Source organism: Cololabis saira, chromosome 21, assembly GCF_033807715.1.
Source record: "Cololabis saira isolate AMF1-May2022 chromosome 21, fColSai1.1, whole genome shotgun sequence".
Taxonomy (NCBI): Eukaryota; Metazoa; Chordata; class Actinopteri; order Beloniformes; family Belonidae; genus Cololabis; species Cololabis saira.
The window spans coordinates 32,701,740-32,762,687 of NC_084607.1; the positions used below are offsets into that span (position 1 = coordinate 32,701,740).

Sequence of the window (60,948 nt, forward strand, 5' to 3'; positions counted from 1 at the left end):
ACTGGTTGACAGGTGATCAAATACTTATGTCATGCAATAAAATGCAAATTAATTACTTAAAAATCATACAATGTGATTTTCTGGATTTTTTTTTTAGATTCCATCACTCACAGTTGAAGAGTACCTATGATAAAAATTACAGACTTCTACATGCTTTTCAAGTGGGAAAACCTGCAAAATCGGCAGTGTATCAAATACTTGTTCTCCCCACTGTATATCTGCTGCTCGTTCTGTGGCATTTATTTGATATAAATTTAAAACAACGCCATTGTTCCAAGAAAACAATGAAGAAGAAGGTGTGAGTCGCTCTTGAAATTATGTCACATCCTGACTCAGACATCTGATTTGCCACACTGCAAAAACTCAAAATCTTAACAAGAATATTTGTCTTATTTCCAGAGGTGGACAGAGTACTCGACCCCAGTACTTGAGTAAGAGTACAAATACTACTGGTCAAAATTTACTCCGTTACAAGTAAAAGTAGCTCAGTCAAAATATTACTCGAGTAAGAGTAGAAAAGTACTTGCTTTTAAAGGGATTGTGACATGAAAAACACATTTTTCTTGATTTTTTGTGTTTTGTTGGGTGTCTTGACATCAATTACACCCAAAAAACAAAGAACTTTTAACATTCAGTGTATTGTGTGCTTTCTGGGATTTTCCGCATAACTGTGCAAAAACGGCGCATGTGGTTTGCTGGCGGGCCGTTACGTAACGGCCCGCTAAATCACCGCCCCCTCCACCCAGATCCCTGTCTCCTCTCCTCTCCAGCGCACAATAAAGGCTGATTTATGGTTCCGCGTTACACCAACGCAGAGCCTACGGCGTAGGGTTACGCGGCGACGCGCACCGTACGCTGAACCCTACGGCGTAGGCTCTGCGTCGATTTAACGCGGAACCATAAATGAGGCTTAACATGGAGCTGTTTAGAGCCTCTTTTGTTCTAATCACCGGAGGAAAACTGCTAAGAAGACCCGCGGCCACTGACTGGACTTAAGATAAGGGGACACTGCTGCTTGCATGCCTTTATTTTTATGATTGTTTGCTGTGGTTCGCCCTCCTGCTTTTCCGTGCATGCTTCGCCTGTCGCTCCCGGCTCCGACGCCGCTGTGAGCGTATGGCTGGAGGAGGAGGAGGTTTGGAGGAGGAGCGGAGCAATGATTGACAGGAAAGGGGGGAAAGGAATCGTTTTTCACGGCGCAAAAAAACACTGTAATAAAAAGCCAGGAAAAAAGTACTAGAGTGAAGTTTTTCTTGTTACACTCTTTTAGACACATTTGAGGGATGTTGGCCAAGACTTTTAATAGTGTTAAAAGCATGTTAAAAATGATGTCACAATACCTTTAAAAGGTACTTAAGTATCCAAAAGTAAATGCTTTTAAATTTACTTTAAGTAAGAGTAAGAGTAAGACTAAATTTCTTATTTTCCACATCAGTAAATTACTATATTTTTTCTAAATTAATTTAAGGATCTTTTAACTGTTGTTTCTGAGAATTCGATGTTGAAAGCAGAGAGGTAGTTCTGCTTCGGCAGACACAAACATTTGAAAATAAATGTCTGTGGTTTGTCTGTGCCCTCGTTTTTTACTCGTTTTTACTTTTACCCGTCTGGCTTGACGTATTTCTGCTTTACGTACATCCCAGTGGAGAGCGTGCACTGTGATAGGTCTCCTCCTTTGACAAAAACAGCTTGTGTCCAATAGGATTTTAGGGAAGAAGAAAAAAGAGCAGACCTGAAAGTAACGAGTACTTTTCAGCCTTCCAAGAAATTTACTCGAGTAAAAGTAAAAATATTTGTCTTGGAAATGTATTCAAGTAAGAGTAATAAGTACCAAAGAAATCTAATACTCAAGTAAAGTACAAATCCTCTGGATATGTACTTAAGTACAGTACTCAAGTAAATTTACTCCGTTACTGTCCACCACTGCTTATTTCTTGTTAAAATGTCTCATTTTTAGTCAAAAAATCTCATTACACTTAAAACAAGATTCATCACTGGAAAAAACAACAATTTTCACCTGTTTCAAGTAAATTTTCACTTGAAATAAGTAGAAAAATCTACCAGTGGAACAAGATTTATCTTCTCATTACAAGCAAAAAAATCTTGTTCCACTGGCAGATTTTTCTACTTATTTCAAGTGAAAATTTATTTGAAACAGGTTAAACTTGTCAAATAAGTTATTTTTCTGGTAATGACTCTTGTTTTAAGTGTAATGAGATTTTTTGACTAAAAATGAGACATTTTAACAAGAAATAAGACAAATATTCCTGGTAAGATTGAGTTTTTGCAGTGCAACCGCCCGACCAATCGGTGGCCTGTAGTGTGATGATGTCAGATACAGCTGACTCAGCCGCTTAGAACCTCGGCAGAATAGTTACAGAAAAGTATCTACTCAGCACGGCTAGACCCCTGGTGGAAAAGAATCAAACCGAGTGGAGTCGAGTCGAGCTGAGTAGGTACTAGTGGAAAAGCGCCATTAGACCCACTAAACAGAGGCGTGTTGAACAAAGGTTGACCACGTACCAGTCGAGACAATATTTATAAAAACAAAACATGCTTTTATTGATTCAATGGCTGAAATTTACAAAACTGTATTCATTTGGTTCACGAAGAGAGAATCTCTGAAGCTCGTGGTCTTGATTGTCGGAGGCGTCGGGGGCGGGGACTCAGGCCTGCTGGGTGATCATCTTCAGCATCTGCAGAGCCATCGGCCCCTGGTCCGAGGGAATCTGAGCACAAACACACTCCGGTTTAACTCCAGCACCAATCTCTTACCGTGTCCACGTGTGATCCAGCCGCTGCTCCGTCTCACCATGTGACCCGCTCGCAGGATCCAGAAGAAGGCAAAGTTCTGGTAGGTCTTGCAGAAAGCCCCGGTGACCCCCGGGGAGGCCGGGTCACCCAGGGGGGTCCACCTCAGCTTGTTGAAGCCTGGAAGCCCCTGCCACTTCAGCCGTTTCACCCACAGCTCCTGACCTGAGAGGAGGAGAGCGTTGTTGTGGAGCTGCTCTTTCAGGAGGGGAGAAACACGGACCACGAAACACGGAGACGACCGATGGGCCCCTGCACGGAAACAGTCACGGCCCACTAGGGCTGTAACGATACACTAATCTCACGATACGATACACGATAACGATACGATATTATAGCAGTATTTTTTTTAACAACCTTGCATGAGGAACATATGACTGGAAAAAATTGTCTTTTATTTGAAAGACACAAAATACAAAACAATGCTGTGCCTTTCCTAGTGATGCACCGATTGTTCGGTAACCGAAATTGTTCGGTCGAAAAAGGCAAAAAAACACTTTCGGTGTTCGGTGGAATAAGTGGGGAAAAAAAACGAAAATTAATAACGGCGTTGTAAAATAAGGAAATAGACTGGCCGCTCCGTCCCGTACATGGATCTATAATATTAACTGGATACCGTGCCCAAAATGGCCGCCCATTCATTTCAATGCATTCTGCTCAGCCAGCGCATGTGCCGAAAAAATCTCGGACTTCCGGGTTTACTTCCGTGTACACGGGCCCATAGAGCATGCGCAGTTGAGTCACCTCCCATGATGCTCTGGGGCCTCCCATCATGCCCCGGGGGAACATCAATGGCACCGACACGGCCGTGACGTCACGCCCAGAAAGAGACTTTTCTTTGACTTTTCTGGCCGTTATAAAAAATTTTTGACGGATATAAAGTCTATGACTTAAAAATATAGAATACAAAGATTAGTAATTGTCGGTGATTACAGCTGGAGGTTCCTGTGAACAGTTTTAGAGGCTTCTTTTTTACTATTGCGGTCTACGGGAAAAAAGCTTTCTGGGTCCCATGGGATTTTTTGTTGCGGACACTGGAAAAAACGGCACACCTTCTGAGCGCGAGACTGGGGGGCTGGTCCCGTAACGTTGCGCACTCCATAAATCGTTGGCCAACCAAAAACTAACCCCATAAGAATTTTACCTAATAGACAGGCCGCTCCCGTAATAAATCGGCCAACCAAAAACAAACCCCATAAGAATTTTAACTAACATTCACCAGGAGGTGGAACCAAAACAACATAATGCTGGGAAATTAAAAATATTTCATTTTTTTATGTTCAATAAATATTTTCTACCTAATTTTCTACGTAATTTTGTAAAAGATTTTTTTCTTTGAAAAGCATGCCTAAATCAAATGTATTTGATTTATGCAATGGTGAAAAAATTGGCAAAATAAATTAAAAACTGCTGAAGAGCCATGTTCGGTATTGTTCGGTATTCGGCCAAGTGTTTATTATTATTTTCGGTTTCGGCCACAAATTTTCATTTCAGTGCATCACTAGCGTTTGCCCTATTGTTACAGTTTGTAATGCTTTATAACTGTTTAAGTTTTAAAGAGAAAGCCAGGCCAACCATTTTCCACAAACTGAACTAAAAGTAAATGTCAGGTTTGCATTATGCATCTTCAGTTTCATACAAGTACAAATATTTTGCCACAAACTGAATAGTTTCTTTCATGTATGATTTGACTTTTTTCTTTTCCAGAAATTTAACAACTAAAATTAAATAAATAAATAAAAGTAAATACATACATACAATTTTACATCATAAAAAAGATTGATTCATGCTCACCTTATAAGTGTAAGAGGAGATTTATTTTTGTTAAGAAGGTTATTTTGGTAATTCAGGGTTCATTATTTTATAAATATATTCTTTATATTCTGATGTAAATCAGGGACTATAATGACACTAGTCAGTTTATCTGTAGTGATTAGTCTGTTTTAGATTGGGCGGAGTGATACGCCACAGTACGGCACTAGGTGCTGTGTTGACGTTCTAAAATCCTACACTGTTGAGGGACATTAAAGTACACTGGAACTCAGCAGAAGTTGTCCCGTGTTTATCGTACTCACGACCCCAAAAAGGTTTTATTTAATAAGGTAAGGCTTAACTCTACACCAGCCTTACATAAGTAAAAGTTCAGAGCTTAAAACCCTGCAAGAATCCCGTGATCGGGACCAAAACGGTACTAGTTTCTTCTGAGCGGAGGAAGATTTTGGTCTGTGGGTCGAGGCGCGGTCGGCATGTGTGGTCGATGCGCGTTACTAGTCAACACAATAGATTAATATTAATAACCCAATATCGCGATACAGTTTGTCACCTCCACGACACCTATTGTGACGTTTTTGTATCGCCAAATTTCGTGGCACGATATATTGTTCCACCCCTACGGCCCACGTTACCCATGGTGTCCACGATGAGATCCAGCTGTCCGTTGTAGACGGTGACGTTGACGCCGGCGGCCAGCAGCTGGTCCACGATGTCCACCACGGGCTTCATGAAGTCTCCCGCCATTTTGCTGAAGACGTCCTCCGCCTGCCCTGCAGGCCCACGAGAACCACAGAGGAATCATGAGCAATGTTCAAGGATAAAAGCTGCAGTTACCACTAAAGGTTTCTACACTAAAGTGTTTTTTCCTGCATGTCGGGCTGTTTCATGTCAGTTTGGATTCCTGAGTTTGTGGTTTAAACATCTCTCTGTTTCAGCATCCGAGGCTTGTGGTGGACGAACTGACATCGTTGGAAGCACAGCTGTGATGCCTAAACACGAGGGCCTCATTGCATGGCATCATGGGAAAAAACAATCAAGACATCACGGTTCAGTACTAGGGCCAATCTTGTTCAGTTTATACATGCAGCCATTGGGAAGTATAATCCAGAATCACGGCATACACTTTCATTGTTATGCTGATGATACGCAGCTCTATTTGTCTATGAAGCCAAACAGAAACGTAAGTTAAACTTCAGGCATGTCTTAGGGACATCAAGGACTGGATGTCCGGACATTTTTTGCTACTAAATTCAGATAAAATAGAGGTTATTATTCTTGGTCCCAAGCATCTTAAAGAGGGATTAGATGGTGTTGCGATGGCTTCCAGTGCAACTGTGAGAAACCTTGGTGTTGTTATCGACCAGGATTTGTCGTTTAAACCATATATCAATCAGTTTTGTAAATTAGCATTTTTCCATCTCCATCTCCTTATTCTAAATTAAATAAGTATATTTATATAAATATTTATATGGGCATGTGTGTACAAATATATAGAAATATTCAACTATGTGTTTGTATGTATGTACAGTATAAGAATAATACTGTTATTTAGCAGTGTGAATACAGTGTGTGAGTATTTATAAATACAGGTTAAATGATCAGTGAATTGGGGTAGGACTAAATAAGTTTACACTTCTTCCTACTCCTTTTTTGGCACATGTAAATTAAGATAACAAGTGTTAAAGGATGAAATTCTTTGTTTTGTTTTCCTAAACTCCTCATGAAGTGTTTTTTTTTTTTTTACATGTACAAAAATAAAATACAATAAATCAAATCCTTCCCTCCTAAACAGGAGTTTTTCTTGCCATTGTTTATGTAATAATTGCTTGGGGGTCATGTTCTGGGTCTCTAGAAAGTTACTAGAGACAACTTCTGTTGTAATAGACGCTATATATATATATACACAGAGCCGTCTGGGAGATTTGCGAGGCCCTGTGCGAAATGGCTCGGGGGGGCCCTTGCGCGTGAGCGTAGCGAGCGCGCGCGAAATTTTTGGGTTTTTTGGGTCGGATCGGGTGTCTATATGCGCAATTTTAACTCTCCAATTAGCAAAATACTGGATACCTTCCCCTGCCTCATCATCATTTGACTTGCCTCGACGCGGGGCCCCACGGCTGCTTGAGACCCGGTCGGATTGGTGATTTTTGTGACAAATTTATCAAACGAGCCTTTCAGAGAGGCATTTAACTCTTCCATTTTCTTTAGTTTTTTTCTTTTTTCATCCCCTGATGGAAATTTCCTGAGTCTGTCTCGTTCTCTCGACATTGTGTGACAGTTTGTTCCAACTCCACCCGTCTGGATCAGAGCAGCTTGTGTCAATGCGCTTGGTCTGATCAGTTGTATTGAACAACAGACACGCGTCATCATTGCACATATATTTTATTGATATGCACAGACTAGTACACATTTAGGTCTGTAATGGAATGTGACTGTTGATATTTATAAGGGAAAAAACGAAAACAAAAAACGAAAAAAAAAAAAAAAATTTTTTTTTTTTTTTTTTTTTTTTCAAAAACGGCCCATAGCGCGAGGCCCCTTGGGGCGCGAGGCCCCGTGCGGTCGCACGGTTCGCACACCCCTTGCGGCGGCACTGTATATATATATATATATATATATATATATATATATATAAATAAAATTGAATTGAATGAGAATAATGGACCTTTAAGTCTGGGTCATCCTGGGTACCGTCTCCAGAAAGCGTTTTAGTATAAATGAACGTTTCTCTAAAAAGAAGGCCTGAACCGGGACTGGACTCTACAGACATGGAGACAAAGACGGCTCGCGTTGCAGCCGTACCTCCCCAGGTGACGTTCTGCGGGATGATGCCCAGCTTCTTCCTGATTGGCCCGTTCATCAGCTGGCTCAGCGACTGCCGGTGGAGAGGGCCGATGTGGCGGCGAGCCAGCAGAGCTGGTGGGGAGAAGCAGAAGCGCTGGCTCACACAGACAGAAGCGTGTAACCCCAGACAGACGACCCGCCCCTCACTGGCGCAGCAGCTTACAGAGGAAGTCCTTCCCAGGCGACAGCGCCAGCTCCTCGTCCGGCTCCTGGGTCAGGATGTTGTAGAAGTTGACTCCGTTGGTGTTCTGCAGGGAAACATGGCTTTACTGGTCTGAGGCTACGCGAGCTCGCAGCACGAGGACGCAGAGGCGGCGTGAAGGGACTAGATGGTGTTGCGATGGCCCCCAGTGGAACTGTGAGAAACCTTGGTGTTGTTATCGATCAGGATTTGTCGTTTAAACCATATATTAAATCAGGTTTGTAAAATAGCATTTTTCCATCTCCGTAATATTGCAAAGTTTAGGAAAATCCTCTCGCAGAGTGATGCAGAAAAACTAGTTCATGCCTTTGTATCTTCTAGACTGGATTACTGTAATGTGTTGTTAGCAGGATGTCCAAGTAATTTGCTGAATAGGCTCCAGCTGATCCAGAATGCAGCAGCACGAGTGCTGACAGGAATCAGCAGGAGAGACCACGTCTCTCCAGTGTTAGCGTCGCTCCATTGGCTACCTGTAAAATTCAGAATCCAATTTAAAATTGTATTACTTGCGTAAAAAGCCCAAAACGGCTTAGCTCCGCAATATTTGCAAGACCTGATAGTGCCTTATGTTCCTGGTAGAGGTCTCGGCTCTCAGAGTGCAGGTTTACTCGTAGTTCCTAGAGTATCCAAATGTAGATTTGGAGGGCGGGCGTTCTGCTATCAGGCACCATTACTATGGAACCAACTTCCAATCTGGGTTAAGGAGGCTGACACCACCTCCACCTTTAAAACTAAACTTAAAACCTTTCTGTTTAGTAAAGCCTATAGTTAGTGTTTAGTAAACCTCTCGTTAGTGTTCAGTAAAGCTCTAGTTAGTGTACCGTATTTTCGCGACCATAAGGCGCACATTTTTTTTTTTTTTAATGTGCCGGGCGCCTTAAGAAACGGTGCGCCGTGTCTATTACCTGAATTACGGTAATGTGAGGCCGGCCACCATGAGAACGGTAAAAAGAGAAGGGGGCGTGTGAAGCCCCCGTGAGTTGCGACGTGAATGAGACCATCCACTGAGCTGTTTAATGCGGAAACAGAAGATGAAAACTTTTAAGGATTTGCTTGATGTGTAAAGTGAAATAAAATACAATCAAACTAAGTTTTGCTCCCGCTATATTTTTAAATAAGCACACTTGTGTGAGTGTGTTCTGCAGCGCGCGTGTGTTTTGCATGTCGGGAACCGAGGATGCACCTGCCGTGGGTTTGCGGGTTCCGATCGCCGCATCCCCGCGGCAGATCCGGCTGAAGTGCCGGTGCTCTTTCCCCGGGAGTCCCTGCTACCAGTCCATGTGGGCTCCTCCGGTCCCGGCCGGTCGGAACCGCGAAACACACATTCTCATTTATGTGGCGCTTGCCTGGCGCAGCTGAATAAGCGGAGCGGAGCTCCTGTCGGATACAACCCGGTACCAGCGCGGGGGACCCGGGACGCGGGACCAGCGCGGGGGGGCGGAGCGGGGAGCGGACCCGGTCCAGCGCGAGGGGCGAGGGACCGCCGCGGTCGGGATCCGCAGCACAACGGGGTATGAAAAGTTTATTTACTCTTGTAATCAGCCTGCCACGCTGATGGACAGAAACTGCCGGCTATGGTGATTTTTAAAAGAAAAGCGTTGCCTAAACAGACTTTTCCAGCCAGAGTGAAATGAAAAGGGCTGGTGGCTGAGACAGGTTTATGTGCGGCGACCCGGTGGTTTTTTTTAATTCTTTAATGCAGAAACAGAATATGAACCTTTGGAGGGTTTGATTGATGTGAAAAGTGAAATAAAATATCAAACTAAGTTTTGCTTCCGCTCTATTTTTAGCGCGTGTGTGTTTTGCGGTGCGCGTGTGTGCAGCTCCGTCTCTGTAGACGGCGCCTTTTGGGTCGGTGCGCCGTATGTGTGTTTTAAAACCAAAAATGACACACAAAACTGAGGGTGCGCCTTTCCACACAGTGCGCCGTATGGTCGTGAAAATACGGTAAACTCTAGTGTGTTAGAGTCAGTAGTCATAGTTGCAGCTATAGAACAAGACTATAATAGTTAGTCTCAAATATAACTTTGTGGTAGATATGCTGCTATAGGCCTCTGCAGCAGGGGGGCACCGACATGATCCACTGGGCGGTGCCTCTCACCCTTCTTCTCTTTCCTTCTTCTCTTCTCCTCTTACATTTTTTATTTATTATAAGTATCTCATAGCCATCATTTTTTTCCATCGTTCTTGTAGTTTCTTGTGCTGGCCTGGCCCCCTTTTTTCTCTTTTGTGCATGTTTGCAGGTCGGAGCTCCTAAAGTGGAGTTTTTCCTTGTCACTGTTTGGCTTAAGGTTTTTCTCCCACTAGGGGAGTTTCTACCTGCCATTGTTTATGTAATAATTGCTCGGGGGTTTATGTTCTGGGTCTCTGGAAAGAGACTAGAGAAAACTTCTGTTGTAATAGATGCTATATAAATTGAACTGAAAACCGACCTGCTCCACGGTTGACTCGGCCACCGACCACAGCTCCGTGGCCTTCAGGAACTGCTCCTGCTCCACGGCCTGCTTCACCGCCTCGGCGGCGTTGTTGACGTCAGCCAGGCCGTAGTCGTCCAGCAGCGACTGCACACAGATCAGAGCTCACCAACAGCTCGGCTCCAGGTCTTACTAAAAACAGGGTTCCCTCCTGTGTTGTACTCACGGTGGTGTAGAGGTACGGCCCCCACGTCATCACAGAGTCTGCGGGAGAACACAGGTGGGAAGGTTTCAGGTCCTGGTCTCAGCAATTACCCACTCAGCAGCACCGCGCCTGGAACCTCCTTCCTCTCTTAATGTTGCCTTTACTTGAGGTGAATGGAGGGATTCATGGCAGGAGGACAACCTCTTCTGGAATCAGGGCGGTTTTAAAACGGTGTTTTAAACACACAAACACAGCACACTGTGTTCAGAGCACTAGTACATCGGTAACTAGCAGGGGATTGTGGGATGACATGACCTGACCCTCTACGGGAGATCCCTCTGCCCCTCTACGGGAGATCCCTCTGCCCCTCTACGGGAGATCCCTCTGCCCCTCTACGGGAGATCCCTCTGCCCCTCTACGGGAGATCCCTCTGCCCCTCTACGGGAGATCCCTCTGCCCCTCTACGGGAGATCCCTCTGCCCCTCTACGGGAGATCCTTCAGACCTCTACGGGAGATCCTTCAGACCTCTACGGGAGATCCTTCAGACCTCTACGAGAGATCCTTCCTGCCCACAGCTATAACCCTCTACAATGACTCTTTGCAATTTTCCTTAATTGTTGCAACAACTAATTTTCCTTCTGGGATAAATAAAATACTTTGCATTGAATTGTGGAAAGGTCACATGTCCATCAGCTCTTGCTTTCAGGGAGCTATGCAACTCTCACAAATGAGCTGGATTACTTCATTTCTGACCATTGACCGTCAACCACGCTCAAGGAGCACTGCTTTGTCTCCACCAAACAGGTCACGTTTGTTCAGATAAAGAAACGTGTGACAGCAGTCCATAATCTGGACGAGTGGGGGAGTTGTGGACAAAGGTTGCCGTCCAGGCTTAAAGACTGATTCATACTGACCCAGAGGGGAGATCCACGAGTCCCCGAGTGCAACGCCAGCAAAATTGCATTTCACTGATCCTTGAGCCACAGCCTAGAGAGACGAGAGACAGACAGGTCAGACGCACTGGAGACATGAGGAGCACCAACCCGTTCCTGGCTTTCACTTGGATAACCGCTGGAGCCTGCATGTCGTCCACCGAGGGGACATCATTTCTTATGTTTCAGCTTCAACTCCTGATTTTGGTTGACTGACCTTGGTGAGCTCCAGCGAGATGGCAGCAGCCATCTTCCCTCCGTAAGACTCAGAGAAGATGTAGAAAGGGACGCTCTGCAAGGGAAACCATCGGGTCAAATGTGAGCTGCGCCGGAACAAATCACCACCATCATCGTGTTTTCAGTGTCATGTTTTTTCTGATTCGGTATTTCAAGGGTCCACAGCCTGCGACGCCGTGGTCTTCTTGTACCAGACATCTCAGAGACGTCCCAGAGACCAAATATCAGGGTCCAACTAACCTCCTTTTTGTCCTCAAGGCATCTCTCCTGACGTCAGTAGTTCTGCATCATTGTACCTTAACAAAGCTTTAATGTTGACCCTGAAGCGGCCCGGCGCCGTACCTGGAACTCGGTCTTGTCCATGAAGAAGTGTTTGAGCAGCACCAGCATGTCTGAGGCCACCGTGGACACGTTGGTGGCAAAGCCGTCCGACTGCTGGGCGTAGCTGAAGCCGGTGCCCACGGGGTTGTCCACGAACAGGACGCTGGCCGTCTGCACCTGCAGGAGGACACACGTCTCAGCGAGCGACTCTGACCCTCCCCTGGATCACTGATCCAGATCACCCCGACTGCGTGGTCTCAGCCTACTGGCGCTTTTCCACTAGTACATACTCAGCCAGACTCAACTCGCCTTTGTGCTTTCCCACCAGAGGTCTAACGTGCCGAGTAGATACTTTTTCTGTAACTACTCTGCCGAAGTTCTAAGCGGCTGAGTCGGCTGTATCTGACATCATCACACTACAGGCCACCGATTGGTCGGGGGGTTGGAGTCAGACGTCTGAATCAGTATGTGGAAATCAGTGAAAGAGCCACTCTGACGGATTCTTGTTCATTTTATTCCACCAGCACTGGCAGCAAAAGTCTGTTTGGTGATCCAACTCTGAGGTGCAGATGTTCATAAACCTGGTGCTGAGGAGAGAATTAAAAAGGGATCTAGACGGCGATAATGAACGACCAGATCTACCAGGAGCTCTGTCTCTTCATAGCTGCTCACGACTCCAGCTGACTTTTCAACAGCGCTGAGACAAACAAATGAGAAAAATAGCGTAGCCGCCTGAAGCTTCTCTCACTCATTTTTTAACTTGATATCAAACACAAGCCACAGACCCAGCAGCACATCTATCATCTCCTCCGGGTTCTACATCTTTAGTGTTGTCTTCTTAGTTTAGATCACACAATCAAATACGTCACAGCAGCTTCACTCCAACCTCCTACTTCTGCTCCAGCTGAATTGTTATGGAAAAGAAACCAGGCCAAGTTGAGTAGAGCCGAGTAGGTACTAGTGGAAAAGCGCCATACGTGATCCATAGCTTCTGAACTCTGAGGGCTACATCAGGACCTTGATTGCAAGTGTCCTTCAAAGTGTTTAAGGAGAATTCAGATGTAGGTTCTGCGCATTGGATCCAGTGGAGGAACTGCATGTGTTAGCATCTTGGGACTGGGATCAGATCAGCTGCACAGCCTGAAACTGCCCTAAAGTCTGCAGTTTTTATTAAAAAAAAGATGACTTTAGTCTCATAAATGCTCCCATCTTACCCAGCTGGACTTCCTGGGCTGGAGATCTCTGTCCAGGGGTCCAATTTCCTCAAAGTTGCCAAAACCACTTCCTGATCCTCCTGGTCCACCCTGAAATACAAGGACATCGTCGTGTTCGGAAATTACCACATTTATTAAATTAAATACTCGATTAATCTCCAGAGCAGTGATAAATATTATTATAATTAATAATAACAACAATAATAATAATAATAGTGTGCTGGTTTACTTAGCTTTGACTCCAGCACTGTACATTTTTTAATGGGTTTGTTCAATAAAGATGTGAAACTAAGACTTAATATAGTTATCAGCTTAACTGCAGTGGGTTTGTCTGTTAATGTAATGGATGAAATTCACATTTACCAACAAACTGATAAAGAAAACCCAGCGATTCCAAACGGGTCAGTGGTTTTGAACTAGCTCTCAGGGAGGGAACCTCTCATGGGAACCGTCAACAGAACTGCTGGATGAGCAACAACTTCCTCTTTCAGGTTAAAATAAAGCACTCAGTCATCAGTTATCACTCATCTAGTCACACCAGCTCTACGTCTGCCGAAAAGGGAAGGTCAGCCTTAAGGAAGCACCAGCAGACATGAGAGGGTCAAACTTTTGACTTTGCCAGATTCTACTCATGCAAAACTCACACCATTAATTCAGAACGCGTGTTCTTATATCAGTTTGTGTTTTCTGAGGTTAAAGTACTCTAACATTTAGAGAAACCTGGTTCCGGGTCACAGCTAAGGCCACACATGGGATTCACTAGAAACTGCATCCCACATGGACGAGAGGCTTTTGAAATTGGATGAAGACTAGGGTTGCCAACTGTCCCTTGAAAAATTGAATCGTCCCGTATTTATACCGTAAACTAAAGTAACGTCCTGTATTGAGCTGAAAAGGGATGCACATTGTCCCGTATTACTGTGAGAGTCAAAAAAAATCATAAATCATACAATGCCAATGGAAAATGGCATTGAGCTGTTGAGTTCATAAGTTATTTTTTTCTGTTTTACTCCAACTGTAGCAACAGTCATGGCCTTTGAGGCACAAATATGTTTACAAGTTTTCTACAGACTTTCTGTTTGCACTTTTGTTATTGCACTAAAAATGTGCACTTTTACAGGATGGATGTTCTGCTTTCTTTCTATTGTTTCATATTAATTTATACAATTTTAAGTTCAGCAGCACAGTTTTCTGTTTAGGAAAGATACTTATGTGAATTGCTGGATAATCATTTGTTTTCCATGTGTTCACGGCATTCAAAAATATGCCTCTAATTCAATTCAGGTTCGAGTCAAATAGTTAAAAAATAATTTCACTCAAAAAAAGGGGCAAAAAAATTCACCACGCCAGGAAGGGTGAAGGCAATCGGGTTGAGGTGTCCCTTATTTATTTTTCAGGGAGTTGGCAACCCTTGTGAAGCCATACTTAAAGTTTATATAAAAAGTAACAATATCTGAGTTTTCTTAAAGATATTCTCTCGTTTATCACACTGCAAACACCTCAGACCCAATAACAGCTAAGAAGCAGTCCATGTCCAGGACCCTGGAGCAGGACCCTGGAGCAGGACCCTGGAGCAGGCCCAGGTTCAGTACTGGAGTTGAGGGGGGTGGCATCCCCCCTGAAATAAAAACGGTCAAAATCATCCCCCCTGTAAAACTGTCATCCCTCCTTCCCATCCCTTATGTCATTTCATCAATGAATGTGGTTTTACTGCTATTTCAACATTTAGAGTCATCACCAGAAAAATAACTTATTTGACAATTTTCACCTGTTTCAAGTAAATTTGAACTTGAAATAAGTAGGAAAATCTGCCAGTGGGACAAGATTTATCTTTATCTTATATCTTACAAGCAAAAAAATCTTGTTCCACTGGCAGATTTTTCTACTTCTTTTAAATGAAAATTGTTTTTTCCAGTGATGAGTCTTGTTTTAAGTGTAATGGGATTTTTTTACTAAAATGAGACATTTTAACTAGAAATTAGACAAATATTCTTGTTAAGATTTTGAGTTTTTGCAGTGATCCATTTTACTTATCCTGTGAAGGACAGAGTCATATTGATAAGTTCAGAAAAGTGTTTTTTATTGTTGTGTTTTGATGTATTTGATGTAAGCCCAGTGGATATTTAAAGCTTACAGAAGGCTGCATTTAACTGCTGCTATGTCATTCCTGCAGTATTTCTGCAGCTGTTTTGGTCAGTGCTATTATTTGTAATATATTATATTATTTGTAATCAGCACAAATTATCTGTCCCCATATGATAAAATCCACCATCCCCCCTGATTCTTTTTTTTACAACTCGAGTACTGCCCAGGATGCTCCAGTGTCAGGGCCAGGGGGTCCCTGCGGGTCCCTGCGGGTCCCGGTCCTACCTGCAGCCACATGACCAGCGGCCGGTCCTGGAGCCGGGCGGCCGCGCCGTCAGCGTAGTAGAGCCACCAGAACATGTGCGCCCCCTCCCGCACCTCCACGTAGCCCCAGTCCTCCCCGGGGGTCCCTGTGGGAGTGGGGGTCCCTGCGGAGGACAGGTACCGTTACAACACCTGAGCAGCAAACCGTCACGTGACCGAGAACCTGTACTTTCGTTTCTACTGTGACGAGTTTATTAAAAGCTCCGGCGGGGAAATAAAACCCACACAAACGTTACATTTGAGTCCCCGCGGCGCCATCGCGTGAACGTTTATAAAGCGTACCTTTGTTGGTGAATGCAGCGAGTAGAAAGGCGCTGAAAGCCGCTCCGAACCAGCCCATGGTTGATGTGTGCGTCTCCGCCGTCCAGCCGCGCACCTAAACGGAGAGAGGTCACGTGACCGCCCCCGCGTCACGTGACCGCATCCACGGTCAGGTGACCTCATCCACGGTCAGGTGACCGGTGGGCTCTTTGGTTTATTTTTTGGATTTTAGATAAGTGATTCTTACACAAAAAACCCTCTTTTTTTACTTTTCATTGTGAATTCAATCAGTATCTGGACTTTATTAAGTTTTCTACAAACTCAAAAGCAATCAAAACCATAAATGTATGTAAATGTTTTCGGCTTTATTCTGTTATAATTTCATCCCCCCTGGCTGGTTATAATGTGCTTTTTGTTTTGTTTTTTATTTGATTTATACTCTTTATATGTTATAATTCAACTTGAAATTGCCTAATGTGAAGATTTGTAATCATTGTACTTTTTGCAAATGTTAAAAAAAAAAAGAAATTCCAATAAATTAAAAAAAAAATTAATATAAGTGAAAAAAAAACAAAAGTCAACCGAAAACCCTGCGGCGGTTCAAATTAAGTATTAAAGTGGCCTTTATAAAAATTCAATCATTAAAATACAAAACTGAGTTAATTTGATTTGATTTTTTTTTATTTAGCACAAAAAAGTCAGTAATACAATTACCATAAAAAAACAATAGACAGCATATATGCAAGGAGGTCCAAAAAAACCCTCTAGGGGCTTGACAAGAGGACTTCCTTAAATGAGCATAAAAATGGACATTATCATGGACATAAATGCATATCATACGCAGCACACACACACCACACACACACACCACAAGCACATACACACTCGCACTCGCACACACACACAAAGAAAAGAAAAAAGTACATACCCCAAAAAATTAAAAAGACAAATTAAAGAAAGAAAAAACTACAATACTGTATAAAAATGAGGAAAAAAGACAAATGTGAGTAAGTAGAAGTTTACATCATATTATAAAGCTATTGATATGGCAAAATATGTTTTGTGTGAGTTGTGTGTGTTTACGTCATCCGGACCTGCGAGCCACACTTAGGGATCCATCAACGTGTCAGTGGTATTTAATACTTAAACTTGTGTAGCAACATATTAAAAAAGTGGACAAAAAGTGAAAAGTGCGTGCATCTGATTTTGTCGGAGTTTTGTCTGACTTTCCAAGTTCCAACCTCAAGAAGCGTTGAAATCTCACACTAGGAACTCCAAAGGTCCAACTTAAAGAGGACCTATTATGGCATTTAATGTATATTTTAAACAGGCCTTGAATGTCTTAAAAACAATCTAAAGCTTGTTTTTTCTACATAAATCAGAAATTCAGCCTGTGGGCCATGTCTCTAGTTTTACCGCTTCTGACCTCTTTTCTGTGAGTGCTCCTGAGGGGCGGGACTATGATAATGAGGCTCTGTGCTGATTGGCTGCTTGAATGACGTGTAGTAGGGGAGGGAACAAAACCTCACTCCGGGCTGAGTAGCGGCTGCGTACACAAAGCGTGTCCCATGAGAGCGAGCTTCTGCGACAAAATCAATTCCATTGCTTTATTTTTTTTTGTATTGGACTGTCCTAACTGGCCGCGAGTTTAACGGTTTCAGTGTGGACAGAGAGCTTCCGATGTCACGCAGCTCGACGTGATAGTCGGACGCTCTCATTCAGTTACACGCTGTAAACGGATCTTAAAGCCTGAATTACGGTTCTGCGTTAAATGGACGCGTACCCTACGCCGTAGGCTCTGCGTTGGTGTAACGACGGAAGCGTCCCGGCCCTGTAGTGTTGTGGCCTGTGGTACCTGTGTGGGAGCTGCAAGTCCCAATGATTGACTTGAGGTTACTTGAAATTAGGGAGCAGAATAAGGAAGCAGACTTGGCCAATGATTTTCAGTGTCATGTGACTGAGAGGTACAATAATCATGTGTTAGTGTTCACAGATGGTTCTAAAGATCAAGAGACAGGTGCAGCTTTTACCGTGCACAGGCAGAATGTGCAATCATATATGAGAACTTCAGATTTTTTGAATGTATACCGTTGAGTTGTATGCGATTTTAATGGCATTGAGGTGGGCAGAACAGCTGATGAATCGTCGTGGAGTATTGATCTGTTGTGATTCTGTGTCTGCGGTGAAGAGTGTTGGGATGTCCAAGGGGCGGAACGATCTGGTGTATGAGATTCTGATAGCCAATCAGATGGTGAAAAGGAGGGGTGTTGAAGTGGTGCTGATGTGGGTTCCAGTGCACTCAGGTATCCGGAATAATGAAAGAGCAGACATGTTGGCTAAGAAAGCAGTGAAAAAGGAGCGGGTGGATGTCAACATAAGCTTATCTAAAGCTTGAGTTATGGTTCTGCCTCAAAACAACGCCATGCCTATGGAGTGTGGTCTGCGTCGACGCAGACCACACGCCGTCACCGATGCCGTCACTGACGCCGTCACTGACGTGCACCTCCCGAAAATTGTAACTACGCGCCAAGGCGACGCAGACCACACGCAGACCGAGAGGGCTGTGATTGGTTCGCTTGGAAGCAACACTTTTCCGGTTTCAAGCAGTCGTGAACTTTCAGCGCTCTTTTCTTCGTGTATGTGTCATTTTTATTGTTTAGTTTTTTTGCACAATAGTTGTCCTTATCTCTTTGATTCATTGTGACCGGAAAAAGTCGGATAAACCATTCAGGAAAAGATTGCGAATTAGCGGTCACGGGGGGTATTGCACCGCGGCGAAATGGAGTGACAGAGAAGTCCGAAGGGTTCACGACGGCGTCACGGCAACGGCGTGTGCTCTGCGTTGGTTTGACGCAGAACCATAATTCAGGCTTAAGGGTGAAGGGAAAAGTATGTGGAAACAGATCATTCTGGAGTGGCAGAAGGAGTGGGAGGAAGGAAATACCGACATGATCCACTGGGCGGTGCCTCTCACCCTTCTTTTCCTCTCCTCTTCCCTTCCTCTCTTCTCCATTTCCATTTTTATTTATTATAAGTATCTCATAGCCATCATTTTTGTCCATCGCTCCTGTAGTCTCTTGTGCTGCCCCCCCCCCTTTTTTTTCTCTCTCTTTTGTGCATGCTTGCAGGCCGGAGCTTCGGGAGATGCGTGCTGGCCTGCGGTTCCGCCGCCTGCTGCTGACGTGCCCGACTCCCCCAGTCTGGCCTTCGGCAGGAGGGTCCCCCCTTATGATCCAGGTCCTGCTCAAGGTTTCTTCCCTCCTAAAGGGGAGTTTTTCTTGCCACTGATTGGCTTAAGGCTTTTCTCCCACTATGGGAGTTTTTACCTGCCATTGTTTATGTAATAATTGCTCAGGGGTTTATGTTCATGTTCTGGGTCTCTGGAGCGTCTAGAGACAACATCTGTTGTATTAGACGCTATATAACTAAAATTGAATTGAATTGAATTGAAAATAAAGGGAGGCTTCTGTTTTCAATAACTGGGAAAGTGACAGAATCAGAGGAGGATGAGGGAGGAGAAAGGAAGATGTCATTATTTCTAGGTTAAGAATTGGGCATAGGCTACTGCTCTTAATAGTACTCTTCACATTATAGCTAAGCATCAAGATGGACTGTGTATTGAGTGTCAGGAGCCTGAGACAGTGCGACATGTACTGATTTGCTACAGTAGGTACCACAGGGAAAGAACTGAACTAGTGGCAGAGCTGCAAGAAATAGGCATGAAAGGAGTAATAGTCAGAAGTATTTTGGAATCGAGGGGGGATCGAGTGGAAGGGGGAGGCGGAGTTTATTTACATTTTTGTATGATACTGGGCTGATGAGGAGAATATAGTGAGTTTTTGAAAGATCCAGAAGATGGCAGCAGTGCAACTAATTGGATGCAAGCTGCCGTAAAACTCCAAAGAAGAAGAAGAAAAAGAAGCAGCAGCGTGCGGCGTGTGTTGGTTCCCCGCTCGTCATGGCCGGTACCGGCTCCGGCTCCATCCGCCTGCGGCTGCACTTCGACTACCCGCCCCCCGCGGCCCCGGGCTGCAGGATGTGCTGGCTGCTGGTGGACCTGCAGGCCTGCCGCGTGGTGGCCGACCTGGAGAGCACCATCCGGGACAGGTTCGGCTTCAGCCGCCGCAGCGTCTTCAGCCTGTTCATCCGGGACTGCTACCTGCCGAGCACAGAGAGCATCCACGTGGTCCGGGACGATGACGACATCAGGTGAGGACCACGTGGGTCGGTGTACAGGTGTCGTGCCAAAAAAGTGATTGCCTGCCAGAATCTGATTTCTCCCCTGAAAATGGGTCTTTTTAACTGCTAAAAATTGATTGAAAGATTGTTTCTACCTAAATGTGACTTGATCTCATTCTTGAGCTTCATAATATAAACACTAGAGCTTACAGGATTGCTTTTAACTCCTTTTTAAAGGACCATTACAACACAAAATAGGCATTTTCACCTGCCAAAAATTGATTGAAGGCCAAATACAGTTAATGAAAAGTTGTTTCTGCCTAAATATGACTTGATCTCATTCTTGCGCTTCGTAATCTGAAAATCTGACGTTTTTAGCGCTATCGTTCAACGGGCTGCTGTGCGCGCTCCCGCGGCCACAAATCAGAAGAAATCAGATTCTGGCAGGCAATCACTTTTTGCACAACACCGGCCCAAGCCTCCATAGGGCCCCAAGCAGAATGTGATTTTGGGGCCCTCTATTACTGCTAATAATACTGATTATTGATCCTTCACACACCCACTATAAACTTATTTCATGTTCTTCCCTGTCATTACAAATACACTTGTAAAACTAGATGGAAGAACTTTTTGTTGTAGTTAGATTGTAATCCACAGTGATTAAGACCATGGAAGTAGACAACAGATTAACAAACATAGAGAAGCAATAGATAAAAGGTCAAAGAGCTGCACATTGCAGTTGTGTTGTTTCCATCATCCTGTTGTCAGCCTGGCATGTTTTTACCATGTATGGTTTTTAATCTGAAATGGGAGCAAATTCAGCTACAAGAGCGGCCTGGGGTTGATTTACACTTAAAGGGGACCTATTATGAAAAACACATTTTTTCTTTCTTTAACATGTATAAAGTGGTCTCCCCTCAGCCTGCCAACTCAGAGAAGGAGGAAAGCAACCAAATTCTGCAGTGTCTGTACAGCCGCCCGGATGATCCGTCCAGTGTGATGTGGATCTACGAGCCAATAAGATTCTGCTCCTGTCGTTACGTAACGACGGGCGCGATTGGATAGGTTGGCCTCCGATGTGTGAAACCACGCCCACAACTAACTCCGCCGGCCGGAGCCTCCCCATTTTTTCATAGTGGTGTATTGCGTCATTCAGGCAGCCAATCAGCACAGAGCCTCATTATCATAGCCCCGCCCACTCAGAATCCTGCATAGATAATGAGGTTAGAGAATGGGAAGATAAAGACATGGTTTAGAGGCTGAATTTCTAATTTATTTAGCAAAAACAATCAAAAGCTTGTTTTTAAGACATTCAAGGCCGGTTTAAAATGGGTATTAGATGCCATAATAGGTCCTTTAATATTTAAAGTGATATAGTACTGAGTGTGATACTGAGTGTCATCTACAGTGTAGGCCTACTAAAATATATCATATATAAACCATTTCCTGTAAACACGTTATCTACTTTATTTTTGGTTTTAAATAAACTGCAACAGCAATGTGCAGTTTTTTTTTACTCTTGGGGCCCCCTGGGTGGTCACGGGGCCCTAAGCAGCCACTTAGTGCGCTTATGCTTTGGGCCGACTGTGTGTGTGTGGTTGATGATGTTTTGGACTCTTGTGTCCGGCAGGGTGAAGGTGGAGAGTCTGGCTCAGGTGAACGGACACGGCAGCCCCCCGGAGACCACCAGGGAGAAGAGCCGGAAGAGGCGGAGGGCCACGGAGGAGGACGGCCCGGGAGCTGAGGACGTGGATGTCAAGTGCAAGAAGAAGAAAAAGAAGAAGAAAGTGCATGAGGAAGCGGTGCTGGAGGACGCCGAGCTGGCTGCAGGTGACGGTGGGAGGAAGACTCCAGTAGGGACGCCCACGCAGAAGAAGAAGAAGAAGAAGAGGAGGAGGGAGAAGACCCCCATCAGGGTCGACCCTCCAGTTAAAGGCAAGAAGTCCCCAGCAGCCCCAGTAAAGGGGCGGAGCCCCCCTTCCTCTGATTCCAGCAGCAGCGAAGATGATGACGATTCCAGGAAAAAGACCTCATCCTCCACCACCCCCGCTGCCCCCAAACCCTCTCAGAAACCCCCCCGCCCCCCATCCTCATCCTCCTCTACCCCCAAACCATCCCAGAAACCCCCCCGCCCCCCATCCTCATCCTCCTCTACCCCCGCCGCCCCCAAACCCTCCCAGAAACCCCGCCCCCCCTCCTCATCCTCCTCAGACACCTCCTCTGACGAGGCCCCCAGTGTCAAAGCCGCCCCCCCCACTTCCACAGACCCGGCGGTTCGGCCCCCGGTCCAGACCCCGGCCGGCGGCACCGCCGACCCCCCCTCCGAAGACGAGATCCAGCTGGTCATCAGGAGGCCGCAGCCGCCCAGCTGGAGCCTGGCGGGCCGCCGGCCTCCGCGGGGCCGAGGCTGGCCAGGCGGTCGGGGGGGTCCAGGAGGCCGTGGGGTCCCAGGAGGCTGGGGGGGTCCAGGAGTCCCAGGAGGCCGGGGCGATCCAGGGGGCCGAGGGGGTCCTGGTCCCAGTCCCGGACAGCAGGGACGGCCCGAGACCGGCCGGACCGCTCCGTTTCCAGGCGGCCTGGAGTCCGGCTGCAGGGCCAGGGAGCCGTCCTACCACACAGATTCACTGAGCAACCAGTCGGTGGTGCTGCAGGTTCGTCACCGTGTCCAGAACTGTAGTGTCTTCTCTGAGGGAGAAATTTCTTAACAGGCGTTATTTGGATAAACTGAGCCCAGGTTGGGGATCTTAACTAGTGATGCACCGATTGTTCGGTAACCGAAATTGTTCGGCCGAAAATGGCAAAAAACACTTTCGCTGTTCGGTGGAATAAGTGGGGAAAAAAACCGAACAATTAATCACGGCGTTGTAAAATAAGGAAATAGACTGGCCGCTCCGTCCCGTAACGTTGCGCACTACATAAATCGTTGGCCAACCAAAAACTAACCCCATAAGAATTTTACCTAACATTCACCAGGAGGTGGAACCAAAACAACATAATACTTGGAAATTAAAATTTTTTCATTTTTTTATGTTCAATAAATATTTTCTACCTTGTAATTTTGTAAAAGATTTTTTTCTTTGAAAAGTATGCCTAAATCAAATGTATTTGATTTATGCAATGGTGAAAAAATTGGCAAAATAAATGAAAAACTGCTGAAGAACCATATTCGGTATTGTTCGGTATTCGGCCAAGTGTTTATTATTAGTTTCGGTTTCGGCCACAAATTTTCATTTCGGTGCATCACTAATCTTAACGGTTACTTTTACGCCTGGAAAAAATATTAAAACTTAATAAAGTGGCATATTAACAGCGCTACAGCTGAAATTAAAACAGCTGTTATCTCTGGGCTTCCTGATATGGTGTGACGTATGTGCAAACGTAACTACGCAGTCGCTTACGTACCCGAACGTAAACCACGCAGTGACGTAGCAAGTGGTGTCACAATCCCTAGGGAACATTACAAGGACCCTACGCCTGTGGCTTCATTTTTAGGGCTAGTGGTAGAAAGTAGGGGGTGTATTGGGATTGGCCCTTAGTCGACTTATAGTGGAGAAGAAGGTGGCGTCTTGCCAGTAAGGAAGTAAAAGCTAAAATGTCTAGTTGAGTTGAAGTAAACTCTTCTGAAGTTTTACACAGCTTAGCGACTAATGACCTAAAGCTTGAGTGTGTTTTAAATCAAACGGTATCCGAGGAAAATATCAACTAGGTATGTTTACTGGAGTGGTTCCAACATGCTGTCAGGCACTGGTGCTGACGTGCTTTTACTCACCGTCATCACCACAGCTGGACGGCTACGGGGGACGTGGGGGTTGGACTGGATCGGGTGCCGTGATGTTGGTGGGCCGGCCTTGTGGCAGCGTCTCCGTCTGCACCAGTGCTGCCGTGCGCGTGGAGAGACCGTGCTGCAGAGCTGTCAGGGGTCCTGCACCAGGCGACCTTCTCAAACAAGGATGGTTGTGCGTTTTACTCTTGACCTTTAAAACAACGATGTGCTGCTCTACTCTGGGGAACCAACCGGCCCTTGTTCTGGGGAGGAAAAAGTAGGAGTAGCCGGGTTTCATCTGGGTTGGAGATGCCGTGGTGACCTCTGTTGTGTGTGGGGGACGTGAGTTAAACTGGGCAGACACTGTGCAATTGTCGGCTCGTTTTGAACCGATTTTCCACTCCTGCGACTATTTTTTGGATCGGGCCGGATTTCGACCCAATCGTTGTTCGTGCCTCGTGCAGTATACGTGGGGTAACGACGAGAGATTAACACCTCACGACGAGAGATTAACACCTCACGACGAGAGATTAACACCTCACGACGAGCTCCCAATCACGAATCGTGTGCTCGCAAGAAAATCAAACGTGTTTGAAATCCTGGTCTCTCCTTGTGAAGGAATCACAGTTGAAGCAGCTACGACCTGATTGGCCTCATCCTTTCACAGAGAGCATGTGCAATAAAAAAAAAAAGGCAGAAAAAGTGCCAAAACGTACATATACAGTAGATAGTATTGGTTTAACGTGCTATATGTAGCCGTTGCTGGCAGCACCGGCTACATATAGCACGTTAGACCAATACAACTTGCTGCACCTCCAGTTCTCGCTGAAGGATTGAAAGACCGTACTGCCCACGTCTGCCCAGCCATTTCCTTGTCCAAACACGGCGTTGTCTTTTCTTTTTTGATTTATCGCCACACAGAATGGCTCAAATTGCCAAGGCAGCGCGTTTGTTTTTGCTGAGCATCTTCGGTGTCTCCCACTTCGGGGTTCCTCCTCTTCCACTTCTTTTTGGCGTTGCAGTTCCAGTAACAGAAGTCCGACGTGAGGATTATGAACGTATAGTGTGAGCAGACGGAGCATCAGAGCATCGGGTCGTACAGTGTGAGACCATAAATCGTGGGCTGCAAACTTTTGAACTCAGTGATCTAGTCGTGCAGTTTGAGATGGGGCTGAATCAAACCATTTAAAATATTGTACAGTGTATGCCCAGCTTAAGACCTTGTCCTCCTGTCTCCGTGTCTGTCAGCAGAACGGCGCAGAAGCGCGCCAGGAACGGGACTACAGCACCATGCCGCTGCTGGCTGCCCCTCCCCAGGTGGGGCAGAAGATCGCCTTCAAGGTGAGGCCAGGTCTGGACCCGTGCTGGGGGTCCAGTGTGTGTTTGACTGGACCAGAACCAGCAGCTCGGACCGTCTTTGACGGGGTCTGTAGCACCCTATAATGTAATAATTTCATAAGGCGTAATAACGCCATAAGGCGTAATAACGCCTGAAAATGTAATAGAATTTGCACTTAACCCAATCGAAAATGTAATAAAACCCAATAATGTAATAACTTCACCAATAATGTAATAAGATATCCTGACGGATATTGTAATAACATTTTTACCGATAATGTAATACCTTATTACATTATTGGGAATTTATTACATGGTACTCAAAGTCTGCAATTTAACCCAATAATCATTCAGTTGTTTCAAATCCAGTGTATATAACATTCTTAGATACTTAAAACACAAAATGTAGAACACTGGACTGAAAATGAACATGTATATTACATTATTTGTCAAGTATTGCATTATCAGTTTTGGAAGAAAAAAAAAAGACCCACCTGAAAATGTAATAAATTCCCAATAATGTAATAAGGTATTACATTATTGGTAAAAATGTTATTACAATATCAGTCAAGATATTTTATTACATTATTGGTGAAGTTATTACATTATTGGGTTTTATTAAATTATTAATTTATATTTATAATTGAGTTAAGTGCAAATTTTATTACATTTTCAGGAAATTATTACATTATAGGGTGCTACATGGCCTTTTCAACCTGTCCTGGACGAGCAAGTCTCCGTCTGGGACACGGAGACATCTCCAGTGTTCTGGGAGCATGTTTGTTAGGGTTTCCCCACCGTTGGTAAACACCTGTGAGCTCGTAGCCTTGCATCTCATGGCTGAATTCCTAATGAAGCTGCTTTCTTGACAGTTGCTGGAGCTGACGGAGAACTACACCCCAGAGATCTCGGAGTACAAGGTGAGGGCTCCTCTTCATCTGAATGGCTGGCTGCAGATCCGGCTGCTGGGACGCAGCACTCTCAAGTGAACTCTTCATCCACCAGACGTGTGTGTGTGTGTGTGTTTCAGGAGGCGAAGATGGTGAAGTTTGACCCAACCACCAAACAGGTGGAGCTAGAGCTTCTCCACGCTTCTAAAGGTAGGATCACGTCAGCCCCCCCACGTACAAGCTCACATCTAGATGCTGAAAATAAAAGTCTTAAGTTGGACGATCTGAAATGGAATCTTAATGCCGGGGATGAACCTTCTTACACCGTAGAAGTTGCCTAAGACTTACAAATCAAACTGACAGCAGGTTGACAGGGGTGGGGTGGAAACAACGACTTCTCGTGTTTTCATATCTGAGGAGATGGTTCTGAGAGACGAAGGAGACGCGGCTGCTTTCAAGACGGACTTTATTCAGTAGCTGGAATCTCTGGAGGAACATCTGGAAAATACAGTCAATGAACGTCTATCCATCCGACCATCTATTCGTCCGTCCATCCATTTGTCCGTCCATCCATTTGTACATCCATTTGTTCTTCCATCCATTTGTTATTCCATCCATTTGTTATTCCATCCGTCCATCCATTCGTCTGTCCATCCGTTCGTCCATCCATCAATTTGTTAATCCGTCCGACCATTTGTCCATCCATCCATTCGTCCGTCCATCCATTCGTCCGTCCATCAATTTGTTCATTCGTCCGACCATTTGTTCTTCCATCCATTTGTTCTTCCATCCAATCGTCCGTCCATCCATTTGTCCATCCATCCATTCGTCCGTCCATCCATTTGTCCGTCCATCCATCCATTCGTCCGTCCATCAATTTGTTCATTCGTCCGACCATTTGTTCTTCCATCCATTTGTCCGTCCGTCCATCCGTCCGACCATCCATTTGTTCTTCCATCCATTTGTTCTTCCATTCGTCCACCCATCCATTCGTCCGTCCATCCATTCGTCTGTCCATCAATTTGTTCATCCGTCTGTCCATCCATTCATCCATTCATCCGGGGGGGGTGTCCACATCCTACCCAGATGAGCGGAGCATTGACTCCACAGTCTCTCCTGGATGCCTGATCTTCTCCTCCCACCTCTAGGAGACTCCACCCCTGCAGAGGAAACTCAGTTCTTGTTCAGTTAAACTAAAGGGTTGCAGTCACGTTCATGTCTTTGCTTCACCCGTTTGCTCCCAGAGTAGCTGACTTCAGTGGCGATGGGTTATAAATATAATTTACTTGCTGTCGTTACACAAATAAGCACTAATTGTTGACTTGGTGGTTTTGCAGTGGCGCCGGTGGAACCTGGGAAGTTCGACCTAGTCTACCAGAATGCAGATGGCTCAGAACATGTGGAGTACGCCGTCACCAGAGGATCATGGGTAAGGAGGACTCATTTATTCTGGGACCAGCTGAGATCAGGGAGATGAGCACAACCACAAGCAGCAATCACTATTTCCTGAAGAATTAAGCTTCTAAAATCCCAGGTTTGGTTTTATTTAACCAGCCGCAGAAAACCTTCATGTGGAGTTAAACACAAAGCCTGTAGTTTCCCTTTGAGCCGAGGTTTTAGCCCTCTTTCCTCTACTTTCAGCGGCCCATTGACCCAGTAATTCCCTCTTTTCAGTCTAAAGAGGGCATTACAATTACAAAAACAGCTGCATCTGCAAAAAGCCGAGGCCGGGTCATCTGTGGACCCGTTTCCTGTTTATATCCAAACTAATCCTGCTTTAATGTCGGTGTCATGTCTTGACTGTTGCCCCCCAGGTGACAGAACGGTGGGAGTCGCTGGTGGAGCCAAGACTCGTCATTTAAACCGGGAACACAGGATTTGACGTCCAACCGTTTTGGGCATGATGGATTTGCCTTTCAGGAAGTGACTTTACTTCAGGACCCTTCCGTTCTTTTCCTGGACTGGGACGTCAGGCTTTTATGTTTTGTACAGTTACACGAGTGAGATTCTTCTCGTAATAAACACTTTTTCTACTAAAATCTGGTGTGGTTTGACTGTGGAGCAAAAGTCTTGTTTTCTTATCCTGAAAGAAAATTGATAAAATACTTGGAGTTCCTGGAGTGAAATTGGGTGAAATATCTGTTTTTATGGAAATAAATGAAACAACAGCTCAAAAAGTCCAAAGGCACGAGGTTACATGGTATCATTCATATGAAATTAAAGTCACTCCATGTAGCGGTTCCATTTCTGACCGTGTGGTGGCAGCATGTCAAAGTTAATGCGTAGATCCATAAATGGAAACACGGGCAGCCGGGTCCTCCAACAGGATACTGACCCAGAACCCACAACTACAAACAGCCAGGAGTGATTAAGAACTAAACACTGGACTACTCTGAAGTGTCCTCCTATGAGTCCTGGTCCAAACCTTGTTAAACATCTGCAGAAAAGATGTGAAACCCAGAGACAGCCGGAGACGTGGTCACGAGGACCAGAACACCAGGTCTCACTGACACGTACTCTGATCACTGGATCCACGGGATCGATGAAAAAGACTGAAACAAATGATCTGCATTCATCAAAAGTTTTTATTTATTTAACCAGGAAGTCCCTTGAGATTAAAATATCTTTTTCGAGGGAGACCTGGCCAAGATAGCACACCATTACAGTTACAAAAATTATTAAAAAAAAAAACAAGTTAAAAACAGACACATAACAACAGACACAACAAAATCCATTTCAGAAATAGCAATTGCACTCTAAAGTTAGTTTTTTTTTATCAGAGCTTTGAACTCTCCCAGGGAGACTAGATCATTAAGCTGTAATGTTCTGAAGATTGTTCCATGACCAGGGTGCAAAATAGGAGAAAGCTGCTCTACCAACTTCTGTGCAAATCCTTGGTACCTGCAGAGCAAACAGCTAGAGGAACGAAAGATTATAACAACTGTTGGTGAGTGATGAGATTACATAGATATGAAGGAAGTTTACCCAGTATGGCTTTGTACATAAAAACATACTAATGCTACTTCCTCCTTAGGCTTAATCAAGGCCAGGAAACCAAATCATAAAGTATACAGTGATGTGTATGGGACAATGAGTTGGATATAAAACGTAAAGCATTGTGATGAGAGTCTAGGGAGGGAAGTGTAGCGGAGGCAGCATGGATGTATATAATATCCCCATAGTCTAGAACACTTAAAAACGTAGCCTGTAAGTGTTTTCCTAACTGCTGAATTAAGGCAGGCCCTATTTCGATAATAAAAACCCAGCCCAACCTTTAGTTTTTTCATTAGGATCTCAATATGCACTCTAAAAGAGAGCCTGTCATCCACCCAAGTATTTGAAGGATAATACTCTTTCAATTGAGTCCTCTCCTAAGGTATGAATGCAAACATTATCTGAGATCTGGAAGCGAGTTCTAGAAAAGATCATAAATTTGGTTTTCTTAGCGTTAAGAACCAACTTTAGACCATATAATGGGGCCTGCAGCTGTTGAAATAACAAATGACGTCACTTTTGCCAGTCATGTGTATGGGGTTGCTAATTACAGATCTCTACAATTCAGTTGCAGATATCTGCAATGTGAATTATGGATATCTGCAACTGAATTACGACTAGCTGTAATTCCAGTTTCAGATATCTACAATTTAATTCTGACTAGTCATAATTCCAGTTTCAGATATCTTTAATTCCCCTCAATTCAAGATATCTACATCGTCCTTTTTAGATATCTTAAATTAAGTTTTGACTAGTCAGAACCAAGTTGTAGATAACTTGAACTGGAATTATGAGTAGTCAAAATTACCTTAGTTATAGATATCTTGAAATGAATTTTAATTAGAGATATCTCAAATTGTAGATATCTTTAACTTCCATTCTGCCTAGTCAAACTAGACGCTGCGACGTTGCGGCCAGTTAGGACAGTCCAATAGAAAATAAAGCAATGGAATTGATTTTGTCGCTGACGCTTGCTCGCATCGCATGCATATACCGTACCCTACGGCGTAGGGTCTGCGTCGATTTAACACAGAACCATAATTCAGGCTTAACTCCGCCGGTCGGAGCTTCCGCCATTTTTTCATAGCGGTGTATCGTGTCATTCAGGCAGCCAATCAGCACAGAGCCTCATTATCATAGCCCCGCCCACTCAGAATCCTGCATAGATAATGAGGTTAGAAACGGTATAGATAAAGACATGGCCCAGAGGCTGAATTTCTAATTTATTTGGAAAAAACAATCAAAAGCTTGTTTTTAAGACATTCAAGGCCTGTTTAAAATAGACATTAAATGCCATAATAATAGGTCCCCTTTAAATGTTAAACGGCTTGCCATACTCCCCCCCCCCTCGATCCTCGCTCCCCGCCCCGCTGCTGTCGTCACATCAGCAGCAGCAGATCTGGAGCAGGAGGACGATGGCGGCCGACAAACAGCCTCCCTTCCCTCACATCTGATCCAGGGGCCCCCCCTGATCCCGGAGCCGCTCCACACATGGAGCCGCGGGTCCCCGACCAGGACCAGCTGCTGCGGGTCCTGCGGAGGCTGAAGGAGGTGTTCGAGGTGTGCGACGAGGATGCTGACGGCTTCATCCGGGTGGAGCACCTGCTGGACCTGGGGCTGCAGTTCGGCCAAGGAGACGAGGTGAGGGGAGGGGAGGGGGAGGGCTGGGGCTCGGGTCCGGGTGAGGAGAGGACAAGCCCGGGGTTACCAGGGGGAGCTGGACCCGGTGCTCCTGCTGGACCTGCAGGACCTGCTCCTCCTGTCATCTACTGTTATCTACTGTCATCCACAAGGAGACGGGCTCTGGAAATGTACTGAATGACAACAAATAGGGCAAGCAGTGCAGTCGAGTTCCTGGTAGAATAAAAACCCCCGACCTGCAGGGCTGTTTATTAGTTATTATTAGAGTATAAGGGCCAGGCAGGAGAATTTTTTAGAGGAGCTACAATTTTGAGAAAAAAGTCGACATTTCGTGAATAAAGTTGAAATATTGAGAAAAAAGTACAAATGTCGAGAAAAAAGTCAAAATGTCAAGATTAATGTTGAAGTAGCTACAATTTCGAGAAAAAAATCGAAATGTTGAGAAAAAAGTCCAAATTTCGTGAATAAAGTTGAAATGTTGAGAAAAAAGTAGAAATGTCGAGAATAAAGTCGAAATGTCGAGAATAAAGTCGAAATGTTGAGAATAATGTTGAAATACAATTTCAAGAAAAAAGTCGAAATGTCGAGATTAATGTTGTAGCTACAATTTCGACAAAAAAGTCGAAATGTTGAGAAAAAAGTCAAAATTTCGTGAATAAAGTTGAAATGTTGAGAAAAAAGTCGAAATGTCGAGATTAATGTTGAAGTAGCTACAATTTCGAGAAAAAAGCCAAAATGAATAAAGAATAAAGTCAAAATTTCGTGAGTAAAGTTGAAATGTTGAGAAAAAAGACTTTATTCACGAAATTTCGACTTTATTCTTGAAATTGTATTTCAACATTATTCTCAACATTTCGACTCTATTCTCTATATAACAATAAACAACAACAAATCTTCCCAAATATTATTTCTCCTGCATGGCCCTAATACTCTTCCATAGTTTCCAGCTTGTTTGGGGCCCGACACAAGATTTGGTTTTGGGGCCCGTATTTTGTAAAAGTCCACAGTGTTGGGGAACGTTGAACCTTTTTTTAAGGTGAACTCCTGGTATTGCTTTAATCTATTACACTTTAGGAAGAACACATGCTTTATGAATGTACAGCTGTAATTTACACCAAACTTGCAAATCATACCCAGCTAGCCACATAATTTACACCGGCTAGCTGTGCTAACATGGTAGCATATTAGGGTAATTTAATTAGAAAAAAAATGCCCAAGAGTAGGAGGGTAAGAATCCATGAAAACAAAAAACAATCATTTGTGACTTTATATAACTGCAATTATGTGTGTGAAAATTCAAAAATTACAAGTCTGTAAGAGAAAAAAACTTTATAATTTCTTCTGTTACGATTCACAAATTTGCAAGAGAAAATTTAAATTTCTGAATTTGAGAGGGATGTTTAGCTGAGGGGTCTGACAGTAGCCGTTTGTTGGCTGTATGTGTCAGTAAAACACCACTTGTGCTGAGAATCCAAGTCCCAGAACAACGAATACAGGGTTATTCTGATGGTGAGTGAGGGCCCGCGTCTTATTTGGTGCTCGTTTTACTACCTGGAGCAGTTTCTTTGGAACGATGGAGAAGGATAAAGCCTGAGCGAAAGAGCTCTTACAGGGAGACGCTAAACACCGGCGCTTCCTCTCTAAAAACCTGTGTCTGTAGACGCAGCAGCGCCATCACGGCTCACGCACCTGAATGTCATGCATCTTCTGGTTTACCGTGTCAGGGGCTGCACAAACCAAGAGTTTAAAAGTTAAAACAACAATTCTGCTGTTGCAGGGTGCAAACATTACACACACACAAGCCTGCGAACCCTCAGTGAGGATCCTCTGCTTATGTCAATGCTTTTTATTGTTCTAATGCTTATTTTTGTAAAGATGAAGTTATTCTCGTCTGCTGAGTCATAGTCTGGTGGAGTGACGGGAGCGTCGAGATGTACTTACACTTCACAGACCAGCTGTAGTGTAAGACTTAGTCATCAACACAGTCTTGATTAGTTTAATTTGAGGCAACAACCTGGTCAGTTATCAGGATGTTGTGTGGACGACGTCCACACGTGATGAGCTGTGGCTTCATGGCAGCATTCCTGTGGCGGCCGTTCACACGACAGTCCTGTCTTAATGAGGTCTGGAAGGTTGACAGGAATAACGATGAACACCTCGTCCACCTGCAACCTCCCAGGATGTCTGCAGCAGAAAAGGACATGTCATGGTCTGTGTGGCGTCCTCCACAACCCTGGTGGTGCTCAGCTTTCCTGAAAAGACCTGCTGAAGCCTCTTCTTCACAAGGCTGGACCACACACACCTTATATCCATCAGCTGTTCAGCTCGCTGGTATAGGAAAGGCAGGGCAAGTTTATTTGTAGCCTATAGCACAATTCAACACAAGGTAATTCAAAGTGCTTTACATCAACATTAAAAGCGGCAAGAGACAATTAAACAGTAAATAACAAATAAAATGAAATAAAATGGTAAGAAAAGAGGCAAAATAATAAAAAGCACAAGTTGTTACAAAGTAAGGGCAGTAGAGTACAGCAGGTACATCTCATTCTTAAAATGGCAAGAATTACGTTTCTATACAGTCAAAACGTACAAAGACCGGGTCAAATACAGTATTAGTAATTAAGTAATAAATTTAGAGTATGCTTAAATAACAAATACAATAAAATGATAAGAAAAGAGGTAAAATAATAAAAAGCACAAGTTGTTAAATAATAAGGGCAGTAGAGTCCAGCAGGTCAGGCATTTAGCTTGGCTGACTTAGCTTAGGCTAATCTGTGATGCTAATTAATATCAAGTTACTTTCATTCTGATCAAATCTGTCCAAACATCTTCATTTCAAATGTCGCTACTAAAATGCCACCGACTAATGACAGTGGAGGTGAGCCGCTGGTTTCTGAGGAGCCGCTTTGAAGCCCGTTTTTCTTCGTGCTGGGTGCACAAAGAAATCTGGCTCCCAGCTCCTTCAGCTGATGCCCGCAGAGCTCCCAGCAGACTTTTACAGCATAATACACCTTTTAACGTGTTCTCGGGAGTGAAATCAATAGTTTCTCACCACTGGCGTCAATTCAGTCAAAGCTAAGGTGGCAAGGTTACGAGTCACAGAACTTAACTACAGTATCAATCAAGATGCCCAGCAAATCACAGAAGTCTGCCATGCAGTCTCACTCACATCCTGCTAACTATGAACACTACACTTTAACAATGTGTGGATCAATTCAGTCAATGCGCCTTTTCGCAATAAGGCTGATTTATGGTTCCGCGTCACACCTGGGACCGAGCTGAGGGCTAGTGGACCTGGAACCTGTGGTCGCTCGGCCAGTCGGGCCAGACGGGAGGATTTAACCACAGGTCCTGAAATGATCCATCCTCACCAATCCCTGCTGGAGGAGCTGCAGAGCTGCAGAGCAGCGAATGTTTGCAACAGAACCTCTAACACCAGAGTCCAGCATGTCGCCTGTCCTTTTCACGTGCTGGTGGAGCTGCTGATGACCTCCTGCCGGTTTTACCGCTGAGAGCGTCCTGCTGGATGTAATAGTGGGGTTTTCCCACTGGAGCAGGGCGGCGGAGGCTCCACATATTGGAGTTTGCAATATATTGTTGTCGACATTTTGACTTTTTTCTCTAAATTGTACTTCAACATTAATCCCGACATTTCGACTTTTTTCTCAACATTTCGACTTTTTTCTTGAAGTACATAATGAAAAAAAAATATTATTTTTATTTTTCTCCTGCCTGGCCCTAATACTCTTCCGTAGTTCATCTTCAGTTAAAAACATGATGCATGTTTCCTCTCTACATTGAAACCAACAAGTGACCCCAGGATCCTGAACCAGTCTGGTGCAGCACAAAGATGCTCTGAATGTGCGACCCGCGGTTCAGAGGTGGAGAACCGTCAACCAGCAGCCCGATGGTCTCAGACCAAACCGTCAGGTGGTCAGAGGGGGGGTCAGACTGCACCTGTGGTTTCTGGGAGGACTGTAAAAACTGATCACCTCTGGTTGTTCCATCTCTGGTGTGAAGAAAACGAGGAAGAAGAGGAGAATAACCGGTTGGAGGAAAGGGTTGACACTCCTGTGTTTCTGCTCATCTGTTTTTCATGCTGTCAGGAGCAGCGTGAGGAATCGGATTGGTTCGTTGGCGGTGCTAAAAATAGCCTGAGAGATGGCCCCCCCGTGCACCCGCTCTGTTTATGCTCAATGAGGGAAGTAATGTTGCATCTAGTTAATGGTCATTTCTCTTCTTTATGCCTCCTGTCGTTCTGTGTGCTCCCAGTCCACCTCTCCATCTATCTATCCAGAATGAAACACACCCCCCCCCGCCCAAAGCTGGTGGAGAGATTTGGCAGCATCTCCGTCTTTCCAGCACCTTCTCGGAGCGTCACACATGCCGGTCGCACCGGTGTTAAAAATATCGCTGTTCCTTTCTGTTAATTTATAGCCAGAGCAGAAGCAGCTCAGCGCTGCATCGGGGAGATGACACACGAGTCACGTTCAGCCCAGGTGGGATCTACCTCACATGGATACGGCTCCGTCAGAGCATCCGCTCACTGCTCCATGAACTGTGCACCTCTTTAAACTTCAGCCTTATAGCTGGTTATGTGAGGATTTAAAATGATTTTGAATAGGGCTGGGGATCGATTCAAATGTCAAGAATCGATTCCGATTCTTAAGATTCAGAATTGATTATCACGCTTTGATTTGATCCGATTTGATTTGATTCCAATATTGATTTGGGTTAGTGTTATTAAAGGAGCTGTATGTAAGAGCAATAATAAAACGAATCATAAAATGACCCCGATATGTCAACAGACATTTAAAAATCATGTTCATTTCAAATACTTATGTCACTGACAACAGCACTCAAGCCAGGATATTCCAGTTTAAAAAGAGGAGTTGCAGCCCTCAACTGATGTTTATGTTGTCATTTTTTGTTTTGGCCTGAAGCTCCACCCTCCACTTATCTCCCAATCACCAAGTCAGTATTGTTTCTGAAGCTCCACCCTCCACCTATCTCCCAATCACCAAGTCAGTATTGTTTCTGAAGCTCCACCCTCCACCTATCTCCCAATCACCAAGTCAGTATTGTTTCTGAAGCTCCACCCTCCACCTATCTCCCAATCACCAAGTCAGTATTGTTTCTGAAGCTCCACCCTCCACCTATCTCCCAATCACCAAGTCAGTATTGTTTCTGAAGCTCCACCCTCCACTTATCTCCCAATCACCAAGTCAGTATTGTTTCTGAAGCTCCACCCTCCACTTATCTCCCAATCACCAAGTCAGTATTGTTTCTGAAGCTCCACCCTCCACCTATCTCCCAATCACCAAGTCAGTATTGTTTCTGAAGCTCCACCCTCCACCTATCTCCCAATCACCAAGTCAGTATTGTTTCTGAAGCTCCACCCTCCACCTATCTCCCAATCACCAAGTCAGTATTGTTTCTGAAGCTCCACCCTCCACCTATCTCCCAATCACCAAGTCAGTATTGTTTCGGTATCCGGGTTGCCAGCTCGGCTCTAATTATCGCAGCCATGGCAGCCTACGTTCCTGCTGCATTCTGCAGCCTACCTGGCAACCTCTGGTCGGGGGGAGGAGGGGGAGGGTGCACGCCGCTCAACAATATTTTGAAAGTGACTGCAGTACCAGTTTTGGCCATTTCTTACAGACAGCTCCTTTAAAACTGTTTTTTGAGTTGTTGCATGAATTATATGACTGTGTAGTTCTGCAACATATTAATACTAATATTATATTGATATTCAACAGCAAGTATTGGCAGCTAATGATGCTGTAAGGACCAATCAACTCCCAGAATGCTGAAATAAGTGCTTTCAGAAACATCTTGTGGGTCAGAATTATCAAACAGATCCAGGGAGGAAACAGAGACGGATGAAATCGTTTTTATTTTTTCCCACTTTTGAGAATTTGGTTTTTAGCCTTTTATGCAAATGTAACCCCAAGACGGTATATAAAGCAAATAAATATAGACAATTTATGCAATTATAACTGAAAACTTTGATGTTTTCATACCTTTAAACATATTTAAAGACAAAAACATGGCACCAGTTATGCTTGTGTCCAACAAAACATTCTTTTTTTGGGCATAAACAAAAAAAATACAAAAAATTGTAATGTAATGATGAAAAAAAATCGATCTTTAGACATACGAATCAATTTTTAGGAATTAATATGAGAATTGATTTAGAATTGGAAAATTTATTTTTTCAACACAGGCCTAACTTTGAACCTTTTCAAGGTTGAGGAAGTGTGTATACAAGGGAGGTTTTCAGCAGCTTGCATTCACAACTACTGATGTTTTACAGATAGTGCTAATGTAGAGTTTTATATTGATACAACCTGGTGTTATAAAATCATACCTGAGGTCTCCAGTGATATATCCCACCTAACGTACAGTACAGACCCTGGCTGTCTGTCACTTACTGAGGCGTGTCTGGATGAAGCTGTGAGGAAGATGAATGTTGATCCGGTGACTGACGGCTGGGATTAATGTAGCCTGTGGCTTAAAATGGTGATAAACTATGAGAGATGACATTTAGCGATTTAAAACCTTTCCAGGGTTGTCTGTGATATGTGAGGTATTAAAGGCGGTGTTGTTCTGAGGAAGTTTACGTAGAGCTGATGAGTGATTGGACGTGGTGACTGCGCGGATGCAGCGGTTACTGGGCACCAGAAAGGCTGTGATTAATGTGTGGTGGGTTCAGCGTGTTCCGGCTCTTCAGCTAATGGGACTGGACCCTGAGTGATGTCCATCGTTGTGACTGATCAGCGGGTGAAGCCTGCTGGACGGTGTGAAGACCCCACACTTAATGTCAAAGTGAGCTGCAGCTGCAGTCCATGATTTCAGTCCAACCGCAAATGAATCAGCAGGCTCGTGAGGTCGCCGGCTTCTCACCTCATAAAATACTCCGATTGCTTTTCTGTCACGGGTGTTGAACACTTTGCATGATTTTTTTATTTCATGCAATAAATTTTTGGGGAGAGTTTTTTTTTTTCTTCTCATTTTGGTATTACACCGTCTTGGACAGTTTGTCTTTGGCAGAGGTGTCAAGTAACAAAGTACAAATACTTTGTTACCTTACTTAAGTAGAAATTTTAGTTATCTATACTTCACTGGAGTAATTATTTTTCAGACGACTTTTTACTTTTACTCCTTACATTTTCACACAATTATCTGTACTTTTTACTCCTTACATTTTAAAAACAGCCTCGTTACTCTATTTCATTTCGGCCTTTAAAAAAAACTATCCAGTTAAATGTCTCCATCAGGATAGAGTGAATTTGGTTGTGGTTGTTTCAGATGTTCTTGTCCAGTTTTGTTCTTACATCCGTTCCCTCAGATTCCTGCAACTAAACTTGGATGTACATTCCAATAAAGGTTAGGATAAATGATAACATGCCTCTGAAGTTTGACTTTTTGCACCATTACAATACTTATAGGCAACTAGTCATCATATCTCCTGCTCTCTGAAACACATGTTAATGCTCAATAGTACACATAAATGGTTCTTTAATATATTTGCATTATACTAAGATGCATTCATTTTCAATGGCTTTTGTCCTTAATGGCTTTTTTCCCCCTTACATTACTTTTACTTTTATACTTTAAGTAGTTTTGAAACCAGTACTTTTATACTTTTACTTGAGTAAAAAACTCGAGTTGATACTTCAACTTCTACAGGAGTATTTTTAAACTCTAGTATCTATACTTCTACCGGAGTAATGAATGTGAATACTGAAGACACCTCTGGTCTTTGGTGTCATAGACACCAGTTTAGGATATTGTAGGAGGCTAGTTTAATTATGCTTTGATATTTGTTTATTCATTGTTTGTGTTGTATTTATTCATTTTTTGTTATTATTTTGTCCTTTCTTTTCTTCTTTTATTTTATTTAAATTTTAAATTTTTATATTTTCTACGGCATATGATATGATATTGTGAGGAAGGGACAGGACTAAATAAGCATTCTGCTTCCTCCTGTTCCCTCTACAACACATTATTTTGCTGTTGTTCTTTATTTCTGGATGAGACTGTTAAATAGTTGTTTTTTTTTATATATATTTTGACGCTTTTAATTTGATGGTGATTTGTTGTTGTTGGAGATAAAGCCAACAATAAACAATAACTGACCTACGCTGACATTTATACAATCATGCTACCAGTATTGCAAGAAGAGAAGACTTTTAAATGCTGTATGTGTTGGAAGTAGAGCAGGAAGCAGAAAACATTGTGTTCAGCTGTACTGGAGGAAGGATGGAGGGAAACATCATTCATGGACGTATTGGGGCTCCTTTCCAAAAGACGCCGTTGCCACATTCATGCCCAAAACTTGTGACGGGCAATTACTTCATCTAAGCCCGACGGTGTGTGTTTATACTTTAAACTTGGCTGCCCGGCGTTTGTTTTCTTAACATAGCGGCACAAAGTCTATTTAATTACAGTTTCATGTGATGCTGAATGTTGATATGTTCTCATTTTCAAACTCAAATGCGTCCGGTGCCATGAAAATGTGGCCATAGTACAAACTTGTGGACCAGCTACCTCGCACTGTGGACGGTTTCTCTTGCATTCTGTAAACATCCCTGTGGCATAGTATTTTCTTTCTGTGTGAAGATTAACCTGAACTGACTTTTGTGTCTTGCAGGTGAAGAAGTTAACTCGACATCTGTGCCCTAATGCTCATGGGAAAATCAACTTCAAAGACTTTTGCCATGCAGTTTTTGCTATCAAAGGTACAAACTAGCAGAAGTTGGTTGTTTTGTTTCTTTCTTTTTTTCTTCCTTCTGTCAATGTTTGGAGATTTTACATAGTAGGTTTTAGGGCTGGGCGATATGACCTCCAATCATTATCACGATAAATTGGGCAGTTTTACCTCATTAACCATAAATGTATGATAACCATTAGCCGGTAACAAAAAAATCTATTTTCTGATTGGCTGATTAGTCGGTAACTCCAGCTCTGATCTGAGAGCTCAGCGCACAGCAGTGTGCGCTGACTCGTTTGTAACATGTTGGAGTTACTGTGCGCTGAAGTCAATTTCTCAGCATGAGAAATACCATGTGTGGCGTGAGAGTGTGTGAAGTTGTTGAAATGCGCGAGTCTCACACTAGACAGCCCTGTTATCTTCTTCATTTGACCCACCAGCCATTTTCTTGGGTTTCCCTTCTCGTTCAGACTGGATGGGTGGAGACGCTTTAAGCCTTTAAGACCAGCCTATCAGCACACAGTCAAAACAGACAAACATAGATGTTTCTTATATGTTTTTTTTTATCACAACACCGACTTTACCGACACGGGAAATTTGACGTCGGTCAACGCAGTGAGTGTTGGTAGCGATTTTTAGTTTATCACCTAGGCCTAGTAGGTTTATTTTTCAGAGCGTGAACTGAGCTCAGAAGTCTTGAACATTGTGATCCCCAGAGCTGCAAACATTGAGCCGCGTTGTGACGTCAGCAAAAACAGGATGACATTATTTAAAAATGTCATAAATCCAAAATTAAAAAAATAAAAATAAATGTCATAAATCCATATTTTCACATAACAGACTATGGAAAGCATATCAAATGTTGAAAGTGGGACATTTTTTATGGTTTTATGAAGAATATTAGCTCATTTTGAAATTTGATGCCAACAGCACGAGTTGGGATGAACGACAAAAGGCTGAAAAAAGAAATCACTGCGTAAGAACCTAGTTGACCGTTACATCCACAAAGGAATGTCAATGCTTGGTCGTGAAGAAAAGCAATCAGCTCATCAGCACTCAGTTCAAAATCCTTCTTTTCTACCGGGAATGAACAAGTGATAACTTCTGGGAATGAAAAGTGTTTTCCAGGTTTTTAGATCAGCATCTGCTCTCATCCAGATGAGGGAAGGTCTTGCACCTTTTTAAGAAAGACAATGTTAAACAACATACTACATCTGTTAAAACAAGAATCAAAGTGCCAATATTTTGTCCATATACATCAGATAAAGGAATGCAAACAGGAATAGCCAAAAAAGTCATCCTATCATCCTATCAGTTTGATGAGACGGACTCAGCACATCCCAACAGTCAGTGTTGGCAGTTAGAAGTCCTTATTGCTCTTAAGAGGTCAACAAACTCATTGACTTCTCATATGTTAAATTATTAAAGACAGAGTCAATTGAACGCGTCAATATAATTGGCATGAAGTAGTTTTTTAGTGTTGGTTGGCACCATTGAAGGTGAGGTGAAACATCTGGCGTTGTTAAGAGAGAATAAAGTCAAATCTGGATAATCACACACTTTATGACACTTCATGGCAGCGTCGGACCATCACAGCTTAAGCGTTGTCCCATCTAATGTGCAGCCAATCGCTGCCATTAATCACATTCAGCCAGAAGGTCTTTACGTTTAAGAAATAACGCGCCTGCGCCTCCCTGCCGTCACCAGCTGCAAACATTTGGCTGCAACATGAAAGGAACCTCAAATTCAGGTGGAACAATGCAGGTTCCCCCCTGACCGTGCAGCTCTGGGCCAGCTCTAACCCTAGGATTCTGGAGGGAGGATGGGCTTTTAGCCGACCTGTGTCTAAATGTAATGCTGATGTAATGTTATGGACTTGGATACGGCATTATGGGTATTGGGGCATCGTTCGTGGATACTCCGTCTATACAAGCTTGGTCCACAACGCCCTCAAGTAAATCGGATTAATTCCAGGCCAGAGTTGCTCTTTGTCACGGATTGTGTTCATGCGGATGGATCCGGTATGGTAGTGGCACTTTCTGCCGATGATGTGGTCCTGTTGGTTTCATCAGGTCGTAATCTTCAGCTCTCACTGGTGCAGTTAGCGGTCGAGTGTGGAGCAGCAGGGAAACTGCAGACCCTTGTTTACCACAGTTTAAAACACATGAAAATGTCCAAATAAGATTTGCTTTGTTGATTTCTAAACATGTTTATCCAATTGAGTAAAGGCACATAGTCGGAAAAAATGTGTGAATTGCAATTGAGTAGTGATGGTCAGAAACCAGCAGGAAAAAGGAAACCAGTCCAGTACAGATCTGTTGTCCAGCACTTTAATTTATAAAACACTGCATTCAGATTATTCTTTCTTTTGTTTGTAAAACACATTTTTCTTTTTATCTTTGCTTTCCTTTTCTCGTAGGTTGTGAGGAGTTACTGAAGACAGCTGCAGGATCTCGTGTGACCTCCCGTCGTCAGTCTGTAACTGACAACGGTTACATTTACCAGGTAAAGACTGACGACCTTTACTGGGTAAAGACCGGCCACCTTTACTGGGTAAAGACTGGCGACCTTTACCAGGTAAAGACTGGTGACCTTTACTGGGTAAAGACTGGCCACCTTTACCAGGTAAAGACTGGTGACCTTTACTGGGTAAAGACTGGCCACCTTTACTGGGTAAAGACTGGCCACCTTTACTGGGTAAAGACTGGCCACCTTTACTGGGTAAAGACTGGCCACCTTTACTGGGTAAAGACTGGCCACCTTTACCGGGTAAAGACTGGCTACCTTTACCGGGTAAAGACTGACGACCTTTACTGGGTAAAGACCGGCCACCTTTACTGGGTAAAGACCGGCCACCTTTACTGGGTAAAGACCGACGACCTTTACTGGGTAAAGACTGGCCACGTTTACCGGGTAAAGACTGGCCACCTTTACCGGGTAAAGACTGGCCACCTTTACCGGGTAAAGACTGGCCACCTTTACCGGGTAAAGACTGACGACCTTTACCGGGTAAAGACTGGCCACCTTTACCGGGTAAAGACTGGCCACCTTTACCGGGTAAAGACTGGCCACCTTTACCGGGTAAAGACTGACGACCTTTACCGGGTAAAGACTGGTGACGTTTACCGGGTAAAGACTGGTGACGTTTACCGGGTAAAGACTGGTGACCTTTACCGGGTAAAGACTGATGACCTTTACCGGGTAAAGACTGACGACCTTTACCGGGTAAAGACTGGTGACGTTCACCGGGTAAAGACTGGCCACCTTTACCGGGTAAAGACTGGCCACCTTTACCGGGTAAAGACTGACGACCTTTACCGGGTAAAGACTGGCGACGTTTACCGGTAAAGACTGACGACCTTTACCGGGTAAAGACTGGCCACCTTTACGGGGTAAAGACTGGTGACCTTTACCGGGTAAAGACTGACGACCTTTACCGGGTAAAGACTGGCCACCTTTACGGGGTAAAGACTGGCCACCTTTACGGGGTAAAGACTGGTGACCTTTACCGGGTAAAGACTGGTGACTGGTTTTGAACACAGGTTAGTTTTAAAAAAATATAATTTTTTTTCTGCCATGTCTTTTCTCATTGATGTGTTGTGTTTAATTTTGTTTGTAGAATAATGAGGCGAAGCTCGGCCCCCCCATCATCATGTGTACGCGATCCTACCCAGAATGCAGTGGCGCTGAAGCGGAGTGTGACATGGACAGCAGCAGTGAAAACGCCAACAGCTCTGACATGTTGGACACATCCCAGAATGAAAGGTGGGTTTAACCACGGCAGGAAGTGACCTGCAGCCATGTGGAGGACAGTCAGGTTGGACTGGAGACGGGTCTGTGTCACTCAAGGGTTCCTCTGTCCTCCTTGTCTTGGTGAAACCCTTCTTCTAGCCACCTGAACGGATCAGCGTCTGCTTCGGTCATCTCTGGGGAGGAGCAGTTTGAAGACTACGGGGAGGGGGTGGACGTGGACTTCACTCCCAGCAGCCCTTGTCCTGAAGATGACACCCGCACAAATGGCTTCTCGGACCTCGGTTCTTCACTTCCCTCCAGGTTTGTGGCTGCTCTGGAAATGCACCCTCAATCACAAGCACGCACTTTTAAAACATGAAGGAATACGCCACCAGTAATACAAATCTGGGGCTGATGCATGCTGGGATCTGGGGGAGGTGACAGAGACAATACACCTATGCAGCACACCAAACCTCCATCTGCTACCCACAGCCGCTTATTGCCAGGGATGAGTCTATCCCAGCTCTCCGAGTGAGAGGGGGGGGGGGGGGGGCAGGTTGGCAGGCTGAAGCACACCCGGGAGGAAGCTGAGGAACACACGGCAGGAAGCTGAGGAACATCCGGGAGGAAGCTGAGGAACACCCGGGAGGAAGCTGAGGAACACCCGGCAGGAAGCTGAGGAACACCCGGCAGGAAGCTGAGGAACACCCGGCAGGAAGCTGAGGAACACCCGGCAGGAAGCTGAAGCACACCCGGGAGGAAGCTGAGGAACACCAGGCAGGAAGCTGAGGAACACCAGGCAGGAAGCTGAGGAACACCCGGGAGGAAGCTGAGGAACACCCGGCAGGAAGCTGAGGAACACCAGGCAGGAAGCTGAGGAACACCAGGCAGGAAGCTGAGGAACACCCGGGAGGAAGCTGAGGAACACCCGGGAAGAAGCTGAAGCACACCCGGGAGGAAGCTGAAGCACACCCGGGAAGAAGCTGAGGAACACCCGGGAGGAAGCTGAGGAACACCCGGGAGGAAGCTGAGGAACACCCGGGAAGAAGCTGAGGAACACCCGGGAGGAAGCTGAGGAACACCCGGGAAGAAGCTGAGGAACACCCGGGAAGCAGCTGAGGAACACCCGGGAAGCAGCTGAGGAACACCCGGGAAGCAGCTGAGGAACACCCGGGAGGAAGCTGAGGAACACCCGGGAGGAAGCTGAGGAACACCCGGGAGGAAGCTGAGGAACACCCGGGAGGAAGTCGCGGGACACCCGGGAGGAAGTCGCGGAACACCCGGGAGGAAGCTGAGGAACACCCGGGAGGAAGCTGAGGAACACCCGGGAGGAAGCTGAGGAACACCCGGGAGGAAGCTGAGGAACACCCGGGAGGAAGCTGAGGAACACCCGGGAGGAAGCTGAGGAACACCCGGGAGGAAGCTGAGGAACACCCGGGAGGAAGCTGAGGAACACCCGGGAGGAAGCTGAGGAACACCCGGGAAGAAGCTGAAGCACACCCGGGAGGAAGCTGAAGCACACCCGGGAGGAAGCTGAAGCACACCCGGGAGGAAGCTGAGGAACACCCGGGAGGAAGCTGAGGAACACCCGGGAGGAAGCTGAGGAACACCTGGGAGGAAGCTGAGGAACACCCGGGAGGAAGCTGAGGAACACCCGGGAGGAAGTCGAGGAACACCCGGGAGGAAGTCGAGGAACACCCGGGAGGAAGTCGAGGAACACCCGGGAGGAAGTCGCGGGACACCCGGGAGGAAGTCGCGGGACACCCGGGAGGAAGTCGAGGAACACCCGGGAGGAAGTCGAGGAACACCCGGGAGGAAGTCGAGGAACACCCGGGAGGAAGTCGAGGAACACCCGGGAGGAAGTCGAGGAACACCCGGGAGGAAGTCGCGGGACACCCGGGAGGAAGTCGAGGGACACCCGGGAGGAAGTCGCGGGACACCCGGGAGGAAGTCGCGGGACACCCGGGAGGAAGTCGCGGGACACCCGGGAGGAAGTCGCGGGACACCCGGGAGGAAGCTGAGGAACACCCGGGAGGAAGCTGAGGAACACCCGGGAGGAAGCTGAGGAACACCCGGGAGGAAGTCGCGGGACACCCGGGAGGAAGTCGCGGGACACCCGGGAGGAAGCTGAGGAACACCCGGGAGGAAGCTGAGGAACACCCGGGAGGAAGCTGAGGAACACCCGGGAGGAAGCTGAGGAACACCCGGGGGGAAGCTGAGGAACACCCGGGAAGAAGCTGAGGAACACCCGGGAGGAAGCTGAGGAACACCCGGGAGGAAGCTGAAGCACACCCGGGAAGCAGCTGAGGAACACCCGGGAGGAAGCTGAGGAACACCCGGGAGGAAGCTGAGGAACACCCGGGAGGATGCTGAGGAACACCCGGGAGGATGCTGAGGGACACCCGGGAGGAAGTCGCGGGACACCCGGGAGGAAGTCGCGGGACACCCGGGAGGAAGTCGAGGAACACCCGGGAGGAAGCTGAGGAACACCCGGGAAGCAGCTGAGGAACACCCGGGAGGAAGCTGAGGAACACCCGGGAGGAAGCTGAGGAACACCCGGGAGGATGCTGAGGAACACCCGGGAGGAAGCTGAGGGACACCCGGGAGGAAGTCGCGGGACACCCGGGAGGAAGTCGCGGGACACCCGGGAGGAAGTCGAGGGACACCCGGGAGGAAGTCGAGGAACACCCGGGAGGAAGTCGAGGGACACCCGGGAGGAAGTCGAGGGACACCCGGGAGGAAGTCGAGGGACACCCGGGAGGAAGTCGCGGGACACCCGGGAGGAAGTCGCGGGACACCCGGGAGGAAGTCGCGGGACACCCGGGAGGAAGTCGCGGGACACCCGGGAGGAAGTCGCGGGACACCCGGGAGGAAGTCGCGGGACACCCGGGAGGAAGCGGAGGAACACCCGGGAGGAAGCGGAGGAACACCCGGGAGGAAGCTGAGGAACACCCGGGAGGAAGCTGAGGAACACCCGGGAGGAAGCTGAGGAACACCCGGGAAGCAGCTGAGGAACACCCGGGAAGCAGCTGAGGAACACCCGGGAAGCAGCTGAGGAACACCCGGGAGGAAGCTGAGGAACACCCGGGAGGATGCTGAGGAACACCCGGGAGGAAGCTGAGGGACACCCGGGAGGAAGTCGCGGGACACCCGGGAGGAAGCTGAGGAACACCCGGGAGGAAGCTGAAGCACCTGCAGAGAAGTCACACGAGCCCATGGTGGCAAACCGGAAACCTCGTAGTCCCCGAGCCTTTGCTGCGTACGTGGTGTTGGGAATGCAGACCCGGACTAACCACCAGCTGCTACACGCACAGAGGTCCGCTGAAACAAACAACGCCAAGACACCTTCATTAGAAAGGAATAATTATATTTAGTGACATATCAAATAAAACATACTCTTATATGGTGGTAAAAGTTTTCTGTGGCTGTAGCAGTTTTTTTTAAGCTTACTTAGACAGGACTGGGGGGGCAGGTTTACCTCGGGGGGGTTGGGTCCAGATCCTGATGACCCATTTAAATGAAGTGGTCATCACCAGAATGAATGCACTGGTTCCTGAGGACCTGGACCCAAGAACACTGCGAAGGTCCATCTAAAAACTCTGTTATGCTACAGAAACATCAGTGTTGCTCCAGTGGTTTTCATGGTTGCTGGACTGATTCCTGCGTGGTTTGTGGTTCCAGTGCGGGTCAGACTCCTCAGAAGATGCGGCATCTGTACAACAGCGACCTGCTGGACGTCTACTGCTCTCAGTGTTGTAAAAAAGTGAATCTCCTCAACGACCTGGAGGCTCGGCTGAGGAACCTCAAGGCCAACAGGTAGAGCAGCTGGTGTCGGCACAACCTTTACTCAACTTAAACTTTACTGTTAATACAGGGCCAGGGAAAAGGATGGGAGTTGTTTGGGATTTATTCTACTTTAATGATACATAAAATGTGATCTGATCTTTAAGTCACAATAACAGACAAATGCCATGTGTTTTATTTGATGATATTTTTTGTCTTTATTTAACTTACTAATAAAATAATATCTGGAAAGATCCCTCCATCCATCCATCCATCCATCCATCCATCCATCCATCCATCCATCCATCCATCCATCCATCCATCCATCCATCCATCCATCAGCTCTCTCATCCATCTATCCATCCATCCATCCATCCATCCATCCATCCATCAGCTCTCTCATCCATCCCTCCATCCATCCATCCATCCATCCATCATCTATCCATCCATCCCTCCATCCATCCATCCATCCATCCATCCATCCATCATCTATCCATCCATCCATCCATCAGCTCTCTCATCCATCCATCCATCCATCCATCCATCCATCCATCAGCTCTCTCATCCATCCATCCATCCATCCATCCATCCATCCATCCATCATCCATCCATCCATCCATCAGCTCTCCCATCCATCCATCCATCCATCTTTCCATCCATCCATCCATCAGCTCTCTCATCCATCCATCCATCCATCCATCCATCAGCTCTCCCATCCATCCATCCATCCATCCATCATCCATCCATCCATCCTTCCATCCATCCATCCATCCATCATCCATCCATCCATCCTTCCATCCTTCCATCCAACCATCCATCCATCCATCATCCATCCATCCATCCTTCCATCCATCCATCCATCCATCAGCTCTCCCATCCATCCATCCATCCATCCATCCATCATCCTTCCATCCATCCATCCATCCATCCATCCATCATCCTTCCATCCATCCTTCCATCCATCCATCCATCCATCCATCCATCCATCCATCATCCTTCCATCCATCCATCCATCCATCCATCATCCATCCATCCATCATCCATCCATCCATCCTTCCATCCATCCATCATCCATCCATCCTTCCATCCATCCATCCATCCATCCATCCTTCCATCCATCCATCCATCAGCTCTCCCATCCATCCATCCATCCATCATCCATCCATCCATCCATCCATCAGCTCTCCCACCCATCCATCCATCCATCCATCCATCATCCATCTATCCATCCATCAGCTCATCCATCCATCCATCCATCCATCCATCAGCTCTCCCATCCATCCATCCATCCATCCATCATCCATCCATCCATCCATCAGCTCTCCCACCCATCCATCCATCCATCAGCTCATCCATCCATCCATCCATCCATCAGCTCTCCCACCCATCCATCCATCCATCCATCCATCAGCTCTCTCATCCATCCATCTATCCATCCATCCATCAGCTCATCCATCCATCCATCCATCCATCAGCTCTCCCATCCATCCATCCATCCATCCATCATCCATCCATCCATCCATCAGCTCTCCCACCCATCCATCCATCCATCAGCTCATCCATCCATCCATCCATCCATCAGCTCTCCCACCCATCCATCCATCCATCCATCAGCTCATCCATCCATCCATCCATCCATCAGCTCTCCCATCCATCCATCCATCCATCCATCCATCCATCCATCCATCCATCCATCCATCCATCCATCCATCCATCCATCCATCCATCCATCCATCCATCCATCCATCCATCCATCCATCCATCCATCAGCTCTCCCATCCATCCATCCATCCATCCATCCATCAGCTCTCCCATCCATCCATCTATCCATCCATCCATCCATCCATCAGCTCTCTCATCCATCCATCCATCCATCCATCCGCTCTCTCATCCATCCATCATCCATCGATCCATCGATCCATCCATCCATCCATCCATCCATCCATCCATCAGCTCATCCATCCATCCATCGATCCATCCATCCATCCATCAGCTCATCCATCCATCCATCCATCCATCCATCCATCCATCCATCCATCCATCCATCAGCTCTCTCATCCATCCATCATCCATCCATCCATCCATCCATCAGCTCTCTCATCCATCCATCCATCCATCCATCCATCCATCCATCCATCCATCCATCCATCCATCCATCCATCCATCCATCCATCCATCCACCCACACAAATTCCAGCAACCTCTTAAGCATTTTTGACACAAATGTCTAGCCTGAGCAGTTGCTATAGCAACCAGGCCCCAGTCTGGTGTGATGACTGGTATGTTAGTGTGTGCAGCAGTCAAGGAGACTGAACCAAACGTTGCAAAAAGATCAATTTGACTCTAGTTAGAGGAGTAGTTATTGGTGTATTGCTGCTTGATGTATAAAGTGAGTGATGAGAGGTTGAGTCATCATCACTTGGTGTGACTCGGTTTCTGTCTTGTTTCAGTCCAAACAGAAAGATTTCCAGCACAGCATTTGGACGGTAAGTGGCTTGGCTTTCACGCGCATTAGTTCATCTTGACATCACGTAAGAACCCTCCTCATGAGTCGGGGGGCTTGCCCCGCATGCCATTTGTCTCTGCAGGCGGCTGTTCCAGGCCAACCACAGTGTGTTCGGGTCCAGTCAGGGCAGCAGCACAGAGGACCTGTTCACCGACAGCATCGACTCCTGCGACCTGGACATCACAGAGAAGGTGCTGGGCGTCTTAAAAGAAGCACTGCCGGTCACATTGGTGTTATCAACACAGCTCTTTCATGAAACCAGGAAAGCTCCAGCTTCACCAGCAACTCTCAGGAGTTCAGCTGGTGTACGCTTGAGCCCGTCCTGACCCGCTGATGCAGAACCCTCGTGTGACGGTGACTCAGCACTTGCACCTGCGGTTTAACCTGCACGGTTATTTACTGCAATTAGTAACGAGTGATTGTGTTCAGTCGACAGTCTCATATCGATCGCCAGATGTACACCCTTACCCTGAGACCATGAGACCTCTGAGAGGTCACACTACAGGAAACATGCTGCTTATGTGACGGATTCAAAGCAGACGTAGTTCAGCTTCAGATTTCTTGGGCGTCTTTGACCCGGAACAACGTTAACGTGAACATATATATTCTCCAACGTCGTCTCGGCTCTTTGCTGCAGAGGAGAGCTGATGATCCTGCGTTTCTCTGCCTCTGCAGGGACATATACTTGGGTCCATCATTCGGCATAATATTCAATATAATTCTTATTCTGATGACACACAATTATATGTATCTGTTACTGCCAATCATTTGAGCCCAGTCAATGACCTCATTCAGTGCATTGCAGATATCAAGTATTGGATGGAAACTAACTTTTTACATCTGAATGAGGATAAAACAGAGATTCTTTTAGTTGGTCCGAGTGCTCTGAGGCAACATATTCTCCCTCTATTAACTCCTCTGTCAGTAAAACCGTGTGAGCTCGTCAAAAACTTGGGTGTTATGTTAGATCCTGATCTTAACTTCCAGAAACACATAGCTAATGTCTCCAGGACTGCCTTCTATCATCTCAGAAATATATCTAAAGTGAGATGCTTTCTGTCACAATCACACTCTGAAAAGTTAGTTCGTATGAACACATCACTCCTGTTTTATCCTCTCTTCACTGGCTCCCTGTTAAACAAAGAGTAGATTTTAAAGTACTTCTTATTGTTTTTAAATCTATGAATGGCTTGGCTCCCTCCTACATGGTTGACATGCTGACTGAATACATACCGGACAGATCCCTTAGATCATCAAATAAGAGTCTTCTCATCATACCTAGAATTCACACTAGATCTGCTCATGGTGCTTTCAGTCACTACTACACTCTCTGGAATTCCTCTCTGCAGGAACTAAGATCTGCTCCAACAGGAACTAAGGTTTGCTCCAACAGTGCCCTCTTTCAAAAGCAGACTAAGAACGTACCTTTTTGCACAGGCGTTTGACTAAACTCTACATGGTTGGCTGAGTGATAGCACTTTTATTTTAATGGAATTATTGTTATTGTTGTTTTTTATTTTTCTCTTGACATACTTTTGTCTGTTTCTGTTATTGTACAACTGTGATTTTGTTTGTTTGGTTGTTTATGTATTTAAGCACATTGAGTCCATGCTCGTCATGTGAAATGTGCTATATAAACCTTGCCTCAGGTGGGGTATCTGGAGAAGAAGGTGACGGAGCTGGAAAGCGACAGTCTGGCCAACAATGACCTCAAGTCTAAACTGAAGCAGGAGAACACACACCTGGTCCACAGGTAGGAGGCTGCATGGTGTCCAGGCCTGGTCTCTGACGGGTCTGCACCCGCCCGGCCCTGCAGGGCTTCGTCCTGACCCGTCTCTTTACCCGGCAGGGTGCACGAGCTGGAGGAGCAGGTGAAGGATGCAGAGACGAAGGCTGAGGAGACTCTGGAGGAGGAGATGAAGAGGCACCGGGAGGTTTACAGCAAGATGGAGAGAGACAGGAACACGGAGATAGACCTGCTCTTCAACAGGTACCGCTGCGGTGCTGTTTCCCTGGTTTAACGGCTCCAACCAGCCCCAAAAACAGTGTGTTGTTCTTGTCAGCCTGTTTCAATTCTAGTTTTAGGGCCAGTCCCAATCCCCCCCCTAGTCCTACTTTTCAGCCCTACCCCTAAATTTTGCGCGTTCCCGTGATAGTGGTGTCCCAATTCCTCTTTGCATTTAGGGGGAGTGCACATAACGAAGGCTAGGGAGTATGAATCTAGCCCTTAAAAGCAAGGGTTTTCAGATGCTGACTTCGCGACGGAGGGCTAGAGAAAACTTCCCAGAATGCTTTACGTCATCATTTGCAGACTGAATCAAAAAAAAAAACATGGTGGACATTTCTAATTTTTAGTGAATAAAATCAATATTTTGAGTTACTTTCTGCATAAAAATGCGTTTTGATTACATTTCTAGCGTCGAATATATATTTTACTTTCATAATATTCACTCAGTGAATGTACATAATCACTCGCTTGGTCGTTGTTGCGTTGTATCTTCAGATCTCGCCAGAATAAAGGCTAATTTATGGTTTGATTTAACGCGGAACCATAAATCGCCGGCTGCTCTTCTCATCCCCGAAAACATCGGAGCAAATTTCTTAACAGCCGTTATTTGGATAAACTGAGCCCAGGTTGGGGATCTTAACGGTTACTTTTACGCCTGAAAAAATATTAAAACTTGAATATGCCACTAAAGTGGCATATTAACAGCGCTACAGCGGAAATTAAAGCAGCTTTTATCTCTGGGCTTCCTGATATGGTGTGACGTATGTGCAACCGTAACTACGCAGTCGCTTACGTACCCGAACGTAAACCACGCAGTGACGTAGCAAGTGGTGTCCCAATCCCTAGGGAAGATTACAAGGGCCCTAAGGTTTGTGGCTTCATTTTGAGGGTGAAGTGGTAGTGAGTGAGGGCTAGTGTTAGAAAGTAGGTTGAACATTGGGATTGGCCCTTAGTCTAGTCTTTGGGTCGAGCTATCATTTTAGTTTTTATTAGTTTTAGTCACGTTCGTTCTCCTTTTAGTCGTGTCAAGTTTCAGTCGACTAAAAGTCTGAGCATTTTAGTCTTATTTTAGTCAGAACTGTCCAGGACCATTTTAGTCAAATATTGTATTTAGCCAAACACATTTTACAATTCAAACAAGGTTATCTTATTATGATATTATTGTTACCTTATAGACTCAAGAATACATTCATTCCAGATACAGAAGATTCTAATTTGAGTTTACAACATATTTATTTTTCCACATTTCTCCCCGTCTTTTTCTTTTCCGACGACACATTGGGTTTTCTTTTCCACGTCTATGTAGGAAAATGTATCCAGAGATGGTTCTTCTTCTTCTCTCAGCCCCAGAGAAGATCCCCGCGTTTCTCTATGTAACTTAGTTTTTAATGGACGTGAACCTAGAGCTCTGCGTTAACGGCATCAGCCTCTAACTCTGCAGCTGCATCTTCTGGATCTGATTCCCCGCTGCAGCGACTGGGATTGAGGACTAACGTCACCCAGCAGCAGAACTAAACCAGAGGAAACTACTGAAAACATGGACATTCAGGATCTTTGTTAGAACATTTCGTCTTGTTTTCGTCAACGAAAATGAAGACACATTTTTATTTTGTAATCTACATTTTAGTCTGGTTTTTATTCCTCTACGATATTGCATTATATATTTAATTATCGTTATCGTCCCTTGACCAGCATTTTTGTTTTCGTCTCATTTTCCTCAGGTGATAAAGGTTCGTTGACCACGATATTTAGTCCTGATTTTCGTTGATGAAAGCAACTTTAGTCCCACACTGATTCCTTTACAGGGTCCAGCAGCTGGAGGACGACAACGGGGAGATGACGGTAAACGTCAGCAGACTCAAGTCTCGGACGGAGAAGCTGGACCAGGTGAGTGCAGGTTGCCACAAGTTGTGTCAGAACCTGGACTTTTAAACACGGGTTGCTTTTTCATCCCAGTCGAATAATTCAGTTCAAAACTTTAGTGTCATTGTGGGGAGATGGTAGTCAGGGATCCCTGCAACACACACAGTAAGCTGTTCAACCTGGACCACAATCAGCTCCAGGCCTGTGATAATCTTATTACGAAGGATGTCTGGATGCAGCATGTCTGAGATTCATGAACCTGTAAGTGCAGAGGGATCATTTTTGTAGTTCCACGTCTCAGTGATTCAGTGATTTGCCTTTTCTTTCTCTTTTCTTGGCCCAATTGCAGCAGCTGTAGTGGATAAGGGCATGTTATGTCATAGGGGTGTAACAATATATCGTGCCACGAAATTTCACAATACAAAAACGTCACGATACGTATCGTTGAGGTGACAAACTGTAGAACGATATTGGGTTATTAATAATATATCGTGTTTACTAGTAACATCCTATTGGTGCAGCGGGATCACGTGACGACCGCGCCTCGACCCGCGGACCAAAATCTGACTACGCTCAGAAGAAACTAGTACCGTTTTGTGTCCCGATCACGGGACTCTTGGGGGGTTTTGAGCTCCAAACCTTTACTTATAAGGTGAGCATGAATCAATCTTTTTTATGATGTAAAGATTGTGTCGTCCCCAAAGGTGGGAGGATGAAACGATACCGGGGTTCACCTTACGGCCTCAGGCTGGAGCAGGTGAAGCTCTGAGCTCTGGCACAAGATCAATAACAGTCATGGTGCATTTGGAGTTTGGGACTTTTCATAGTTTATTTATTTACTTTTATTTATTTAATTTTAGTTTTTAAATTTCTGGAAAAGAAAAAAGTCAAGTCATCCATGAGAGAAACTATTCAGTTTGTGGCAAAATATTTGTACTTGTATGAAACTAAAGATGCATAATGCAAACCTGACATTTACTTTCAGTTCAGTTTGTGGAAAATGGTTGGCCTGGCTTGCTGTTTAAAACTTAAACAGTTATAAAGCATTACAAACTGTAACAATAGGGCAAACACACAGCATTGTTTTGTATTTTGTGTCTTTCAAATAAAAGACAATTTTTTTCCAGTTATATGTTCCTCATGCAAGGTTGTTAAAAAATACTGCTATAATATCGTATCGTATCGTGACCTCAATATCGTGTATCATACCTTATCGTGAGATTAGTGTATCGTTACACCCCTATTATGTCATGACTTTGGCCTCCTACAGCCTCTGGTTCATGGTATTATGGTACTGATAACGTGTTATCTCCCTGGTCTTTTACTGCCAGAAATACATTAAACTACTAGAAAAGGAGAAATGAAACGGTTGCTGCACACGGGGACCTATAAAAGAGGCTCAGGGGAGCAGCGATGACGTGCGTAGCTGCATGGTGCAGTTAGAGAGGTTCAGTCCTTCAACAAGGTCACAGCCTGATCTGACAGAATCTGGACCACGTCAGACGAGCTGAACACGGCTACATTTTCCGTTACCAAGACGACAAAAGCACGTCAGCCTCTCATTTTCAGGTGTTAAAGTCCAGCTCCAGTCTGAGATCAGATGTTGGTGAAGGGGTACTTGTTTCATCTGGACTGAGACCCAGATGTCGGGTGGAACGTTGCAGTTGCTGCCGGACCGGGCGTGACTCTGGTCCAAATAGAGCATCAGGCAGAAGTGACAAATCCTCTTTCTGCTGTCCAAAACCATCTGTTCCCCTTTTTTCTAAACTCAAGATTACAAATATTTTTGAAAAAAAAAAAAAAAATAATAAAGTGCAATATTTTTGAGAAAAAAAAAATTATATTTTTGATTTCAATAAAATGCAAATCTCTATTTTTATCTACAAAATTCTGTATTTAAGACAATCACTACCACTCCACTTCCAACAATACTTTTGTATAAAATCCAATATTCAGTTTAGATTAGCATCTCATCTCCATCCACCCCGATGTCGCACCATTAGAGGGCAATATAATATTAAATACAGAGGGGAATAACATCTCCTACCTAGTACCTGGCACTCCGTCCCTCCTTGTTTTCAAGAAAAAGATAAAAAAAAACAAACTCATAGCTGCGATGTAAACAGCTGTTGACCCAGTACCATCAATGTCTCTACATGTACATACAAGTACACTGTACTATATATCCAGATGCTCTTTGTTTTGGTTTATAATACATTCTGCTCCTTTTATCATATTTTTTATGTCTATTTTAACTATTATTTAACCATCTTGTGTTTTTTTTTCTCTAAAGTATTTCTTGTTTTACTATCTGAAGTGCATCATAGAGGGGAGGCTCTTAGGTTTCTGACCTCTCCAGCACATTTTCTTTTTTGTTGTTTTTATTTTTACATTTTTTTATTTTCTCTAAACGCATTCCATTGCATTTCTTTCTTTTCTTCTTTCAAAAAATTGCAAATAAATAAATCAAATCAAATCAAAAGCAAACTGAAGCCAAGATTTTCATTATTATCTTTTACCTTTCAACATTTAGTATGAAACCCTGTTTTTACGCTGATCAGTCCTGGTCAGCGGGTCGAAAAGTGATGCTGGTCGTCTGCTCTCCATCTGATGGGAGGGAGGAAGAGAATATGCTCATCTCCAAACAATGTTTTTCCTCTGTAGGAGAAGCAGAGAATGACAGACAAGCTGGAGGACACGAGTCTGAGGCTCAGTGATGAGTTGGACCTGTACCGGAAGATCATGGACAAGCTCTGGCACAACCGGCACGAGTTTCAGAAGGAGAAGGAGGCCATGCAGGAAGTGAGACACCCTCTCTGTGTGACAGCTTCTGCAGGACCTGTGCAGGACTGCTGCAGGACTTGCACTGCAAAAATTCAAAATCTTAACAAGAATATTATTTACTTACTTATTTCTAGTTAAAATGTGTCATTTTTAGTCAAAAAAATGTCATTACACTTAAAACAAGACTCATCACTGGAAAAAACAACAATTTTCACCTGTTTCAAGTAGATTTTCACTTAAAATAAGTAGAAAAATCTGCCAGTGGAACAAGATTTTTTTTGCTTGTAATGAGAAGATAAATCTTGTCCCAATGGCATATTTTTCTACTTATTTCAAGTGATAAATTTACTTGAAACAGGTGAAAATTGTCAAATAACAAGTTATTTTTCTGGTAACGACTTTTGTTTTAAGTGTAATGAGATATTTTGACTAAAAATGAGACATTTTAACTAGAACTAAGACAAATATTCCTCTGTAAGATTTTGAGTTTTTGCAGTGTGAGACTTGGATTTATTCTGACACCAAATCTTGTTTTGGCAGTTGATCGACGATCTACGGCGAGAGCTGGAATATCTTCAGCTGTTCAAGCTGGAGATGGAGCATCCTGGGAAGGGCAAGAGGCTGTCGGAGTTCAACGCCAAGACCAGAGAGGTGGAGATGGAGCACGAAGTGAAGAGACTGAAACAGGTGAACAAACAGTACACACCCACCCTGGTTCCTCTCTCACCTCCTTTCATTTGTAGAATCTTCCGTGGTTGGTTTTACTTGGATTTAACTCGTGAGCGTAAAAACACGTGCTGATTCACAGCACAAGTATACGCTCATGAGTAGAAGGATGTCAGTAAATATCCCACAACACCAGGATTTATTGAGTTAGAATAGCCTCGGCAGACAGGTCCAGACCTCCTCCAGCGGTGCCAGGAGAACCTCAGCTGGTTCCTCTGGATCTGAGGGGGTGTTCAGATTCAAACCTGCGACCGCTGCAGGAGGACTGTAGCCTCAGTATATGAGCCGCTTGCTTAACCCACTACGCCACCGAGCAGCCAACATCCAGGTCCTTTTGATGGATCTCTAATCCTTCTTGATCGGACCTGCGTGTGCGTCATATCAGAGCTGGTGGAGGGCTGCTGAAAACACGTGAGCCGCGTTATGTCGAGAGAGGAACCAGGGTGTGTGACACGGGAGGCAGAGCTGGGTAGAGTAGCCAAAAATTGTACTCAAGTAAAAGTACTGTTACTTCAGAATAATATGACTCAAGTAGAAGTAAAAAGTAGTCATCCAAATAATTACTTGAGTAAAAGTAAAAAAGTACTTGGTGAAAAAAACTACTCAAGTACTGAGTAACTGTTGAGTAACGTCTGATTTATTTTGTTAACACATCCATTCAAACAGACAAAAGTACAAAATAATCATCTTCAGGCAAATTAAATCAATAAAATAATTAAATAAATTAAAATTAATAAAGAATAGCTTAAATTAAAATAATCTTAAAGTAAATTCAAGTAGTTTAATAAATAATAAAATAAATAAAATAATAACAGAATAAAAAAAATAAATTAAGCACAAGTAGCACAAAATTTCAAGCCTTTGTACTTTTTTTTTTTAACCAGGCTCCGCAGGCAGAACTAGAACAAGCCCATGAACTCATAGAAACTCTGTGTGTGTGTGTGTTTGAGTCTGTGTAAATGTGACAAAACATGCAAAAACAAACATTTTTCCCAAAGAATCACTCAGTGATGTCATGAGATTGACGCGTACGCGGAGGGGATAAAAGAAAAGTAACAGCTCAACGTAGCCTAATTTAGCGGAGTAAGAGTAACAGTTTCTTCTTCACAAATCTACTCAAGTAAAAGTAAAAAGTATAATGATTCAAAACTACTCCTAAAAGTACAGAATTTCCCAAAACTTACTCAGGTAAATGTAACGGAGTAAATGTAACTCGTTACTAGCCACCTCTGACGGGAGGACACGTAAAGCCCTAGATCTACTTGCAGTTCAGAACGCGTACGCATCATGGCCGCCATGCGTATACTGCGTTCATCTGACGCGTCAACGTGCACGTTCTCAAAAAGACACTGAACGCACGGTGACGACGCGGAGGTCGCTGGCGCCCTTTCCTTTGCTGAGATCACAACCAAAGCAATGTTATAATCTCCTCTTCATCCAATGTTGTCATGTTAATTTGTTCGTTGTTCTAATCTGCTACTGCTACTACTGCTGCTACTAGATATTTAATCACTTTTCCAACTGTTGCTCTGCTTACTGCCCCCAATCGGTCACCGCCGGTACGACGCGCTCTCCTCGCGTACTACGCGAGCGACGTTGCAGTTGGTGTTGCACGCGAACGGACGTGAACGCAAGCACCAACAGAAAGTATATCTGGGCTCTTAGTCGTGAGAAAATCAAGCTTTTCTGTTTCAAATCTTTATTATTTTTCACAATGAATATAAAAGTAACAATGATATATTGAGAATGTATATCACAACCATAACAAAAACAAAAACAAAACCCACTGAGGGTTTTGCTGGTGCAGGTTCAGATGGTATCAAAATTGTCTTATCTAACAAAACATATCGAAGAGAAAAAAGAAAAGGAGATCTTGGAATCTTGAGGTAGTACAGTGACCCCACCAACCCACCCCTAACCCCCGAAACCCCACCCAAATCTTTAAAGATGTTAAGTAATAGTCACACAAAAAGAGGAAAACAAAGTTGGCAGGTGTTGTAATATCTAAACCTTGAGCTTCTCAAACGTCAAGGGTCCACCGTGTTCACTCTCTCACGGTATAACTAATCTATGTTGTATGAGAATCATGGAAATAAGTCAAAAAGGGTTGCCAGGTCTTATAAAATTTACCTCTGAGCCTCTAATTGAAAATCTTATCTTCTCTAGAGTAAGACAGTGCATAATGTCTCGGAGCCACTGAGTGTGTGTGGGCGAGGCCGTCCCCTTCCATCTTAGCAAAATGGCCCGCCTGACCAGAAGCAAGGAAAAAGAGATCATATAGAAGAATAGACGCTCAGTAGAAGTCATCCCGGGATCGTCATCGCTAGAAGGACCGAACAAAGCTGTAATAGGCTTAGGAACTAGTATACACTTTCGAATTTTCGAGAGCAAAAAACTTGTAATCGAGGGCACAGCCAGTACATAAATCAAGCTTTTCTAAACGGCGTCTCTGTGGTTGTTCAGGACAACTTCAAGCTGCGGGACCAGAACGACGACCTGAACGCTCAGATCCTCAGCCTGAGTCTGTACGAGGCCAAGAACCTGTTTTCCTGCAACAGCAAGGCCCAGTGCCTGGCGGCGGAGATCGACAACGCCTCCAGAGACGAGGTTGGTGTCTGCCGTTTCCCCGGACCGGAGCAGTTTTCTGGGCCGGTGAATGTAACGTCTCTGTCTGTTTCAGCTGGTGGACGCTCTGAAGGAGCAGGAGGAGATCAACCTGCGCCTGAGGAAGTACATGGACAAAATAATTCTGGCCATTCTGGACCACAACCCATCCATCCTGGAGATCAAGAACTGAGCGCGGCGCCAGCCCGGCGCCAGTTAGTCGATCCAACCTAGCGGTTGTTAGTCCCCTTCCCCCACATTTACTCTGGTGTTGTCAGGAACGCAGCAGAACACGGGGGATCCGTTTACAGCGAAGAAGGGTTCCTTTGATTTGACTTTAACTTCACTTCTCCTTCCTGCCAGGCGACTGCCAGCTGACCTCAGTCTGCATGGTGCTCCAGAGCTTCGTTCTGTAACATTTCACAAGTACTTTGTTGCCAAATCATGCAGAACATGTTCTGTAGGTGTAAGTAAGTGTTACGCTCTTACATGTTGTTATACGACGTACGTCGCCGCCGTGTGACTTCACAATAAAAGCTGAGCCTCATCACGTGAAGAAGGGCAGGCGTGAGGCGCCTTGTGCCGTTAGCACCTCAGGAGGTGTTGGCAACAATCACAAACGCTGTTTTTAGTTTGATGGGTAGGTTTGTAGAATCCACTCGGTAGGGTCCAGGTAGGGTCCAGGTCGGGTCTGGACTTAGTGACGTACATGTTGCACGTGTTAGGAGACACATGATTCTAGTCGTCACGCGCTGTGTTGTGTTGTGAGAAAGCTGCACACGGTCCTTGTAGGCCATCATTTCATTACTCCACCCCTCACTGCTCTGCCATTTTGGTGCCATGTTGGTGTCATGTTGGCGCTGTGTTGGTGTCATGTTGGTGTCATGTTGGTGTCATGTTGGTGTCATGTTGGCACCATGTTGATGCCATGTTGGCACCATTTTGATGTCATGTTGGTGCCATGTTGGTGACATGTTGGCGCCATGTTGGCGCCATTTTGACGTCATGTTGGTGGCATGTTGGTGACATGTTGGCGTCATGTTGGCGCCATGTTGGTGACATATTGGCGCCATGTTGGCGCCATTTTGACGTCATGTTGGCGCCATGTTGGTGACATGTTGGCGCCATGTTGGCGCCATTTTGACGTCATGTTGGCGCCATGTTGGTGCCATGTTGGCGTCATGTTGGCGCCATGTTGGTGCCATGTTGGCGTCATGTTGCTGCCATGTTGGCACCATGTGGACGCCATGTTGTTGTCATGTTGGCCCCATGTTGTTGTCATGTTGGCGCCATGTTGGTGCCATGTTGGCACCATGTGGACGCCATGTTGTTGTCATGTTGGCCCCATGTTGGTGCTATGTTGTTGTCATGCTGGCGCCATGTTGGTGCCATGTTGGCAGCATGTTGGCGTCATGTTGGCACCATGTTGATGTCATATTGGCGCCATGTTGATGCCATGTTCGCACCATGTTGGCATCATATTGGGGCCATGTTGGCGCCATGTTGGTGCCATGTTGGTGCCATGTTGACATCATGTTGGTGCCATGTTGGTGCCATGTTGGTGCCATGTTGACATCATGTTGGTGCCATGTTGACATCATGTTGGTGCCATGTTGGTGCCATGTTGACATCATATTGGGGCCATGTTGGTGCCATGTTGGCAGGGGGCCTCCGCTGCAGACGGGGGGCTCCCCTGCAGATGGGGGCTCCACTGCAGGCGGGGAGCTCCCCTGCAGGCGGGGGGCTCCCCTGCAGGCGGGGGCCTCCGCTGCTGATGGGGGCTCCACTGCAGGCGAGGGGC

At 45.2% G+C, this 60,948-nt stretch overlaps 3 protein-coding genes across 3 annotated transcripts; 2 read left to right on the top strand and 1 right to left on the bottom strand.

Annotated features, from left to right (window-relative positions):
• Nucleotides 1–2,537: 2,537 nt before the first annotated feature.
• scpep1 (serine carboxypeptidase 1) lies at nucleotides 2,538–15,755 on the bottom strand. The gene is made up of 13 exons (XM_061712125.1): nucleotides 15,643–15,755; nucleotides 15,322–15,464; nucleotides 12,952–13,041; nucleotides 11,759–11,914; nucleotides 11,397–11,471; nucleotides 11,162–11,234; nucleotides 10,268–10,305; nucleotides 10,060–10,188; nucleotides 7,589–7,673; nucleotides 7,384–7,497; nucleotides 5,217–5,354; nucleotides 2,813–2,976; nucleotides 2,538–2,729 (listed from the first exon to the last, which is right to left on the bottom strand). The coding sequence occupies exons 1-13, from the start codon at nucleotides 15,698–15,700 to the stop codon at nucleotides 2,667–2,669; spliced, it is 1,326 nt and encodes a 441-aa protein (XP_061568109.1). The 5' UTR covers nucleotides 15,701–15,755; the 3' UTR covers nucleotides 2,538–2,666.
• Nucleotides 15,756–19,542: 3,787 nt separating this feature from the next.
• On the top strand, nucleotides 19,543–27,910 carry coil (coilin p80). The gene is made up of 7 exons (XM_061712113.1): nucleotides 19,543–19,830; nucleotides 21,431–22,451; nucleotides 24,815–24,904; nucleotides 25,774–25,821; nucleotides 25,932–26,001; nucleotides 27,129–27,220; nucleotides 27,606–27,910. The coding sequence occupies exons 1-7, from the start codon at nucleotides 19,580–19,582 to the stop codon at nucleotides 27,651–27,653; spliced, it is 1,620 nt and encodes a 539-aa protein (XP_061568097.1). The 5' UTR covers nucleotides 19,543–19,579; the 3' UTR covers nucleotides 27,654–27,910.
• A 2,274-nt stretch (nucleotides 27,911–30,184) lies between these two features.
• On the top strand, nucleotides 30,185–60,203 carry rab11fip4a (RAB11 family interacting protein 4 (class II) a). Its single transcript, XM_061712097.1, has 15 exons — nucleotides 30,185–30,426; nucleotides 39,083–39,170; nucleotides 41,562–41,647; nucleotides 42,762–42,907; nucleotides 43,034–43,195; nucleotides 46,556–46,690; nucleotides 49,107–49,142; nucleotides 49,245–49,353; nucleotides 50,812–50,915; nucleotides 51,012–51,152; nucleotides 52,976–53,057; nucleotides 55,698–55,835; nucleotides 56,358–56,504; nucleotides 59,007–59,150; nucleotides 59,224–60,203. Exons 1-15 carry the CDS (start codon nucleotides 30,277–30,279, stop codon nucleotides 59,338–59,340), a joined length of 1,785 nt encoding a protein of 594 aa, XP_061568081.1. The 5' UTR covers nucleotides 30,185–30,276; the 3' UTR covers nucleotides 59,341–60,203.
• Nucleotides 60,204–60,948: the final 745 nt, after the last annotated feature.

What these genes read in the sequence shown, in the direction of transcription:
- scpep1 (XM_061712125.1), bottom strand. Translation starts at nt 15,700, where the DNA reads ATGGGCTGGTTCGGAGCGGCTTTCAGCGCCTTTCTACTCGCTGCATTC. An exon ending in CGCTGCATTCACCAACAAAG is followed by an intron (nt 15,465 to 15,642) that starts GTACGCTTTATA and finishes TGTCCTCCGCAG; the next exon opens with GGACCCCCACTCCCACAGGG. An exon ending in AGCCCAGGAAGTCCAGCTGG is followed by an intron (nt 11,915 to 12,951) that starts GTAAGATGGGAG and finishes GTCCTCCTGCAG; the next exon opens with GTGCAGACGGCCAGCGTCCT.
- coil (XM_061712113.1), top strand. Translation starts at nt 19,580, where the DNA reads ATGGCCGGTACCGGCTCCGGCTCCATCCGCCTGCGGCTGCACTTCGAC. An exon ending in CGGGACGATGACGACATCAG is followed by an intron (nt 19,831 to 21,430) that starts GTGAGGACCACG and finishes TGTGTCCGGCAG; the next exon opens with GGTGAAGGTGGAGAGTCTGG. An exon ending in CCGTCACCAGAGGATCATGG is followed by an intron (nt 27,221 to 27,605) that starts GTAAGGAGGACT and finishes GTTGCCCCCCAG; the next exon opens with GTGACAGAACGGTGGGAGTC.
- rab11fip4a (XM_061712097.1), top strand. Translation starts at nt 30,277, where the DNA reads ATGGAGCCGCGGGTCCCCGACCAGGACCAGCTGCTGCGGGTCCTGCGG. An exon ending in ACAACGGTTACATTTACCAG is followed by an intron (nt 41,648 to 42,761) that starts GTAAAGACTGAC and finishes TTTTGTTTGTAG; the next exon opens with AATAATGAGGCGAAGCTCGG. An exon ending in ACCTGGACATCACAGAGAAG is followed by an intron (nt 49,354 to 50,811) that starts GTGCTGGGCGTC and finishes ACCTTGCCTCAG; the next exon opens with GTGGGGTATCTGGAGAAGAA.